At 39.2% G+C, this 72,089-nt stretch overlaps 1 protein-coding gene across 1 annotated transcript; it reads left to right on the top strand.

Moving 5' to 3' along the window:
• Nucleotides 1-16,358: 16,358 nt before the first annotated feature.
• On the top strand, nucleotides 16,359-59,416 carry oprd1a (opioid receptor, delta 1a; the record flags this gene model as incomplete). The annotated part of the gene is made up of 3 exons (XM_084423636.1): nucleotides 16,359-16,597; nucleotides 57,567-57,922; nucleotides 58,053-59,416. 3 exons carry the CDS (start codon nucleotides 16,359-16,361, stop codon nucleotides 58,580-58,582), a joined length of 1,125 nt encoding a protein of 374 aa, XP_084279762.1. The 3' UTR covers nucleotides 58,583-59,416.
• Between the last annotated feature and the right edge of the window lie 12,673 nt (nucleotides 59,417-72,089).

The following is a 72,089-nucleotide window of genomic DNA, read 5'->3' on the forward strand; positions in this document are numbered from 1 at the left end:
TGAGCTAGGAGCAGGAGCAACTTTTGCTAAGTATTCTGATTAATTACTTTGTCATTTTGCCTCCACGTCCCCCCGACTGCGCGCGAGCTTCTCCTCCTGTCCATACGGTAATTTATCTACTGTGCGACAGAGAGTCGTGTGGTTATAACGCAATCGTTAGCCTATTTTTACAAAAACTGCATCTACGGGGCCATACCGTAAGATACAAGGTAATGGAGCCTTTTATACATTTTCGTGTTTCTTTAGAAATAAATAATGGACAAATGGAGTCTTTAAACGCCTCAGATGTAAAGTTATTCGCTGTCAAAGTGACGCCAAAATGAATGGGAGTCAATGGAATGCTAACAGCAGGTGATGGTCCGCTAATCAATGGCGGCGCCCGGGGAAGCTTCAATATTTTATGAAACTCTGCCCCCCTGATTTATATCCTCTGACATGTGCATTCTGATGACATCATCAGAGGTTATTTAAGCCAAATTTGGGTTACTTAATCCTACAGAATAAGTCAATTATAGGCCGATCTCGAATGTACCTTTTCTGTCAAAGATACTAGAAAAGGCAGTATCCCCACAACCATGTTCCTTTTTTGAAAAAAATGCTATTTGCGAGGATTTCCTGTCAGGATTTAGACCGTATCATAGTACTGAAACTGCACGTAATAACCTAGAATACTGGCTAACACTCGATAGATATTCTGTCAAGTCTTTGTAGTCAGTTAGGGATCTGGGTGTGCTCTTTGATACCAATCTTTCATTTGAAAGCCATGTTTCTAGCATCTGTAAAACCGCATTCTTCCATCTTAAAAATATATCTAAATTATGACATATGCTCTCAGTGGCAAATGTTGAAAAGTAAGTTATGCATTCATGACCTCAAGGCTAGATTATTGTAATGCTCTATGGCTGGTTGCCCTGCACGTTTTAAAAACAAACCATATAAGCCTGGTTCTGTCAACACAACACAACATTGGCTCCTTATTAAACGTTGTATACATTTTAAAATATTGCTAATAACTTAAGCACTAAATGGTTTAGCTCCCCAGTACTTGAGCGAGCTCTTAACACATTATAGTCCTTCACGTCTATTTGGATCTCAAAATTCTGGCCATAATATCTAAAATATCAAAATCAACTGCAGGTGGTAGATCCTTCTCCTCTTTAGCACCTAAACTCTGGAACAGTCTTCCTAACATTGTTCAGGAAGCAAACACACTCTGTCAGTTTAAATCTAGAATAAAAACACATCTCTTTAACCTGGCATACACATAGCACATTGTCAATTTCTATAATTCAAGTCATGTAAAATAATTATTAGGATGCATGAATTAGGTCAGCCGGAACCGGGAACACTCTTTACAGTACTGATGTACTCTTTACATCATAAGAAGAATGGCATCTACGTTAATATTAGTCTCTCCTGTTTATCCCGAGGTTTACAGTACTCAGCCGGATCCAGGCCATATCCAGATCAGATGATGGACCTGTGCCTAGACACGACCACAATGCAACCCTGAAGTGTCAGCAGAGACAGTGGCTACGTTTACATGCACAACTTTTGATTCAATCGGACTTAATTTATTCCGATTGATGAATCCGAACGTAGTGTTTACATAAACGCTAAACATGTGATCGGGTTGATGTGCGCGTTTATGTCACAAGCTTCAAATCTAAATCGATTTTTTTGCACGAATATACAGAGTTTCCTGCTGTTTGCGCATAATAACCATTCTCCTACATTGTATCTTTATTTGTTTTAAACAGCAGACTTAATATTTATCCATTTCTGGTAATAATTTGGAGATGAGCATATGAACCGTTGTGCCGTGCTGCTTATATTTATCACGCAGTACAAAATGCCCCTCCCGCGCCCAAAACCAGTCGTCTGTGGATGAGAATCCGAAACAAGGACTGGTGGGACATTGTCCTGCTCCACTTCACAGACGCGGAGTGAAAGGAGAATTATAGAATGATGGGACACTCATTTACATGACACTTTATTCAACAGGAAGAAAAGCTCGTTCCACGTGTCATACATCATTACGCTATTTCAACGTCATTGCACATGCGCAGTCCTCTCAGTTTCGGTTTTTAATCCGATCAAGTGTTTACATGTTCTCTCGATCTGATTAGAAAAGGAATAAACCACCCCTTTGAATCCGATCGAAATTTCATTCGGATCGAGCTCAATCGGATCGATTAAGGTGTTTACATGAAGGCTTTTCAGTCCGATTGAGCTTTCAATCTGATTACTAACGGCTTATTTGGTTGCATGTAAACGTAGCCAGTGTCAGCTAGATTTGGACCAGTTTGTTCAACTTATTTGTTAGTATTACTCTCTGCTCTGCCTAGGGTTTTTTTTTATTTTTTTTAATAAACCATTAAATGGTATTTTCTGTAGAGTTTTGTGCAAACAATGGAGTAATGAGTCTTGGAGAAATTGAGTCTGACATGATATGTGAAAAACTGCAAGGTTAAGAGCATATACCTTGCAGTGTTGTAGTATCAACAGGTATTAGGACATTTAGCATTTACATTACTGTTAATCAGCAGTGGTGGAATGTAACAAAGTCCAAATTCTTTGTTACTTTACTTAAGTAAATGTTTCACGTATCTGTACTTTACTTAAGTAGAATCAATAGTGCATAGGCTACTTTTGACTTTTACTTCGTTACATTTTGCAGCAATTATTATACTTTCTACTCCACTACATTTCTACAACGTTTCGTTACATTTTCGTTACATTTTCTGATTAGTTTTTCCCCTGCCAAAACAGGGATTGAAAGAAATCTCCTGTTTTCGGTGCTGATGCGGTGGTGACGCGTTCATGTAACATGTAGCCTAAGCCAAGGGTGGCGCTGCCAATAAAGCACCTAAAAGCTGTCAAAAAGAACCGGCAAAAGTAATGATTATGAATATGTAAAATATAGCAAGGAGACATTTTAAAGGAGCCGTATATAAGATTGTGGCCAAAACTGGTACTGCAATCACTTTCAAATTACTGTAGAGCGGTGTATCCCCCCCCCCCCCCCCCCCCCCCCCCCCTCCCCCCCCCCCTCCTGACTCGAGGTTGCCAGATAGGCTGCAGGATCCAGCACGAACGTTTGTAGCTGCAGCTGTGGTAACTAGAGCTGAGCTGGAAACCCGGATGCCGAAACACTACTGACTTCGTGATTGGTAGATAGGTGGAGGGTGGCGCTTCAGGCCAAAACACAACAGGACAACATCAACATCAGTTGAGGGCTGCAACTTCACTTTTTAAATGACAATATCCTGGCCGGACTACTGTTGTCAGTGATATAAGTATTTGAAATGAACATGATTTCTTAATGTCTAGTGACATATCAGGGCCATTTTATGATTAATTGAAATACATGTCTTACATACAGCTCCTTTAATTGTTTATTAATAAACAAGTGTTTTCTGTGACAGCAGTCTGTTTTCTTTCGTTTTGAATTGTTCTATAGATATATTTCTCAGGTCTGTCAGGCAAGTAGGCTACCTTACGCTGAGTTTCGGTTAATTTATGAGACAAGCTCCAGTTCACGCGCCGGCGCCTCCGTGTCCTGATTATCTATTGTCTGCTATCATTTACTTCTTATTTATTAAATCCAGGCAATTTGTTGATGAAAAATTTATTAAAATTAAGATACAATTAATACAAAACGAAATTAATTTTAAAGAAAGGCTTTGTGCTTTCTGTTTGAGGTCTCACTGAAAGTTTTAAACAGTCTTTTAGTGCCGCTTTCAGAGCGCTTACGTCCATAACACTGTTTTTTCCTCATAAATGCGAACATGAAAAATAAAATAAAATGAATATGCTATGTTCTGTGGAGAGCCAACCCTTCTTCATCCGATGGGTAGTATTACTTTTGGTTTGCGCAGTGTAATTCACAGAATTACAAAAAAAAATATGTTGCCACCTAAAAGTTAAAGATTGTTTGTGTCACGTCCACGGCATGTGTAGCCTATTTCCCTCATATTAAATATAAAATGCATGTATAGACTGATATGTTTCTAATGTCTGGACTCCTTTATTAAGGGAGTATGGATATATAAACACTTTCAGTATATTGGTATTAAATGCATTTTCTGAGAATTTATATTTCAAGTTTTGCAAATGTCACGTCCATAATGCTGGATTTGACATCACTTGATTACACATTGTATTACCTTGTTATGATATAGTGACCCATACAATGTGCCAAACATATTTTCCTTACCTTGTCATTCAAGGCCAGGGCACTTTTTGTACAACCAACGTTGTGCTGAACTTGACAAAATTGATCTGTTGCTGCAGCGGCGGCCAGCAGCTTGTGAGTTTTTTTTAAAAATGTTTTTTAAGGCAGTATAGGTTCTGGAACTTTTGCGCGCTTCCACATCCCGCGCAACTACTGATCTCCCAGGAACATTCATTATATATTGCTGCGTACATTTATCCATGTCGGAGTTCTGAGTAGTAGCCTAGCCTAGATGCGCATGGCATGCGCGAGCAGTGCGCGATCTTGGTCGACTGACAACGAAATTAAGCAGCTGAACAAGAATACGGCCGTGTTCCGATTGTTCTCATCTCAGCTCCGCCGAGACAAAATAGACATGCCATTTCAAAAATCTTTCATTTATTGTCAGAAATATGTTTCCAAAAGCATCACTTTCATCAAATTTTATGTGACATAATTTCCAGTAGGCAACTGACTGCAAACAGGCACATCAGGACACAAACGAGCAGGCTAATGTGCCTGAGCCCCGGCCCAATTTAACCACTGGTTCTAGTTAAATGTGCATGCTCATAATCCATTATACACTGAATTATAAATTATGAAAAATAAATTAGTCCCAGATGGACCCAGAGACACTTACCAATTAGTTATCAATTATGCCTTTAATGGTTAATGTTTGCATGTGAGGCCATGAATGGTAATTTTGATTTGTTAAAATCTACATTTCCTCAGCCATATGCATTGTATTGCTTATAGCAGTTTGGAATTATACTTAAAAAACATAGTGTTGCTGTGTTTTGTTAGTATGTAACATTAAAAAACATGTTTTCCCCACCTGTTTAAATTAATGATTTCTGCTTTTTTTTATTTTTAATTTTTTTTATTTTTTTATTATTATTATTTTATGACAGGAATTATTGTTCATTAGTTACATTTACAAGTAAACAACTTAAAATGTATAATGAGCACATCTTAATGATTTCTTAACATTTGCTTTAGTAAAATTGCATCTTGTGTTTTCACTTTACTTAGCCATCAATGATGCATTCATATTATAACTCACAATAAGTATTTATAAGAACACACAGCGATTAGTAACAATATATTCACTTATTTGATAGAAAAAAAAATCTAAATTACTAAAAACTCATTGTAACTATAATAGATAACTATAATACTATAATACATTATACTATAATACATTATAGTACAGTTACAATAGTAACTATAATACTTTCGTGGAACCATATGACTGACTAATTAATATTTATAAATCAATCAGTGTATAATGGATTATGAGCATGCACATTGAAAAAGCAAATGCATCTCTATAATTGTTCTTATAATGCAATATAGGTCTTAATGAGTCTTTATAAATATATTTATAAAATAGTAATAATTATAAATTAGTATAAATGGAGCTATAATTCATTAATGTCTCATAACCACTTCATGATATTGTAAGACTTGAGAAATTAGAAAATGCCGGAAAGTCTGGTTAAGGAGGGACCAGACCCTGAGAAGACAGGATATTGCTGGAAATTACCATTCAAACTCACCATTTGAGACAAAAGTCTCACCTCCGAGTCATCCTAATCTACATTTCATTCCCTCATCCCTCACCCCCTCTCTCTCTCATACTCAGATCACCTGAATTCACCCAAGAAAATACATAGTTTAATGTGAATAATTATCACCAAGTATTATACAGGTTTAGTATCATTTGAAATGTCTCAGTGCGACTGGTACAAATGTCTCATTTCCAAATAAGTAAAACAAAAAAGTAATAAGGTTTTTAAGAGTTTAGAGATAACTGGCACACAAAGGAAGGTTGTCTCCTGGCAAATGGTCTCCTACCCCCAAAAGGTGTAACCTCTGAATGCAAATTTCCATTGTTAGCAAATGTTTCCATGTGAAAGAGGTTCTGTCTATATAATGGAATGCAGCAAAGGGCTTTTTATAACTCAAGTTGGCCCATGATGCTAAGAGTGACTCTTACTTAAGAGTAAACTATTAGCATCATGTATCTTAATGTTAGGTTTGCATCTCTTCTCTTTATTCCAGAGTATTTGTAGCCTGGCTAACGTCAGACCTCGTCTCATTGAGACGTGGTCTGGGAACCACATGTTCATTTTCTCGTATTTGAGGCGTGGTTTACGAATGCCCAGAGCCGTTTATTGGGCGCTACGAATGTCTATCAAATGCGCCTGTACGTAGCTCATAGCCAATCGTTTCAATTATACCAGATGACGTATGTAGAGCGACAGAAATTTGACAAGGAAGAAGACGAAATAAACTTGCGTTCTAAACTACTTAGAACACTATCTAAGGCTGCATCGAAAGGTAACTTCGCGTCTGATGCCATGTTGGATCCATAGATATAAACAAATTGCTTCAGTGTGTCGCATAGACGTCGTCATCGTCGTGCTGCTCCCTCCCCGTTCTGTGATTGGTTCCCTTTTTGAGGAGAAAATCTGGTCCATGGTGTCCAGGCTGCCTAGCAGCGTGAATAAAATCGCGCTGCGTGCAAGGCAGCATGGCGAAACCCAGGCTAGAGCATTTGATGTTTTGTATCGATTATCTTTGAATTGATTATGAAATTGGCATGATACATTTACCTGACATAATAAATTGTTACATTTGATTATTCTAACTGACTTTGACATTATTTTCATTAAAGAGTTAAAAGGAATAGTCAAACATTCGTTCACATTTAATGATGCACAGATATCATTAAAACCTTTTCATTTATGGGGTCAGATGAAATAACGAGAGAATACATATTCAAATATATTGCATTTAATAAAAAAAATACTTTGCCTCGAGAAAAGACAGTAAAACGTAGAGACCTCCCACGCTGGTCAGATGCCGGACTTTGGGCCGATCGAGGGCGAGCTTACAATATCTTTTGACCATTTAAAAGACCCAACTTTTGTTACTTTACTTAACGCAGACAAAGACCACTTATAATTATTATGACCACATTATAAAGCTTTTTAGATATTTAAAAGAAGACTTTGTTTTTGTCACTTTACTTTAAGCAGTAAAAGACCACTCATAAGATTAGTAGTATTAGGCTAGTAGATAAGTAGTATGATACTGTGCAGATCTTAAGTAAATCTGGAAAGATATGAGACTTGGTAAGGTTAAGGATATGAAACTATGGGATATATAATCCATTATAACTTAAGTGGATACAATTATGTTCATTGTGTGTTATAAATCATCATACTCTTAATATTTATAACTACAAATAGGTAATTATTATTACTGTTGTTACAAATATTCATGAGTTGACATAACACATAACAAGGTTGTTTATAAGGCATTATGTGTGCATTTTAATGCACTAAGAATACCCTTATTATGCATTATAAATGCAGGCTTCATCTAGTGTTATAATGCATTGTAACTGTTGTTATGATAATTTATCAGATGGTACATCAGATGGTTATTATAAGGTTTTTTGTAAGGCATTATGCATGTATTATAATACATTAAGAATACCCTTGTAATGCATACGAACAGGCTTCATAGGAAGTGTTAGCCTTAAAGGTGAACTATGCAGGTTTTTTTACCTTAACTGAACAGCTTCGGAGTCATTGGAATGGTTATATGACTGTTTTCGGGTTGAATGGTGGTCTTCTTGCACCCCCCTAGCGCCTTTGAGCAGAAAAAACACCCTTGCAACTTTGGGCCAGCGTCAGGAAGTATCGCGTGATATCAGATCTCGCGATGTAACGAATTGCTTTACGGCACTGCAAACATACACTATATAAACATTTATATGCTAATCTTCTGTGTATCATACATACCTCAGTGCACATGGCTCCATGCGTTCGCTGGCTTCTTTGAAAACATATGAACATGACAGGAGGGAGAAGATGGGAGGGGGGCGAGTCGCAAATGAGTTTTGACGACAGTGTTGTCACATATCTATTCCGAAGCTGTAGGGGGAGCTCTATAGAAAAACCCGCGAGCAAAAAGCGAACTGCATAGCGCTGCTTTAAATCTTTAAGGGTTTGGAACATTTTCAAGTGAGGTTGCCATTTAATGCCCATTTTCTGACAGATTAGATTCGGTCTCAGAATATTCTATGTAGGTTCTATCAAATCAACCACCAAAGCAGTTAAGAGGAAAATAATGAAATTGGTCGACTACAGCATCATTAGAGGCTTCTGGAAATAAAATATTGATTATCTGCATTCATTGAACATCAGTTCAGTTATTTTATGTTCCTTGTTCAGTCTAGCTAAGTAAAACTCATGACCAGTGGCAAAAGTATTACATCATAAATGACATTTATGGAATGTCACAGAGAGTGACTACAGATACATTTATATTAGATGTGACATGCCTCAGAAAGGCTTTACTTGAACATAACAGAGGCACTGGAGAAATGAGTCCTGCAGAAAGTATGTGAACTTCTGTAGGGATGATGTTGTCATCCATTTATAGGTAACCTATATCTTTATGGGAGCCTGTATAATTCAGTAATCTATCTAAAGACAGCAAGGAAGGTCAACCCACTGGGGTCATTATTTATTTTTTGCCAGACGCCTTGGAACATAATGCTGACACTGGACATTCCTAGTTGGTAATGCATTGACACCAACGAGATCCAGGGTCATGAGTTTAATAGGCGGGGGGGGGGGGGGGGGGAGGGGGGGGGGTCATATATATGGGTATACATACAAATGATAGGGAATTCTAGATGGAATTTGTACTCAGTCTATTGACTGCTGCTTTTAATTGCAGCAAAATGTGGCATTTAACTACTGGTCTATCATCAGTTTCCCCTTCCTAAGGTCAAGCTAACCTATACATTACTAACGTGAAGGGGAAAGCTGACCTTAGACCAGTTGCTGTGAGCAACTTGTCATCCTGCCTATCTATTATTCAAATCCCTTAGCAAATAGGGCATGCATATAAATTGTGTTTGAGTCTTAGAGGCTGTTTACATGACACCGTTTTCAACTAAAAACGTAAAAACGGTCTCAGTGTAAACAACAAAAACGCAAATCTTTGAAGACGATGACATCATGCATATGCGTATTACGTGTTTAATCTATAGTGTTTCATCGGCATCTAATGGCCTGGCAACAGAATACAGGGTTTTTAGTCGTTTCCGCGGATCAGTGTGAATGGGGATCGTTTTGACAATGGTGTTGTCTGTAAATTTGACATGCAAACTGTAATTGATTCACTTATGACTTTGGTGAAAACGAGTATTTTACTAGACCAGCAGTTCTCAACTCTAGCCCTCAAGGTCCACTTACCTGCATTAATCCATTACCTGGATCAAACTCACCTGCTTGTAACTTTCTAGTAATCCTAAAGACCTTTATTAGCTTGATCAGGTGTGTTTGATTAGGGTTGGAGCTAAACTGGAAAGAGGACCTTGAGGGTCAGAGTTGAGAACCCATGCATTAGACATATCCCTTGAATTTTTATGTTTCCCTCTTTACTGGATTGTGACATTGTTTTTTTGTGACCTCACATGATTTCATACTGTATAATGCCACGTTCAGACATTGAATTTTGCAGCTAAAGTAATTGGTTCATGCATCTTCCAGTTTGTGTATGGAATGTGAACGCTGGTATTACATGTAACTTGATCATTTGTATGGTATGTATCCAAAATGGAAAGTACTGTACCTTGTTTTACACTCCACCTATATGAATACCTTGAGTGCACTATAGACTAGAGTGCATTTCAAAAGCTTAATGCATGCAGTACATATACTAAATAATGCACTGGTTTAACTGCAGAAGAAGAAAAAAGGTTACATAACCTACATTATGTAATTTATTAAATAACAATGAAAAGATATGCTGTATTGCTTGGATATAACACATTAAAGAGTAACAGAGCATCTGAATACAGTAACAGAGAAAGTGACACAAGGTCTTACTAAATGTGTCATTACTTTCATGGGATATGGGAGGTCAGGGTAATTAAACTACTGCTTAAAGAACCATATAACCACATTAGAAATGCAGGGCGGAAACACAGTCCGGTAATTATCATCTTTAGTGTTAAAAGAGCCATATTGCTCCAACAGCGAGCCTAGGGTCACCATAATGGGACATTTAGAGAGTGATTCATCTTTGAGGCAGGTGTACTAATGACTTTAATTTAGCAGTAAGCAAGTATGGAGACTGCATCAAGCTCACAACTCGGGTGGATGTGACTGACCAGACTTTCCCTTGGTGTAAACTACTTCTTTAGTGCAGGATATACCAGGCTCTTTTTCCTAATGCAAAAATGTTTGTTGAATTCTTGCAGAAGTGTGTCCCTTAGTTAATGCAAATGAGATGTTTCATTGAGGTTGGTTCATGTGTGTACATGAATATATATATATATATATATATATATATTGCACTCTGCTGGTTTCTTTAATCTCAGGTTTTTTGTTTTTGTTTTGTTTTTTGTCCTTGAAGTACATGCAAGGAAATGGAGTTGAGCACTCAAGTGAAATGACTTGCCTCATAGTCCCAAAATGACATTGCATGAAGACATCAGACATGTTAAAAAAGGATGATATATATATATATATGTCTAAAAGGTGTTATTGTTTTTTCTCTCCACTCCTTCTATATGTGTTCCTTGTACATATGTTATCCATGATGGTAGGGGTCAGAGTAGAAACTCCTGCTAAATACTGCACATCTCTATGGCACTGGATATTGTGATGTTCCCAGAGATGCTCTTCACAGCTTCACACATTCTATCTATATTCTGCAATACAAAACTTTGAACTCTGTAGTCAATTGCTTTGCACTGTAATGTTGAAAAATCATTTTAAAATCTGTGTTGATACAGCCTCCACTACTAGTCTAGTTAGTTTTTTACAGAGCATAATCCTATTTATATTTGATACAATATAAGTCATTTAGCAAATGACACAAAAAAATAAAATGACTCCCTACCACTTTCATTCCCCAATGTGACTGAAAGGTCTTTGATTGGACATTTGAGAAAGAAAGAAAAAAGACAGCAAATAAATAAAAAGACCTCCTTGACTAGGTTTGAGAACAGTATAAAGGTACAAAATCTATCCTCACCCATTGTCATGTTATCATCCTTGATTTTTGCCTTTTATCCATGACTGCATTCAAGGTTTGAGTTTTGCATTTAATTACAACATTGTTAATCATTGTAGTCTGGTGATAAATGTCATATCTTTTATCGTTATTGGATTGAATTAACAGTAGCAGCATCATTGTCATTTTAACCATGACAGTGATTAGTTTTATATTTCCACATAATGGTCAGCGATTTATTTCTCTAGTCTGAGTGAATGTCCATGCCGTGACTTTCATATACACTGTACAAACACATATTTCATGAGTTTGTGTGCCCATGTAATCTTAGTGTTACATGGTAAACAGTTTTGGCTTGCTGTCTGCTATAGAAGGGCTCGGAGAGGACATTTTTCTCAAGCTTCGATTTGCCCCCCTATTACAAAGACAAAATACATAGAGGAGAAGGAGGAGCGATGCCGAAAGAACTGACAACGGGAAGAAGTAAGAGGCTGTTTTTTATACCCTGGTTAATTAGAAGATTAGATGGGCGTACTCCTTCAGAAATTACGTTTAATAACTTAATATACTGTACACAGAAGGCTTTAAGCTACTGAACTACCTAGACATAAACGTCAGATTAGTGGTCAACAAATTTGAGTTCTTCAATGTAATATTCTAAATGTCTGTTCACACCAAGGATGATAATGATAACAATAACAATAAAGTTTGATTAATCATTCTAATTCTATGAGAATAGTAAAGTCAACTCCACAACTAATGAAAACAGCACAGAGGAACAATATTGTTGAATTTGTTTTATTTTTTCAGCTGATGAATGATAAAAACATTGACTTCAGCTCAAGCATTTAAAGTGGCAGATGACAAAACTGTATAAATAATAGATAAATAAACAATACAATAATATAGTTATAGTAAACACAATGTTATCGTGGGTTAGTGTGGAGTTATTGTTATAGTTACCTTTATAGTTATCGTTCTTGGTGTGAACAGGCTTTAAATCAGTATTATATGGTTAAGAACCCAAACAAATGTGACCAAACCACTTATAAGCTTCTCAAACCATTGAAATGTCATCTGGTGGGGGCCATTCTGAAGCCTTGGGTTGCTACGGTTACAGAGGAGAGTACAGAGTAATGGATGAAAAGTGCTGAATATAAGTGTTTCTCCCATTGCCTCAAACTGTCAGATGAAAAGGACTCACACTGCTCTACTGCACTGATTTTGAAAAAAATCCTCTCTTAAATGCAACAATTACTAAATTGTTTCAGAACTAAAAAGTGCCTCACATCACCATTGCACAAAAAAAAAAAAAAACATTTGCGAAGCATCAGCTTTTGAGATGTAAATGGAAAATTTAAAATGAATGGAAATAATTTCCAATAAATATAAGATAACATTTCCTGTGTCATATCAAACACGCCTAATGATTTTAACTAACCCCTAACTGTCACAGACACTTAACCTTAGTTTCATTTTCATGGACTTTTAGTTTGTCATTTTCAGTCACGTGTTCCTTTGTTCAGTTTTCCTGCCACGTATCAGTTGTCATGGTAATTCGTTTAATAAGCACAGGTGTTTATCATTTGTCCCTCATTTACCTTTGTATTTTTCATTCAGTGCACACCTCAGTGGTCTGGTGTTGATTGTGTTTTAACACACTGTTATGCATTTTGAACTATCTTGGAGTTATCGAAATAAACCTTACTTACTTTCATTCATCTTTGTCTTCCTCTTTGAGCCATCCTTGACACTGGCACTGTGTGCATACTGTTACTGATACTGTTTGTGCATCATACAGCCCATGCATAACATTTCAAACTGTGGTGTGGAAAGCCTTTCAAACTTTTCATTATAAAGAAACCAGAACCCAGAAAACCCCATAGCAACCACTCGCACCTAGGCAATACATTTCATATATTATTTTGCAAATGTAAGAATCTAGTTGTATTTATTATATAGATTATGTACGTATATGTATTGACTGCAAAGTGCCTGCATTTTCTGTCCAGCAGGTTGCCTCTAATGTTGCGTGCTTCTTCTTTTTTTTTAACACTCTAGCATTTCAGTTTGTTTGTTGTTGTTTTTTTACCCACAAAGCAATGGTCTCTGCAGTGAGCTTTGGTCTTGAGCTTTCTCAGAATAAATCAATAAATGTGTTCTGGAGAGCATTATTGTGAGTGCTAATGACTACAAGCTCAGAAGAGAAAAATACACCCACAGAATATTTGCTTTTAAATGTAAGTAATTGCTTCTGCTATCTAGATCTGATTTTAGGCTTTTAAAACATCTAGATTAAAATAGATAGATAGACAGATTATCTATCTATCTATCTATCTATCTATCTATCTATCTATCTATCTATCTATCTATCTATCTATCTATCTATCTATCTATCTATCTAATGAATACTCAGCAGATTACAGGAAAAGTGCCAAGAAGTTACAGTAAACGTAAACAAAACTGTCTAGCTTGTATGAATAGTAAGGCTTCATCAATGTTTTTCTTATGAGTCTCAGCCACATACACACACTGACCTGCTGTGATATCTGTAGCCAGAATGTGTGAGAAATCAAGAGTCTGACAAATCTGTTTGGACGTCTTGCTCATCTCAAATCCATCTGGTTTTTTTTTTTTTTTTTGTGTTCTATGGTGGCATAATGGATGGACCTGGAGAATTGGGGGTGTCTTTGGCTTGAACCAGTATAAGCAACCTCCCAGAAAACCCCCTAGCAACCACTCGCACCTAGGCAACTTTCTCTCTTTCTCTCTCTCTCTCTCTCTCTCTCTCTCTCTCTCTCTCTCTCTCTCTCTCTCTCTCTCTCTCTCTCTCTCTTTCTCGCTCGCTCGCACGCACGCACGCACGCACGCACACACACACACACACACACACACACACACACACAGTTTCGCTTTGTGGGGACTCTCCTGGTTTTTATACTGTACAAACTGTATATTCTATCCCCTAAACCTACCCCTAAAAACAACTCTCATAGAAAACATTCTGCATTTTTATTGTTCCAATTCTTTTTTTATTCTGTATCATTTATAAGCTGTTTTCCTCATGGGTACCACAAATAAATAAATAAGTGTCCCCACAAGGTCAAACATTACTATTACCATATCTAGGTGGACATTTGGTCCCTTTAATGTTGGGTTTTTGTAATAACATCATACAGATCCAATAAGGCAATGACCTGGAGATGTGGACAATCAAAATGCATTTTTGATTAGCCTAATTTGATTTAACATTAAATGTTTCATTCAAATATGTCTCTCTCCTCAAAATGAGCATGCAGAGTAAAGGAGTGATGAAGCATTGCTGAGTATCTTGCAACTGTTGTTGTAATCAGTCGAGAAATGCATGATGTACAGTTTTATGCAATATCTCTTCATTTTTTTTATTTATTTTTTTACCTACATTCTCTCTTTTCCTCTAGAGATTGCATTCTGGATTGGTTCTCTGTGGACTCCAGATGGTGGCCCACTCAAGAGGTGTATGTCTTCCTGAAACTGGCAATAAAGCCTGGCAAAGGTGCAGAACACCATCAGTAGGATTATCTCTCATCTGCGACAGAGCCACAGTGCTTCAGCAAACCATGAATTGTGGTGGTTGAATGACAGGTGGATTTTTTTTTCAGGATGATGAAATAATGTCAATAACACATTAAATTAAAAATTAAAATAACATCTTCACATTTCCCATTCTTTACTGATTACAATTTAAAAATATTACTGAGTTATGTTCTGTTTCATTGTATTTCCCTGTGAAATTGTTTCCCTGAGTTGTATGATTAATCATTATGTTAACCTGTCGTCTCTTTAGTTCCTATTGTTTGCTCCATGTATTCATACCCTGTGTTCTCCCTCATTCTCTGTCCGTTCTTGTTTATGTTACGTTGTGTAAGTCGAGCTATTCTGTCTGATCTCGAGAGTGTTGTCATTAAAGACATTATATTGATTCTCCTTTGTCTTCATGCGTTTATACACAACCGACTCCTGACAATTAGGGGTATATGTTTAGGGTTAGGGATTAGAATACAGTTTGTACAGTAACAAAATAATTATGCCTGTGGAAAGTCCCCATAATACATGACCCAGTGTGTGTGTGTGTGTGTGTGTGTGTGTGTCTGATATTTCATATGGGCTCACAACTCATATCACAACTCAATCCCCACAAATGAGGATCGTAATACGAGTAAATTTTGATTTTATAGGAAACATTTTTTGGTCCCCATGAGGATGACCGCTTATAAATCATACGGTATATATACAGGGCAATATCACACAAGTAATCTTTTTTAAATTTTACACAATGAAGAGAAACAAAATAAACTGGTCAAAATGGTAGCTACAATGGCTAAGTACGGATTACCAAAGTATTTTGAATATAGTTTGTAATTGGAATGTTCTTGGTTGTCTTATAACCTAGGAGATCATACTGACAATTTTGTGAGTAGGTAATTTGATGGTAATACAATTACGAGCATGCAACATCATACTTACATTGTCAATTAATAAGTCATGAAATTATAAAAAATAAAAAAGTAAGTAAATAAATAAACATGAGACATAACATAACAAAACATAAAATTAGTTGTAAAACAAATGGAACTTGTTTAGAATCTAACAGGGAACATTCTCAGAAGAACAGGCTCATTCTGGCATCGTTTTATTATGAGCAGTTTCACCCTCTAGTTCTCCGCTTATTCAGCCTTGCTGGGGTTATTATATAAGTAATCAAGTATGTCAGGAATCCGAATACAGCATAGCAGGTTGACGTAGCAAAGCTCTCCCCCCGACTCACTCACTCCCCTCACATAAAAAAGCACAAGTTTGAGCCTTCTAGCAGATCCCTTCAGAGAGAGCTCATCTCACACCTGTAGACGGAAGCTGAACAGAGGGAAGCTTTCTTTCTTAGGCTACTGTTTCTCACCCTTGATGGACTTTAGTTTTTTTTAATCGCGTGGCGATTCTTGCACAAACCGAGCATATATTATAGTTCTACATTTCCCCCCCGCTCTGAGATCGAGAAGTTCAAATCGCCAAGCTCAACTCTCCATCCCCTCAGTGAGCGTGTAGCGACACTGAAGCGATGGAGCCGTCCGTCATCCCCGGTGGCGACATGTCCGACCTTTACTCCATTAACCCGTTTAATGTTACTTTTCCGGACGACGTTATGGGATTCGTTCCTGACGGAAGGAACTACACCGAACCTAACCCGGTAAAGACCCCCTCGGGAATCATCATCGCAATTTCCATCACTGCTCTATATTCCGTTATCTGCGTGGTGGGACTCCTGGGAAACATCCTAGTGATGTACGGGGTGGTCAGGTAAGCAAGGCAAAACATATCTATCTATCTATCTATCTATCTATCTATCTATCTATCTATCTATCTATCTATCTATCTATCTATCTATCTATCTATCTATCTAAACGTTAAATCCTGATAGTTTGTTTAATAAATGGAAGATAGCCTATACACACTGCCTTTGCGACATAAAAAAAAAAAAAAAAAATCCCTACTAGAGAAAACAAGCAGTTTACACATTTACTGAGATGAAGCCACTGTGCCTACTTGCCCCAGTCTCTATTTTACATTGTGTGTTGGAATGAGCATATTAAAATTAATATGTGAGTCAGATAGCCTATGTAAAGCAGCAAGTGCACATTATAAAAATGAATAATTAGAGCAAATTCCTAACCATTTTCAAAATCACATACTGTGAAACCACAGGATGCAGGTCATGCAATACTTACTTATTTTGTTTCATGTCTTAGAACAGGGTATTAGCAATCTTAGGTGTTTTCCGTTGGCTTTTTCATGAAAAAAATTGTAGAGAGGATGTAGAGGAGTAGAACTGATGTTGACTGGTAGTTAACTGGTTGTATGCATAATTTTGCTTATGGGTAATTATGCTATGGTCTTCTAATTTAGGAGGTTTCATGTCTTGAGAGAGGATACACTCAGTGTATGCTCAGGGTTTGATGAACCCATCGGTAAAGGAGAGCTAGGACAGGAAATGACCTCATTTTGGGATCATCTGATGGAAATAGCATTATGGGGCACAACCGTGGATATCTCAAGAGACGGCTCATCTCATATTGTGCACCCTGTTCCATTTCATTCCAGAGTATGGCATTTAGATGTGATGAATATCACTCTGTGAGGAAATGTATTCTCCCTGTGAGGGGAGTTGAAGAGGTGGTGCTCAAATTTCTTACTGCACCCTTTTAAAATAAAGATCTATCAAACATTACTGTGGGCCATGATTAACCATTTTTTAATTGGTTTTCATTCTATTACAAAAAGCACAGGTTTTTTTTGTTTTGTTTTTTTGTGTGTGTGCAAGGCAGAATATCTTTGTAATTTTTCAGCTTTTTTAGTTGACAACCACAGTGAGAGTCTTCCAAGTCGCTGGGTTGTCTGGTAAATGACATTGTGTAAAAAGGAACTGCACCAGCTGTGCATTTTTCAAAATGACAGTAATTGTTCTGTTCCCCTGGTACTGAGGTGCTTCTACACAGACAGCTTTAATCAACATACTAATTGAGTGCTAATTATACTCTGTTCAAGAGTAAAGTTGAGCTTAGCTTTAACACAAGGTTTGGATAATTAGAAAATTATAAGTTGCACACTGATAAAGATATATTAGGAGTGCAGGGAAAACATAAGCAACATTTTTTTTTTGTGGTTTACAAAGATTAACCCTGTAACCTACATCTCAATCGATATGAAGATTAAAGGTATTAAGAAAAATTATGAAAAACCATACCACAAACCATGTTTTGTGGTATAGTCAAATCATTGTTTACTTCAAGACAAATGAATGTGCAAAACTGAATACAAAATGTAGAATATACCTTTTAACAGACCCAAATTATATGTACTTTAATATACAGTCAAACAAAAGACTTCTCAATGGTCTGTTCTAGCTCAACATCATAAATAAATGCTTCGGGAGGCAGAAATTGTTATAAAAATAGAAATCAATTTATTGATTAGTTTATCTAGCAGTATAAGTATTCTACAAATACTCTATATAAGTTAAAGTACAAACATCTAAACGATTTTGAATCGAGGCAATTTCACTGATCTCCTCTTCTCTGCATCACTTTTCATCCACAGCAACATACTTTACACATAATAGTTATAAAGCTGCTCTAATACACTCAAAAAATTATTCTTTAAAGGGTTGATTATGATTTCACTTTTCTAACTTTAGTTAGTGTGTAATGTTGCTGTTTGAGCATAAACAACATCTGCAAAGTTACAACGCTCAAAGTTTAAAGCAAGGGGAGATATTTGCTTTTAAAGAAATTGTTTTTTAAAGGGGAACTAGCAGTTTTTTTTAGCTCAATTTACCCTAACTGAACAGCTTCGGAGTCATTGGAATGGTTATATGACTTTTTTCGGGTTGAATGGTGGCCGTCTCGCTTACCCCTAGCGATTGTGAGCGGAAAAACCACCCTTGCAACTTTGGGCCGGCGGGCCAGGAAGTATCGCGTGATATCAGGTCTCGCAATGTAACAAATTGCTTTACGGCACTGCACACATACGCGTTTATATGCTAGCCTTCTGTGAATCATACATACCTCAGTGGACATGGCTCTGTGCGTTCGCCGGCTTCTTTAAAAACAAATGCTTTAAGGATTACAACAAACGGCTGGTAGGGACTACATGACATTCCTCACGGGTTAGTGACATCACCAACCCTAAAATTTACATAAACCACGCCCCCGGGAACACGCAGTCCATGTTGAGAAGAGGAAGAGTTGTTGTAGTCGAGCACATTTGTGAGTCAGCTCAAACTGTTGCATCCGTCTTTTCACGTGCGATAGAAAGTCACTCTGTGTGCATCTCACAACAGTTCCTATACGAGCGATTTATAGATTATCATGATAGAATATACTAATTGAAGATAGTTAACTCCACATCAGCAACATAAATTCATCAACTAACCATTCAGAGACGTCCTGCACTTCTTCTTGAGTCTCTCCATCTTTGTCTGACTTCGGTTTAAACATAAAAGGCAGAACAGTTTCTGACATTAGAGTGTGTGTCTGCGTGAGGTAATCGGAGCTGCTAACACATATGAGCTCTTGAAACTCCGCCCTCTGTGTCGGGAGCAGCAGCTCATTTGCATTTAAAGGGCCAGACACAGAACGGTGTGTTTTTGCTAATCCTCAAAAAGTGACAACTTTAACATGCTATATAAAAATATCTGTTAGCTATTAGCTAATAATAGCATTCATTAACATTTTAAATGCTAATATGTATTCTCCTTCAGCTATGGGTGTTAAACTTATTTGAATCAGTCCACAGCCTAACCAAATGCTCCACTCTTCTCCACAATGGTAACCCACTGTAATTGAAATGGTTCTAATAATTCAAATGTAATTGAACATTAAACACATTACACACTATCAAGTCTTAATTTCAACATTTATTCTCTCTTAATTCAGCTATATGCAAAGCATGCTGGGAACTAACAAGCACCGCCTAGTTTCAGTTAATGCAACACAAATCATTCATGTAATCCAAACACAAACGGATTAAGTAAACTTAAATTTTACATTTTAAGCAGATTAAACACAATCAAATTAAGTTTGGACAAAATGTATAGCAATTGTGTTGCTTAAGCTCATTTTAATTAAGCAATTTGAACAAGCAGCCAAAATAAAATAAAAATTAAGTGCAATATATTAAAAACATCCCAGAACAGACTTTCCGAAATACTAACTGAAATGTTACTTTATATTTTCTTACCTGGCTGATTCTTCTAGCTCTGACACCATGCACCTTCATCCAATACATTGGAAATCGTCACATCCATTTAAACCCTTTACATTAGTTTAACAATTGATAATTAAGTATAGTGGATAATTATACAGGTTAAGTTAATTAAACGCAAAACAATAGTGTTTTGGTGGTAAAATAAATATATGTGTGTTACTTTAACAAAAAATATTGGGGTAAAAAGTGCCACAGTGCCACAAAACCATTTATCTTTTCTACTTTGAGCATAAATAAGTAATCTGTAGAGTGATATGTATAGAGCAGTCTCATCCTTATCTCTTTGACCTCAGATTTAACTCTGGACAGTCGCTTCTGCACACACATATAACTATGCAACGCTCGCCAACCTAACACTCACAGCGCTACTTAGTGAATACTATAACACATCATACAAATGCTATATTAATTGTATTATAAATAAAATACATATCGTCACCTTCCTAAATAATAATTTGACAAAAATGTCATCTCCTCATGATGCTGGCCACCTCTGGTAAAATCGCCCACATCCTCAGTTGAACAGATCATGCAATTCTACCCCTGTAGTATAATGGCCTATGTCAAGAGTGTGACTTAGCCCTCTGATTGTCTTCGTTTAGCAGTCACACTGGGGGCCTTCCCGGTCATAAATGACCGGACACCTAAAAATGAAACTTCCTCCATCCCAGTAAAAACCAATGCAATTTATTTTTGTTCTATAATATTTATTCTTTTTAATTTAGAATTTTGAGACAATTTGATTGAACTTATTAATATTTATGCAATATTTATAGTCCATTTTTTGCCATTGAAAATAATGATAATTTTTTTTTTTTTATTTAAAAAAAATAATAATTCTATGCAGTATTTTCGGGTAAAATAGAGACTAGGCTTTCAGAAAAAAAAAAAAAAATTAAAAAAATTAATCAATTTATTAAACATAAAATTAAATAAAACATGTTATTGCATGGGTTTACCACTAGATGCCTGTATAGCTCTAAATGGAGATGTTTGTGAATTCTAGTTGTTTTTAGACCAAATTACTTACTTTTAAGATGTGGATTGAATGTATTTTTTTAGAAATTCTCAAATAATACTTTTTGCCAAGGTTTATAACACTTTATTAATTATTATTTTAATAATTTTAATAATTATTATATTAATTATATATACATATATTAATTATAATTATTAATTATGTTATGTTTTTCACTCTTGATGTTTTAGAGCTTCACCCCTTCATTGCTGAGCACTTTTTTTCTGCATCGTGGCTGATTTGTTGAGAATTTTTGTGTTTTTGTCAATTTCCCATTCATTTCCTATGGGGGTAATTTTGACCGAAGACCAAAATCATGACTAATTTTTTTACGACCACTTAGCATGCTCGGATCATGAACTCAATTTTTTTGTATGTTCACATACCTAATGCCAGAAAAGTCACCAAGTTTCGTAATATTCTGATGAAGCTGTGATTTTTAAAAATTCAAAACAGATTTTTGTAGTCTGAATTTATTGGTGTGTATGTGTATAAAAGTGTGTTTGTATGTGTGTGTGTGTGGGTGGGTGTGAATTTTTTGCACTCTTGATGTTGTAGAGTGTCACCCCTTTACTGCGGTGTACTTTTTTTTAGAATCGTGGCCGATTTGTAGATTGTACAGTCAAAAGTTCAGAGAATTTTTGCGTTTTTGTAAATTTCCCATTCATTTCCTATGGGTCGGTCATTTTTGACCGAAGACCACGAAAGGGACTATTTTTTTTATGGCCACTTAGCATGCTCGGATCATGACCTCAATTTTTTTTTGTATTCACATACCTAATCCCAGAAAAGTCACCAAGTATCATAACCTTCCGATGAAGCTGTGATTTTTAAAAATTCAAAACAGAAAATTATTCGGTCAGAAGTGACCGAAGACCATCAGAGGGTTAGGCAGTTTTATTTTGCTCAAGTCAAAAGACAATGAGATGTAGGCAATTTTACAAGCTTTTCAAGATGGCAGCTGCATCAAGAAGAACGAAAATCTACTCAACCTCAATTATTGGTTCAGGTTTTTGTGTTTTCTAAGAAACCTGAAAATATGACTTGGGCAATTATTTTAGGAAGGTGACGATATGTAACAGTTAAAGCATTGCCCATAATGGCTTTTTTAGGAAATAAACTAAATAGAGCATTAAACATAATATATTAGTTAAATATCGTCCCCTTGGAATTATAAGGTTCTATCTGCGTTCGGAGCAGTTTTGAGATATTGAGCTTTAAAGTTTTTGCATTCCATTCGACTGTGTAGAAATAACCTTTTTATTTTCTAAATAAAAAGTTCCAAAATATACCCAACTTAAAAAAACAACATCACATAATGTAAAAAAGGGGTCACAGAATAAGAATATGTGAATAACTAAATTTTGACAAAAATGTCAGATAGAACCTTATAATTCCAAGGGGACGATATGTCGAACAATGAGACAGGGTAATTGTATTCTTATGCATATGTTAGGAGTACACAGGATTATAAACCACACATTAAATCATACACGAGAACCCAACAAGTGAACTGAACATAACATAACAGGGAGTATAAATACCAGGCAAATATAATGGCAGACAGGTGAAAATAATACGTAACCACAGGAACAAACAAAGATATAATCAGTAATCAAGGAAACCAAAAGTAAACAGACCGGGGAAACAGGAATTAAGGGAAACAAAACAGAAGATCAAAATAATAGTCCATAACACACACACACATATATTTCTTGTAATATTTCTTGTTAGTGGGACTAGATTTGGGGATTCTTTTTTCATTCCAATTCTGTAAATTTCTTTTCCTCTAATTCAATTTCAACACCTTCTGCGGTGCAGCAACTTCAGTTTACAAGAGCCTTAAATTATTCTCAACCCTGCTTCAAAATGTTCTCAATATTCGAAGCCTCTCCTCTCATACAAGCAGTACCTCACTGTAAAAAAAAAAAAAAAAAGAAAGATAAAGAAGAAATAAATAAATCATTGAGCAGTAGTGGCCACTAGCAACTGAGTGGACGAAATGTGCTGAAATTGCAGCTGTAAAAATTCAATCTTCTAGGCATTATTTTTTGAGGAAAGCTGAACACAGGAAATGATAGATTGTGGGGGTAGGAAGAGAACAAAATGTGCTCATTTTGTAATGAAGGGAAAAAATATTGGAGTACAACCAGGTTATACCCTAATACAGTCTGTCATCAGAAGATGGTGGGCGTCAGTGCTATAAGGCTGATAATGATGTTGGATCACACAGTTGAGTTGAAGCTCAAGGCACTTGTCAGTGGTCTGTCTGACGGTCTTTTCATCACCTGTCACTGAGAGCTCTGCAAATGAGGAGCACTGCATCTGATTATTGAGCTGAAGAAAGTCTGTTTATAAAAAAAAAAAAAAAAAAAAAAACATCAACATCATTCTGTCCAGCATGTGAGTCTGTCTGGTAAAAGTACATCATCACTACACAGGTTATAGGTTGTAATATACGGTGGAATGGGTGGCTTTGTGATGGAAAGAGTCTTGACTGTAATTGGTGTTCATGTTATATATGTCTGAAATTGCCTTGTGTTGTTGTTCTCCTATATAGTGGTGGCCATTAACTACTGTATATCTACATCCACAACATATTTATGCTCTGTTTTTTTTTTTGTTTTTTTAATACCATTTTCTAAGACAAGGAGAAACATTTAAATTATTATTAGAATTTTGCTAGAAACATAATGGGTGATTTTTTTTTTAAAGGAATAGGAATGAAAATGCTGTTATTATTCAGTCTCCCTGATGTTGTTCCAAACCCAACCCAGGCTCATTGAAAAACATGCCTGTGGCGAGATTTATGCAAAAACACCACACTGCAAGTGCAATTCTGTACCAGGTGAGCTTTCAAGCAAGTTTAATATATCAGAAAAGTCATATGGAGCTGGTTATGTGATTCAGACATCAAAATGTGTTGCTTTGCAAGTCATGCACTGTAGTAAAGGTGTTTTGAGGTCAGCTTGAAAATAAGTCTTCATTAATTGATAATCTACTCCTGTAATCATAAAGTGAATTTAATCTGAAAACAGCAGTGAATTGAATGTAGGTAAGTTTTTGGAGTTGTGCATGTAGTAGAGACACATTTTTCATGTTGTCCAAACCTGTATGCCGCTATTTTATTCAGTGGACGTTTTTGAAGAATGTACACAATTCTCTTTACAATCTTACCTCCAACAGAGCACACAAACTCACTTCAAATATAGAATGATGTGTTGTGCCTGGCTATAAAAAGGAGCAAGTACATTCTTAAGAATTTGTTCCTCAAAAAATCAATCAGTCAATCAATCAATCAATCAATCAATCAATCATTTAGAAAAAATGACAATTTGTAACAACCTGGACTGAGGTGAGAAAATCACATATTTTTTGAGTAATATATCTTTGTGAGAGCCAAAATATTGTACCGCTGTAAGAAGAAAGTATATAATTTAAGATATGTCATTTTTGTTGGTTAGATATTTTGTAGAAATAATCCTATGAATTGAAAGGCAAAGATAAAGACTGTAGATACATCATGTGTTTACATGCAGTTGAGAGACATAATGTCTTCATTTCACATATTTGTGCATGTGCGTGCTTTGGTCTGACTCACAGAAGCACTTTCGCAGCATGTTTCCCTCTTTAGTGCAGTTTGTATGAGTTCCAGTCCAGACAGACTGTCCAAACATAACATCCTGCTCATGACGTCAAAATCATCCACACCAGCAGTGTATTTGAAGCATTGTTCTCTGTTGCTCACCATACTATTAAACAGATAAAATTTAAACCAACATAAATGAATATGTTATATATTTGTTAGTGGTCTATAATGCAGCACAATCATACAACAGATTTAAAGAGATCAGCTTATGGTGATGTGTCATTAACCATAAAATGTTTTTCATGTGAGTCATAATGAGCGTACTGTGTAATGAAAGGGGTGCATGAGTTATACTTCGGATTTCAAAAAAACAAAAGCACTAAACACATAATGAAGTTTAAAAAAGTTTGACTTTGACAAATACCAGCAGATGCTGTCAGTGTAGTGCCTCTTGTAGTGATACACCAGTGTGCAGTGTTTTTTAGTACTTCCAAAATGTACTCCCAATTACATAATATCAGTTTGCCTGTAATATAATGAGAATCTAATGAACAAATTTGCACACACAAAACAAAAACAAAAAAAACACTATTGGGAATTTATTTGCGCAAATTAATGATCCTGTTATTTGAATCATTTTGAATAATTTCCAGGCTATTCAAACAGCTTGCCTTATCAAGGCTTAAAATGCTTCACTACTGTTTTGTACTGTACTGCAATGATGCTTATAACTGATTTATCTTCCTGTTCAATTTTACTGTGCACATACCAGAATTAATTGGATTCATTTCATAAGCAGAAAATAAATTGGTTGGAACAGATGAACTCAGAATGAACAAATAACAAAGTGTACTGAATGATCATTAACTTAACATGCACCTAACTGTAATTGTACTGTTTATATATAAACTCAAATATACAGTAAATGCTAATAACTGTCACAATAATTTATTCTCAAAAAGGACAAAAATCATCGAATGACCAAGGTGCTGGTTGTTCAAAGCAAAGACATAACTGTGGTTGAGGAAGAGTACAATTTATTTTGTTAATCATCCCCTCTGATCCTTCCCTTGATTCCCTCCATGAAAGCAAATCTTGTCTCATTAAAAAAGATCATCCGGTTTAATAATGCTGCTTGTGACAATTTCTGAATGTGCAAAATGGTGAAATTTGAGTGTGATGGTGATGATTATCAGTGCATAATTATTGAATATAGCTTCTGAAGACCTGGAATATAGTGCAAAAATGATTTGTACTTTCGATGCTCTGATATTCAGGAAACTCCTTTATTGTCCATGGGCAAACAAATGAAACATTAAATAATTACTGCAAGTGATAATTAATTGATGGCAGAATTTCCATTCTTTGTAACATTTTGTGCTTTAACATCTGGCAAAGCGATGAAATCATCCAAAGCCAGACATTTGTTACAAAAGTGTTTTTTGCGGTGCAGAACAAAAGTCATTGGAATGATGTTTCCTGATGTTGAGTGTGTTGCTCATTTACATCTTGTTATTTGTCCCCTCTGGTGATACACCTGAAGGAAAATCTCTTGGCATCTTTGATTCATCCCAGTCAGCCATGTTGTCACGTACTGCTCTGAGACACGAAGGTTGAGGATCCAAATGCAGATAATTTTGAACAGTTAATCCAAAGATGTAATCCAGATAACAGGCAAGAGATCATAAACACAAAGTAAGCATTCCAAACAAACAAACAAACAAACAGGCAGGGGACCAGGGCCGGACTGGGACACAATATCAGGCCGGGAAATCCCACACCCATCCAGGCCATCCCATGGACCCAAATAAAATTTAAAAACATGGACAACCCTATTTTTTCCTAAATTACATTTATTTGTCTAAATCCTTAGGCTGGGGTCGTGTAAAATAATTAAAGGCTTTCTCTTGAACAGTATTCTCACTTCCCTTTTCCTTCTCTTCATTTACCTTAATATCTCTATGTCTCTCACTTCCACCAGTATCATCAGCCTCATACACTAATTAAAGTGGAGTACTAGTGTTATATGTGTGTGTGTGTGTGTGTGTGTGTGTATGTATGCATGTATAAAGTGTGCGTATTTTTCTTGTACCTGTCTCTTCTTCACCTGTCACTTGTTCTGGCCTCATGTTACAAACAGAACTGTCTCCACCTTGGTGTAAAACAACCACCTTATTGTAATTTGTTTGCCCAGAATCTACATTTATTTAAGTCAAAAATCAAAGTATTATATTTATGACAAAATGTTGTTGTTTTCATCTTAAAATTAATGAAATATCCAACATTTAGCAACACTAGGCTATATTTCATACAATATGTTAAAAAATTAATAATCTTATTTTGCTTCTACATGTCATCTCACTCCCTGGCTGAATGTGTGATCATTGCACCACAGCTAGTGCTAGGTTGACTGTCTCCACCTTCATTTGATTAAAAAAAAAAAAAAAAAGGAAAACCGTTTTAAACCTCACAAATGGGCAGACATAATTTTCTAAATTGTCTAATAAAATGATATTGCATTATTTTTTGTTGATGTCTGCACTATCACTCCTGTCTCCCTGCTCCCAGTACCACATAAATGTTAATATTTGTCTGCTAAATTACTAATCTAACTTTACACTAAATAATATTAATCTCCTTTAGCATACAGTATTTTGAGTGACGATAGTAATAGGGGCGCTATATCGCTTACATTTGCTAGCATTTCAATACTAAGTTAACGAAGAAAAAAGTACAGTATTTACAGATGAAACTGACCTGCACTTGAAGCCCTGAACAGGTCATTCATTTTGCAACATTTTGCTGCTTGTTCTTGGAGTGCTTTCTTTTTCGTTGTCCTTTCCCTCTCTGCTCCACCTGGCTGTTTTCTCTCCATCATCGGGTGCTGCTCGCATTTTCTGTTTAACCGTTTGGCTGAGGCTTAAAGTGGAATCGTAGCCTTGCCAGTCAAGACTAACAGATTCATGATTTTATTTTATTATAATAATTTTATTGAATGACGAATTCGAAAATGATCACTGGACACTGGTAAAGGTAGTAATATACAAAAATTATAATAATAAAAAATTAAAATAAAACGCTGGCTGGCAGCAGGCCAAATTAGTCAGCCGGCCACCGGGAATTCTCCCGGTGCTCCCGATGGCCAGTCCGGGCCTGCAGGGGACACAGGCAAAAAGGGGAATCCAAGAAACAGGCAAAGATCAAAACCAAGAACACGGAACCAACAGAGAGAATGCTCGGAATTACAATAGAAACACTAAACAAGACTTCACAGGGAATGACAGAAAGAACCAGGCTTATAGGGTGAGTAAACAAGATGATGAGACACAGGTGAATGTGATAATGGATGATTAGTCTGAGCAAAGGATAATGTGGAATGGAGTCTGTGGATGTGGGGTAATTGTCCGGGGTTGAGTGCCCTCTGGTGGTAATCACGGGGCACTCTCACTGGTGATCGTTACACATGTGTACTTTTACATTATAAAGACGAACTCTTTTGAGTAGATTATTATTTTTACTTTTTTTTGTACAAATAATGTACATCACTGTAATATTTAGATTAATGTACTGTTGTTTTTTAAACATAACGCAAACATACAGTGGGGAGAACAAGTATTTGATACACTGCCGATTTTGCAGGTTTTCCTACTTACAAAGCATGTAGAGGTCTGTAATTTTTATCATAGGTACACTTCAACTGTGAGAGACAGATTCTAAAAGAAAAATCCAGAAAATCACATTGTATGATTTTTAAATAATTACGTTGCATTTTATTCCATGACATAAGTATTTGATCACCTACCAACCAGTAAGAATTCCGGCTCTCACAGACCTGTTAGTTTTTCTTTAAGAAGCCCTCCTGTTCTTCACTCATTACCTGTATTAACTGCACCAGTTTGAACTCGTTACCTGAATAAAATACACCTGTCCACACACTCAATCAAACAAACAGACTCCAACCTCTCCTCAATGGCCAAGACCAGAGAGCTGTGTAAGGACATCAGGGATAAAAAAGACCTTTACAAGACTGGGATGGGCTACAGGACAATAGGCAAGCAGCTTGGTGAGAAGGCAACAACTGTTGGCGCAATTATTAGAAAATGGAAGAAGTTCAAGATGACGGTCAATCTCCCTCGGTCTGGGGCACCATGCAAGATTTTACCTCGTGGGGCATCAATGATCATGAGGAAGGTGAGGGATCAGCCCAGAACTACACAGCAGGACCTGGTCAATGACCTGAAGAGAGCTGGGACCACAGTCTCAAAGAAAACCATTAGTAACACATACGCCAACATGGATTAAAATCCTGCAGCGCACGCAAGGTCCCCCTGCTCAAGGCAGCGCATGTCCAGGCCCGTCTGAAGTTTGCCAATGACCATCTGGATGATCCAGAGGAGGAATGGGAGAAGGTCATGTGGTCTGATGAGACAAAAATAGAGCTTTTTGGTCTAAACTCCACTCACCGTGTTTGGAGGAAGAAGAAGGATGAGTACAACCCCAAGAACACCATCCCAACCGTGAAGCATGGAGGTGGAAACTTCATTCTTTGGGGATGCTTTTCTGCAAAGGGGACAGGACGACTGCACCGTATTGAGGGGAGGATGGATGGGGCCATGTATCACGAGATCTTGGCCAACAACCTCCTTCCCTCAGTAAGAGCATTGAAGATGGGTCGTGGCTGGGTCTTCCAGCATGACAACGACCTGAAACACACAGCCAGGGCAACTAAGGAGTGGCTCCGTAAGAAGCATCTCAAGGTCCTGGAGTGACCTAGACAGTCTCCAGACCTGAACCCAAAAGAAAATATTTGGAGGGAGCTGAAAGTCCGTATTGCCCAGCGACAGCCCCGAAACCTGAAGGATCTGGAGAAGGTCTGTATGGAGGAGTGGGCCAAAATCCCTGCTGCAGTGTGTGCAAACCTGGTCAGGAACTACAGGAAACGTATGATCTCTGTAATTGCAAACAAAGGTTTCTGTACCAGATATTAAGTTCTGCTTTTCTGATGTATCAAATACTTATGTCATGCAATAAAATGCAAATTAATTACTTAAAAATCATACAATGTGATTTTCTGGATTTTTGTTTTAGATTCCGTCACTCACAGTTGAAGATAAAAATGATAAAAATTACAGACTTCTACATGCTTTGTAAGTGGGAAAACCTGCAAAATCGGCAGTGTATCAAATACTTGTTCTCCCCACTGTACATAGGCCATGCATGGAAGAGTTTTGCAAAGCAATTGACATTACTTATTTTCTAATTTGAAAGATGTGCTCATTGAATGCATTGTAAATCAAATAAGTGATTTAATGATCCACAGTTTAGTCCTCTAGACTGTCAGAACAGAAAAATAGTATGATCCATCTAAAAGGCATCCTGGTTCAGTCAGGACTTGAACTGGGGACCTACTTGCTATGATGCAGTTCTACCTCTAAACCCTTGAAAAAATGTGTTATGAGCAATGCACAAATACAAATAAATACATACTTTTCTCAATCCATCCGATAAACACAAATGTCCTATGCTCTCAGGATTTGTGCTGGTCCTCTGTGATAATAAGACATGAGTCTGTGTTTGTGCAGTAATTAACTGTATACTGACGGATATGTTCACAGGAGAGTCAAGCCGAACAAACTTCACGTAAGCTAATTCTGAAAAAAAAAAAAAAAAGTATATTATTCATCTTCAAAAATGTAGCATGAAGACAGACATCAGTAGTCATTTTCATCTGACACTGCCTGGTTGGGGCTAAAATTCAAGCTGAATTGTTCGCCAAAGGATGCTAATCTAAAAACTTGGAAGTAATAAAGCACTGATGTAAAATTGTAAGCCAATTTATTTGAGCTCTTGAGTATAGTCATTAGCAATCGATACAAGAAATCAATTAAAAAGAATGGGAAATTCACAGAAAATTAATTTTGCAAGGAAAAACTCCTTTCGAGGTAACTCACGCTGCATCGATGACGGCACTTTGCCGAATGCCTTTGGCGTGCAAGCGTCTGAAGCACATGTGCAACTAGTGTGAGAAGAGAGAAGAGCGTGCACTATTAGGAGTTTTAGCTCCGCTCCGGTTGACTCTCTTCTCGAGGGAATAACGTTTTTTGATGGCAATCTCGTGTTGCCAAGGCAGCGTGTAGATTATGGCCACGATATATATCTATTATATATGGGCAGCCTGGTGGCTTTACTCGTGGGGTTCACAAATGGAGCTAGGAGAGAGTTTGAGATGGCTTCGGCCTTTTCTCAGCTCTCAACCCCTAACTCCAGTGCTCGTTTTCGGGATCTGGTGAACACCCCAAGCATCGATGCAGGTGACTTGATTGACTCGCCAGCCTTTTCCCCGCAGTATGAGGAGCCTGTGGAGATTTTTACTCGTGCCGTGTTTAATATAAACTGGTTGGCTGAGAAGGGGGAAGCGTTCGAGGAAAGACAGATGTACGCTCCCTGCAGGCAAAAATCATCGTCTCCACATCGGGGTTTGCCATTCTTTCCAAATCTTGCGCAAGTAACCATGGTTCCCTGAGAGGGGAATGAGACATTGGGCCCTATCTTGCACCCAGCGCAATTGACTTTGTACACTGACGCATGTATCATTCCTATTTTGCACCCGCGCAAAGCGGACTTTTCCCTCCACAGAAGCACGTCGGTTAACTAAGAAATACACTTGCGCTCCCCAGGGCGGTTCAGCGCAAAGAGGAGGCGTGTTCCGGCGCAAACGTTCCCTCATGCTATTTTACAGGTTTAGAAAACAATTGCGCCACTGACCGAAAAAAAAAACAGTTTAAAGTCAGTGGCGCGTTGCGCATGTTATTCATATGCTATTTTAAGGGCGCATGCTTGGCCGTAATCAATGTAGCGTGTGCACAACGCGCATACACTTTGATTCTCTCATCTACACACAGACGCAGCAGTTATTTTTGCAAATCATACATTATTACGATAGATAGATAGATAGATAGATAGATAGATAGATAGATAGACATTTTATTATAAAAGCATACATCTAGCTTACACATTTACCCAAATTATCATACGCCTGTTTAACCGAAGTTAATTTGGGTGTGTTTCTCCATCCCCAACGTCCCTGACGAGAACGTCGGTCTCCTCGGCCTTGAACCGCTCCTGTCGTGCGCCTGGCAAATCCGCCGTTATAATAGGAATCCGCTTTAGAACAAGCGCGCCTGCTCTTAAAGGGAATGTGAGATGTCGCTCTGATTGGTTTATTTCACGTTACGCCCAAACCACACCTATGAATAATGAAGCTACTTCAGACCAACCCCTTTTAGATTTGCGCCAGGCGCAAGAGTCATTTATCCTGCCGGGAAAATAGCAACAGCGCCAAGACCCGCCCACAAAGTTACTTGCGCTTTGCGCTTTGACACTTGCGTTTCAGATCGTTAAAATAGGGCCCATTGTGTCCCTTTGCCATACTTCCGGCATCCCTGAGAGCGGCTTGCATCATCCTATCACAAGCTACTTTTGCTATGTTGCCGGCTTACCTTTATAGCTTCCTTGTACGCCATCACACGTCATGGATTGACATAACATCAATCAAGATTGGATTAGTTGCACGTGCTTCAGACGCTTGCATTCACCAAAATGTCGTCATCGACACATCGTCTCGTTCCTCTCTCAGGAAACCATGGTTCCCTTTCAGTCGCTCACGTTTGACGTAGTCGACGTGTCGACTGATTGGGATCACGCTTAGGGAGCCTGTCATCTTTGAGTATTGTTAAAACGAGCCAATGTACATTGGGGTGCGTGAATTGCATCACATGCTCCGCCCCGCAGCGCGGGTATAAATACGGAAGTGGATGCACGTACCAGTTGTCTTTCTCTTCGGAGCCGATCGGTGTCGATGTCTCTGAAGAGTGCTGTTGTTTACAACGAGCAAGTGTGTCGGTGTTCTTCTAGGAAGACTCTCCCAGTGCTGATGGTTTTACAGCGCGAGTGCAAAAAAAATTGTAACATAATTTATTAAACATTTATGAAACACATAGTCATGATTTGTAAATTATTAGTTAATCAATAACTAATCAATTGTAAATGACTCAACTGAATCTACAAAACATACATAAAATAATGAACATATCACTAATTAATCATTTATGAATGCATAGTCATGTTTTGTAAATGATTAGCTAATCATTAACTAATCAATTGTAAATGACTTGTAACACAATTTACAAAACATGCATAAAATGTTAGTATATCACTTGCTAATCATTTAGGAATGTTTTGTAAATGATTAGTTCATCATTAACTAACCACTTATAAATTACTTACAACTGAACATTATTATAAAGTGTTACCGTATGTTTTGTACGTTTTTTTTTTTTAAGTGTTGTAATTGTATGTGGCAGATTTAGCTGCTCTCAGTGCCCTCTTGGACGGAGTGTATTTTGAAACCCAACCGGTGTGGTTTATTTTTCAGGATAGGAGAGAGCAAAGAGTGCTGTTATTCATGCACATGAGATTTTCTGTAACTATCTTTTTCACCATGCTGAAACTCCTCTCTGAGGAGGCATTGCTATGGGGAATGCAGAGCAATGCTTTCATCAGTCTAGCCAGCTCACTGAACCAGATCTCAGTCCCCCCTATAAGGCCCCAGAATCTGTCAACTCTCTGCTCCTGGGGCAACTTTTTGCTGTCTGTGACCTGGTAGTCTGTGAACTCCCTTCTCAATTTATCTGGATCCTCAAACTTTAGTTGGGGAAACATGCGACCTAGCCTTGCCACTATGTAGTATGAACAAATTTCCAACAAATATTCAGTTAGGTCACGTGAAAGTACTGAATGAGTATTCCTACAATACTTTTTACCTGTTTCAGGAGAAATATCCAGGCGAGATGCTGGGTCCAGTACCTCCAGGCCTTTAAGCAGCTGAGATTGGAAGGGAAAGGCCTTCAGCATCTTCCCAATGACTTCCACATAGAAAACTCTCGCTGTCCTAAGAGCACAATTGCCACATAATCACATAATATAATAACCAGGAACTATGAAGGTAGATAAATGAAGCATCTAGGTATGATTATTACACAAGCTACAACTTACTGATATATCCTTGTCACTGACATGGAGGAGAATTATTCATTTTCGAGGAATGCTCTGGCCTCAGCTCCAATGAAGAGATCCTCATTTGTCAGCTGGTGCTCTTGTCTGTAGGATACAGGAGTATCCACAATCAACCTAGCTGGAACAATGTAGCCCAAGTATCTCTTGACCAGTCTTGTCATCTCACTGTGTAGCTTATGGATCATCACTCCCTCTGCCTAAAACATGGGTAAAAATTAAATGTAAATAAAAACATAATAGACATTTACACTTTTTGTAATGTCTCCACCTTTCATCCTACCTACCTGGAAGGCAGTGTTGAATGCAACCAATGGCTTAAGAGCGGCACTCAGAAAGAGAAAATAGAATTTTATCTCCGGATTATGAAGGTAGCCCGCCAGGTTCCTGATTTTAACACTCCTCTCATCCTCATGACTGTTGAAGTAAGCCTGCAGAGCAGCCCATTGATTCAGCACTCTTTCAATGCAGGTGTGGAGGCTGAGCCATCGTGTACTGCAGTATCTGAGCAGCTTCAGTGTGTCTGTGTCTGTAAACTCAACAAACTCCTTATACAGCTCACATCTTTTTGCACTGTACAAGGAAACACAAACAATGACAATAAATAGAGATAAAGGAATTAAGGGAAATGTAGAATTTGTTCAGAACATGTAATAAAAGATAAACTTATCCATCATACTCTAACTAAAATGACCAAGACAGGACAGTCAAACCTTTCCTCTTACTTACCTTTTGTCAAAGTGGCCATATACACCAACAAGTAAATCCTTGACTGGGGCCTTGATAGCCTTGATGCCACAGCCTGTGGCAAGTTGGGCAAGGTGGCATATGCAACCCACATCCTGGACATAAGGTTGACTAGCTGTTAGTTTTGTGATGACTGAACGGTGCTTTCCTTTCATTACGCTGCAGTTGTCAGAGTTGAAGGCCAACAGGTTATCCCATGGGATTCCTCTATTACTGTGATAATTAGACAAAATAATTTGTTGTAAACATACATACTGACACATTCAACTGAGCCTTAAGTCCTCAGTACTCATTATGTAAATACACTCACCTCAGTGAGGTTGCCAGCTTCTCATAGAGACTATCTGCTGTGCCCACATTGCAGCCTGGCATGTCAATAAATTTGGTGACAACCTCAAGATTATTCTCATCATACACTCTTGCAAGTATGACAAGTTCTTTTTCTTTTTTCATGTTGTTTCACTCATCACACTGTAGTCCAAATGGCTGAGACCGGCAGATGATTGTGACCTCATCATCAAGCTCTGGAGCAATGGCACCTAAATAATAATATTACATAAAAATTGGTTTTAGTTTTTTTTAAGCATGTGATGAGGTCAAATGTCCAGTTTGGGACATAATAACTTGTAATAAGGGATAGAAATTATGTTGTCCAATCTCAATGGTAAAGTGTTGCACAGCAACATTGCCCAAAACGTTGCCCTGTATATCAACATATGTCCTGTCAGAAGGCTAACGTTGCAACATTGTAAATCTAGCATTACGTTACCACAACCACATTGTAAATCTAGCATTCGCCTACTAATCAGATAAACTTACCCTTGATGAGTTGAGTTGTTTTGGTCTTTCCAGAGAAATAATTCCTGGCGATGGCAGAATCAGGGAACATGCCTGCCTCACAGTGAAGTCATCACAAAAAGCAAATGGAACATTTTTCTGTGCTATGAATGAATTGAATTGAATTGCTACCAACATGGCCATCTTCAGTTCGGCTTGCATCACGTTTTCTGCCTCTGTCTGTCCTTTCGTGATGAAGGATGAGATCGCCTGTGTGCCCTTACTTGCCTCTTCTGCGCGATGGTGCTGCTGTGTTTTAATGTGCTGACTAATGTCATTTTTCCCGCCATGGCTTACATTAAAATCAATTCGACACACCTTACAAAAAGTGTGGAGGTTGTCGATATGACTGGGTAAGATGCACGTAAATTGTTGCGTCCAACATTGTTGAAATTTACAACTGTACTTCAGTTTCTTTGCGGGGACACCGCCTTCACCTGCCATCATGTCTATCGGCTCGCTTTCGGGTTAAACTTTACGCGACTGGGTTATACAGGTTGCCAGGTTGAAGTGACAAACGGGTTGAAATTGTAAATGGTGTGTGGATTGTGTGAATATAATGCATTTAATACAATCTGGCAACTGGTCAACATTAGGCAAACATATTGGTCTGATTATTCATAAAGGAGTTTGGGCCATGCAAATTATGGGAGTTTACTGGGAGAAATAACAAACCGGGAGGGGTCTGGGAGATATGGCTAAAAAACTGGAGAAACCCGGGAAAAACGGGAGTGTTGACAGGTATGCTGTGGGCCCCTCACTCCTCTATCACATCGCAGCTGGTTGAGCCCCCCGTTGAGCGTGCTGGTCCCTTTGTAATGGACCGTGCAGCCGTTTAATTTGGGGCATCTCCAGAGGACAGGATGTCGACTGCAGCATCGGAAGGTTAGCTGACCTCTGGAAATGATGACTCGGCTGCGTTATCTCCCTAGACGGAGGCCATCCGACACATCCTGCCGAGGGTGTTCCCCTGCCTCCGCTCCTGCTGGGCCTCCGCAGCAGCCTCCCAAAACAGCGGAGCCAGCGGTACCCACACTTCAAAGAAAGAGCAGTTTCCTCTGTTCCTGGGTCCCAAGAGGGCCAGTCTGGTGGTGTGCGACCCTGTAAAGCCATGCACCCCTCAGCAACCTCTTGTATCGTCAGCCAGCAGTTGGGTGCGGTTCGAGGACCCGGTCACGCTTTCTCACGCACTCTCTGCTGCCATGTAGAGACAGGTAAGAGCTGCACTACACACTCAGACCCTGCTTCGGGTCGCCTTCGGGCCTTCCGAGCTGGGTCACTGTTCTCTACCTTGTTGCCTCACTCTGAGTACGTCTGTGGTACCCTTGGTCCCCCTGCGTTGGTCTGTTGAAACACTAGATGCTGCTCCAGACCATTCCAGCCGGTTCCTCTGTGCCAGCAGACTCAGACGATTCAGTTCGCCTGGCGCCCGCCCATGTCCACTGCTGTTCGTTACACTTCGGTGTTTCTGAATGTGCGTCTGTCGTGTGCGCGGTCATCGCATTCCTACTGGCGAAGGATGCGATTGAGCCGTCCCTCCAGCCGATATGAAGACTGGCTTCTGAAAAAAGTTGCCCGTACTTCATTGTACTCAAGTAAAGGTGAGTTACGGCCATCTTGGATCTGTGTCTCTTGATTCGGGCCCTTTTTCAAGCTTCCGTTCATGTTACAAACACAGAAACGCATTTCCAAAGCTCCGTCCCCAAGATTGGTCTGCAGTGTTTGACCTGAAGGACGCGTACTTCAGATCTCTACCCTTCCACAACGCAGGCCATGCCTGTGCCCTTTCATTGAGGGGTCGAAGTCTCAGTACAAGTCCCTCCCTTTGAGTGCTACATAGCCAGTTGTGTCTTCAGGTCAACTGGAGAGGAGTAAACTCCTCCGCGGACTGAGGATCTCTTTTCCGGTTTGGAGGTGGACTTGGTCTACACGTTCCTCACCAGGAACGTGTCCGGTCGGTGCTACATAGAAGTGAGAAAGGGTCCCACTGAAACTTTCAGAGGCTCCTGGGGCATATGGTAGACAAAGCCGCATATAACCGGCTTCCACCAAACTCTCAGCCATGTTCAGGCCTTTTGCTTCTCCGGGCCAAAATGCTCCTAGAACAAGTGTCTGCTAAACACCAGCCGAGGGGCCACGTATAACGGCATGCAGTAACAGGGGTCTGGGCGAACCTCCCACTGCTTTGGCATCCATTGCCTCGAGTTATTAGCAGTTCCCTTGCTTGATGCCGCTGCTCAGCAAGCCTGCACTGCTCAGTACAGCGACCGTTGCTCATACGCTTCCCTCGCATGTCACAAATCGCCCGCCACCTCCTCCTATGGAGTCAGAAGCTTCTGAGGCCGCTTCGTCCACTTTAAGTAATCCAGCCTGCTCAATCGTGCCGCCCGCGAGGCCTCACAACAGTCTGTAGCCGAGGAAGGTGGAGACTCCATCCCCAGGCTGTCCAGCTGTTTTGGGATCACTTCGGGGCCGCACAGTTACATCTGTTGCCTCTCCGAACTCGTCCCCTTGCCAGTAGTTTACTCCCTGAAACACGGAGACACTGGCATACAGCTGACCCTGGGGCCTATGCAAAATGCGTTTCCCCAGTGAGCCTTCTTGCACAACATTGTGCTGAGTCAGGAAGAAGAAGGAGCAGGTCTCTTAGTTGCCCCGCAATGGCCCAACTGGACCTTGTTCCCCTGAACCTATGCTCCTCTCGACAGTCCTTCCTGACCCATTCTTCTGAGACATCTCAAGGACGGGGCACCGTTGGCACCCGCACCAGACCTCTGGAAACTCCATGTCTCGTTGCTGAGGTTCAGTTATCTACCTCAAAATGACTGTAGATACAATCAATTCTGCAAGAGCTCCCTCTAAAAAGATGAGGCTTGCTTACGACCTGAAGTGGAACCTGTTTGTTGTCGGTGTTCTTCCCACGGAAGACCCCCAAAGGTGTTCGATCACTTCTGTGCTTCTTTCCTGCAAGATGGGTCGGAGCGAGTCTCCCTCCACCCTTAAAATGTATGTTGCCTTTATATTACGCACATCATGATGCAGTGTATTTAATACTTAGGGAAGCACGACTTGATCGTCGGGTTCCTGAGGGGAGCAAGGAGATTGAATCCGCCTTGCGCCCCCTCTATACCTTCTCGGGACTTATCTTTGGTGCTAGAGATCTCCCCTTGAGTCACTGCAAGAAACTGAGTTAAAAATCCTGTTTGCGTGCCTCTATCGAGTAGGGGAGCTGCACACATTTTTGGTCAACGATTCGTGCCTGGAATTCGGGCCATCCAACTCTCACAATATCTGAGACCCCGGTCTGGATATGTGCCCAAGGTTCCTACCTCTCCCTTAAGACGGGACCAGGTGGTGAGCCTGCAAGCGCTGCCCCGGAGGAGGCAGACCCAGCCCTGGCTTTTCTCTGATCCTTCCGCCTTGCGGTTATACAGGACAGAATGCAAAGCCTCAGGACCTCTTCCAGCTCTTGTCTGTTACGGAAACCAGCAGAAGGGAAGGCTGTTTCCATGCAGAGGTTGGCCCACTGCATAGTGCTTGCCATCACCTTGGTGTGTTATACCCAAGGTGCACCGTGCCCACCTGGGAGGTGAGCTCCTCCAAAGAGTGAGTGTAGCTCCTTCCTGGGCGTTGACACAGAGTGCCTCGCTGACAGATTTTTTTAGAGCTGCAGGCTGGGCGACACCAGCACATTCGCTAGGAAATAGCCTATGTATCGAGCCGATACACCCGTCACCACTATTGCTGAACCACCGCTGACTCTGGGCTCCGTTCGTCTCCTCAGTGAAAAACAACTGGTGATGCAATTCACGCACGCCAATGTACATTGGCTCGTTTTAACAATACTCGAAGATGACAGGCTCCCTAAGCGTGATCCCAATCAGTCGACATGTCGACTACGTCTCCGTTCCCTCCTTCAGGGAACGAGGGTTACATAACCTGAGATGTTAGCGTTTATTTACCAGCTGATTCACAAATTGAATTATGCAAATGAGTTATCTGCTCAGACATGCCCAATAAAGAAGTGGTGAACACAAATTGCATGTGCAGTTCTCCATCTTGCAGGTTGTACAGAATGCCAAGTAAAAGATGTACAGTAGCAGACTACCTGAAATACTTAACTGTACAATGTTGTTGTACTGTACAACAAAAGCAGATTACATGCCCAGTTATAACACTTCACCATAATTTCATGAAAATGAATTACTGCTGCCATTATCACTACAAAATATACACAAACATTTACTTAAAATAACATGCCAATTACAACATGCGGTAATACTTTACTTAAAACCTTTATGTTTAATGTATTATAAAGGTATACATAATGTACGTTATAATTCATTATATCTTTTCATAAATAATTGTAACCAAAAGTTTACATGCATTATAATGTTTGCAGATTCCTTGTTGCATTTGAAAGTGGTTGTTTGTCATGTGTTTTATGCATTATACTTTCTAAACGCGTAACACACGTATTATAATGTATTATAACTGTGTTTACAATTATTCATTCATAACATCTGTGAGTATGCGGATAACAGGATAATAGCAACAGCAACGATAGTATTAACATTAATATAATGTCCACTCATAACAGAAAACATGATTTTTGTAATGTCACATGCATGCATGAATTATCGCACAGTAAACAGTACAACATGTTTATATCCTAGAAACCTAATGAACAAAGAAGACACGTGACAAATGAAAACAAACTGAAAGTCCATTAAAACTGAACTAAACTGAACAGAAAGGTGACAATTATATATCATATTTATATTATATTATAGAACATATAAATGTTCGTCCTAGTTTAATACGTTGCTTATATCAAATAAATTTTATTTGTAAATATTGTAGCCGATTTCACTCATTTCAGTGAATAAAAATATTTTGGGAAAAGCCAAATTTGTAAAAAATTTACGTTTATGTAAAAACAAAAACAAAAAGAAGTAAGTAAGAATAAATAACTTGTCAGAAATTATATCCTCGGCTGGATCAACTCACTCCTCAAAATAAAACTGAAACAGTCGCACTCTTCTTATGAGGTAAATTCTTCTGATTATTCCTCGCCGCATCCCAAAACAATGCAAAGTAAATGAATCTGATGAAACTTGATGCGTTTCATCGAGTTGATGTGGGTGTTATGAGCTCATACTGGAAGGACTGTACATCTCTCTCTTTTCATACAGATTACATAAACAGAGAATATTTATTTTCATGGCAGAAATCACAACCTGTTTGTTTACTTTATTTTACAAAAGCACATTGTTTTGTTTTGATTGTAAGTTGACACAAATAAAAGTAAACCCTTTAAAGTTTCGATTGATGTATTGCGTTTATCTGTACGATCATAAATGGTGGAGTAGATTTTGCTGCTATGTAAAAAAATACATTATACAGTACAGTATAAAACAACTCACACTGAAGTCATTTTCAGACCAAGCAGCTTTCTGTTGGTCAAAGCTACGAATCCGTGAGCAACTTGAACACCTTGCAAAATCTGCATGGGGAAATGTTTTCACCTTCACACAAAATTCCAAATTGCATGGATTCCTATTGAAAAGACAATGGTAGATGTGACCACACCTTGTTTTTTTTTTTTTTTTTCACTGACACATCACACAATAAAATTCTGCAGCTTTTCAGTGAATCCTCCTCAGACTGTGTCCTCAGAACACAGGTCATCCAAATCTCTTCATCCCACAGGCGTTTAGAGGAACTGCTCAACTCAGCTGAATGTCGGAGATGTCAAGAGATGAATGCTTTCTTAACCGTGGATCAACATGCTTGGCTGCTAGGTTGGCACAAAGTGAGGACAATTTCAGCTGTTGTTAGGGATTCAAAGTGATGGTTAACAAGAGAAAACTGAACAGAGCACATGCAGTTCAGCTTTATTGACTTTAAAAGGATAAAGGTGTACGTAATAAAAACCATCATTAACGCAAGGTAATCTGTTTTTTTATTTTTTTTTAAGCAAAGTCATCTCATGTCTTTTTCTCATATATACTCTTATCCTTCCAGACACCCTCAATACTGTAAATACTTTAGATCTCACTGAGCAGTGAGTAGGCTTGTGTTGATAGCTACAGATGAATATAGAAAAAAAGTGGAGAATGCAAGAGCCTATTTTGCACTGCCAATTGTTCTGGAAAATTGCTCTGGGAATAGGCATGATATGAGATGGTTTTTCTCTACAGCTCTCCTCGGACTAAATATGATTCATAGACATTTACATAGCTTCCATTTACCTGGGAAAATGAAGATCCAATCGCATGCCTTGAGGATGACATAAATTTATTTAAATGAGTGTTTTTCCCCTTCTGAAGCACATTTCAAAGCAATCTTTTGTTCTTGGGCTAAAGGAAGAACTTAATTCAATATTGATACTGCTCTTGTGTGGCCATTAACTTGAACATGTCAATTAACACACACACAATAAATTAAAAAAAGCTCTGCAATTACATTCTCAAATATTATGTATGAATAAAAGACTTCAGTGGGGGTCTTAATCTCCAGTGATTTGAGGTTAAGATTCATGTCAACCAGACGTACGACTGGGAGAAATAAATGGAGCTGTAATATAGTCCATGAAAATGCTCCTCTCCTTTGGGAAATCACATCACTCTTGCATTCCACATAAACACCCCCACTCACACAACCTGTGGTCTGTACTGCAATTTACTGATCGGCAAGATATGAGATCCACACTTGCATAACTATTCCACACTTGCTTGATTGCATCGATTCCTCCTGTCTGCCTTGCTGCTGCTGTTGAGTTGGTTTGCGTCTGTAAGCTTCGTATATCTTTCTGTTTTTAATCATTATTTACTATCATTCCTTGTTGTTAATACTGCTAAATATAACTTACTCAACATCACACATTAACCTGACATCGCTAGATTCAATCTAAATCGATAAAAAAAATTCTCTCGCGCGCTCATGCCTTTTACGAGTTCATTCAAACAACTGTGGTGAGTAGGATCAGTCAACAAACACGGTGAGTCATGTCATCTTCTCCTCTTATTGTCACTTGCTCTTCATGTAACATGTATAGCATAGCCTTCACTGTCAGCACAGGATTTACATGTGATAAATGCAGGGAGATAGTCAGGCTGACGGAGAAGATTTTAGAACTAGAGACACGCATCCAAACTTTAATCGAGGTTAATTGTAAGAGTGCAAGGGCTTTAGATACTGCTTTGGATGTGACGTGCTTAGTGAACTCTGTACATTGTTCGGTTCCGGCTGTAGTGCCAGTGCAGTGCTGTAGTCGTGGGACAAAACACCGCTCTTCCATTCCGATTACAACATCAAACAGGTTCAGGTTCAAATTTAAAAGTGCTGGCTAATGCTATAGCATGAAACACATGTAATCACATCTGCAAATGTTCCAAAAGCACACATTTCCTATGTGCAAAACACATGTTTCACATGTGATCCACATATTTCACATGTACAAATCACATGTGATCACATGTTAAATTTCACATGTGCAAAATCACATGTGAAGTTCATGTGTTTTTTCTGTAAGGGTAGATTCTCTAAGATTATTATTCACGTCGGCACTAATGATGTTCGACTCCGCCAGTCGGAGATCACTAAAATTAACGTTAAAGAGGTGTGTGAACTCGCAAGTGTACGATGTCAGGCACTGTAATTTGCTCTGGCCCCCTTCCTGTTCGCAGCAATGATGAGATACTTATGGCGCTTTTCCACTGCATGGTACGGCACGGTTCGGCTCGGTACGGTTCGACTCGGCGCGGAACGGTTCGGCTCGCTTCGCTTTTCCACTGCGTGGTACGACTCGACTCGGTACGGCACGGTTCGGTTCGCTTTAGCTCGGTTGCTTTTCCATTGCAGTTAGTACCGCTTCAAAGTGGGTGGGACTGATCGTTATAGTTGCCGCCTCTACTGCCATGACATCATCGTAAACGCGCCACATTTCAAACGCACAACACAGGGGATGGTGCTCTTGATTCTCGGCATGTGGATGTTTTTAAATTAAATTAAACGTTCTTATAATGGTTTACTATATGGAAGGAAAATTCTTAACGTGTAATTAAACGTTGCGTTCATATTCTGGGCTCATCTGATTTTTTGTACATAGCATAGCCTACTTTATGATTTTAGTATCATAATGATTAATAAATGCACGCACAATTATCCGTGAACTTGATTTGAACAAATGCCTTTCAACTTGTGTGTGCAAAATTCAGAATTAAATGAATGTGCAGCAATCTTTACAAATAGAGAGTCTAGGCCTAATGTAGCCTACTGTTTTAAACTACTGCCATTAAAAAAGCGCATTTAATGTTAATGTTATGTTATTTTTTTCCATCTGCCTATGTTGATTATGAAAAGTGAACAGCACGAGACGAGTAGAGAGACATGGAGCGAGTCAGACATAATTTTGACCACTTCATTAAGTTTTGTTCACTTTGTTTTCTTTAAAGTGAATTTCGTTTTGTATAAATTGTATCTTAATTTTAATAATTTTTTCATCAAACAATTGCCTGGATTGAATAAGATGCAAAATAGACAATTTAACCATTGAGGCGCCCGAGCGGTCACTTGCATTGTACGTTAACTGGAGCGCATCTCATCCTCAAATACACAAAGCTTGAAATGTCTTTAAACGAAATAATTCAAAACAAAAAGAAATAGGCTACTCTCTTATGTAATCCATTATGTGCATTTCTCTCTATAGGCGCGTTTACTACGAATATGGCGATCGTCAACTTCATCTTTGCCATGCACAGACACTGACAGAAAACACTATTTTATAAATAAAAATCAGTGCACGCGTTTTAATAAAATTAAAACTTTAATTGTGATCATTTAAAATAATTGAATATTAAATAATTTGTGGCCAATTTTTGCTCATTTATTAATAGTATAGGCTATATATATAGGCTATATATAGGCCTAATTTTATTAAATTGAACAAGCGCAAAATTCAGCATTCAATCAAATATTCAAAAAGACTTAATAATAATAATGTTATTTCAACATAATATCTCGTTATTTCGACATAATGTGCGTGCAACAAGCAAGATGTGCGTTTGTAAATCCGGGGACGCGTGCACTGATTTTTATTTATAAAATAGTGTTTTCTGTCAGTGTCTGGCAAAGATGAAGTTGACGATCGCCATATTCGTAGTAAACGCGCCTATAGAGAGAAATAACATTATTATTAAGTCTTTTTGAATATTTGATTGAATGCTGAATTTTGCGCTTGTTCAATTTAATAAAATTAAAACTTTAATTGTGATCATTAAAATAATTGAATATTAAATATTTTGTGGCCAAGTTTTTCTCATTTATTAATTATATATATATAGCCTATATATATATATATATTATATATATATATACACACACATATGTGTGTGTGTGCCCTCAGCACATGCGTTAAAAATTATCCGGCGCCGCCCCTGACTGCAAGAAACAGTTTACAAGAAACTTTTTAACTGCAAGACACTAAAGCGTTGGCTGTTGTCTACTGGCTATTTAAAGCAAGCGGGTTTGTCTCGTGCATGGTCTCGTGTCGCAAATACAATGACACTGGTAGTGACGATTCTGTCTGACCAATCAGTGATCTTCAGTGTTTTCACGTCACATTTTAGTACCGGTACGGTACGCTTGGAACCTCAACAGAGGTGGTACCATTTAAAGCGAGCCGAAGCGAGCCGTACCGTACCGTACCATGCAGTGGAAATGCGCCATAAGCGTGCCGTACCGAACCGAGCCGTACCGTACCATGCAGTGGAAAAGCGCCAAAGCGTGCCGTACCGAACCGAGCCGTACCGTACCATGCAGTGGAAAAGCGCCATTAGTAGACTGTCCTCACTCAATTGCTGGCTGTCTAAGTGGTGTCCGCAAAATAAAATAGAATTCATAGACAATTGAAAAAGTTTTTGGGGCAGACCTGACCTGTTGAAAAGAGATGGTATTTATCCCTCCTGGGATGGTGCTGCTCTTCTCTCTAGTAATATGGCACATAGTCTTAGAGCTCAAACATGAATTGGGGCTCAAGTCAGGAAGCAGACAGACTGGCTAAACCGACCGGCTGCTAGCTGTTTCACATCACTGAGGTCAGTTAATCCCATCACACAGAGACTCTTTCACCTAGATATCATCATATAGAGACTGTGTCTGTTCCCCGAATTAGGAAATACAAAAAACTTCCTAACCCATCTAAGGGTACAATTTTGATTGATGTTCAACAAATAAAAAACAAATATAATACAAATGAGCAAACGATAAAGCTTGGGTTGCTGAATATTCGATCCCTTACTTCAAAAGCACTTATTGTTAATGATATGATTATAGACTATAACCTAGATGTGCTGTGTTTGACAGAAACCTGGCTACAACCAAACGATTACATTACTTTAAATGAGTGCACCCCGCAAGATTACGGTTATAAACATGAACCTCATCTGAAAGGCAAAGGGGGGGGGGGTGTTGCTTTAATTTATAGTAATATTTTCAGAATAACTAAGAAATTTAGTTTCAAATAAAATTATTTTGAAGTGTTGGTGTTTAATGTAACAATATCTAGTGTAAATGATAAATCACATTTGAGATTTGTGCTGGCTACAGTATACAGGCCACCAGGGCACCAAACAGACTTTATCAAAGAATTTGCTGACTTTCTATCAGAGTTAGTACTAGCTGCAGATAAAGTCCTAATTGTTGGTGATTTTAATACATGTAGATAACGAAAAAGATGCATTGGGATTGGCATTTAAAGACATTCTTAACTCTATTGGAGTTAGACAACACGTGTCAGGACCCACTCATTGTTGTAATCATACTCTAGATATAATATTATCACATGGAATCAATGTTGATGCCGTTGAAATTCTGCAGCAGAGCGATGACATCTCAGATCATTATCTAGTCTTGTGTAAACTTAATTTACACAAGACTTAATTTCACTTCACTTTACTTCATTCTTGTTAAAAAAACGCAACTTGATCCTACAGAATTAGTCAATTACAGGCCGATCTCGAATTTACCTTTTCTGTTAAAGATACTAGAAAAGGCAATATCTTCACAACTATGTTCCTTTTTAGAAAGAAAGGATATCTGCAAGGATTTTCAATCATGATTTAGACCGTACCATAGTACTGAGACAGCTCTCATTAGAGTCACAAATGATTTGCTCTTATCATCCGACCGTGGTTGTATCTCTCTATTAGTGTTACTCGATCTTAGTGCTGCATTTGACACTATCGACCACAACATTCTTTTAAGTAGACTTATGTTGGAATTAGTGGAACTGCATTAGCATGGTTTAAATCATACATATCTGACCGTTATCAGTTTGTAGCAGTAATGAAGAGATGTCTTATCAATCAAAAGTTCAATATGGTGTACCACAAGGCTCAGTACTAGGACCGTTGTTGTTCACTCTGTACATGCTACCTTTGGGAGATATCATTAGGAAGCATGGCATTAGTTTTCACTGTTATGCTGATGATACGCAGCTCTATATTTCTTCACACCCTGATGAAACTTACCAATTCACAAAATTAACGGAATGCATAGCTGATATAAAAAACTGGATGACTAGCAATTTACTACTTAATTCAGAAAAAAACAGAGGTTCTAATTATTGGACAAAAAACATCCTCACGTAATAACTTAGAATACTGTTTAACACTTGATGGCTGCTCTGTCAAGTCCTTGTTGTCGGTTAGGAACCTGGGTGTGCTCTTTGATACCAATCTTTCATTTGAAAGTCACGTGTCTAGTATCTGTAAAACCGCATTCTTCCATCTTAAAAATATATCTAAATTACATCATATGCTCTCAATGAAAAATGCTGAACAATTAGTTAATGCGTTCATGACATCAAGGCTAGATTATTGTAATGCTATTATGGGTGGTTGCCCTGCACACTTAATAAACAAACTACAGCTGGTCCAAAATGCAGCAACTTGAGTTCTTACCAGAACCAGGAAGTATGACCATATTAGCCTGGTTCTGTCAACACTGTATTGGCTCCCTATTAAACATTGTATAAATTTAAAAATATTGCTGATAACTTACAAAGCACTAAATGGTTTAGCTCCCCAGTACTTGAGCAAGCTCTTAACGCATTATAGTCCTTCTTCATAGACCTTCAAGATGAAAAATCTTGTTACTGTTTTTTGAGTCACATGTATATTGCATGTATATGTGGCGATATGAGAAAGGAATGGTTGAGGGCACGCTCTCTAATACAGAGCTATAATGAATCACGACTACGCCACCCCAGCATTAACCCAGCTGGGGAAATACCCATAAAAAAAGGGCACACAAGTTCGTTTCTCCCTCCCACAATCACAAGACACTGAGACGTGAATACGTACAGACAAATATAATTATTTATTTAATGATCATAAATAATTTAAAAGGTTACTAGAGTCAGTAAAACAATGGGGCTGGATGGCAAGGCCACTAGTTTGTATATGAGCAACGAAGCTCAATCAGTAAACAGACATGCAGGCTCTCGTAACGGAGCTGGGGTGCACATTAGCTGGGCAGGCTGAGCAGTAGGCCTCGAATCAGCCCGCAAGGAGTACCCCGTGCCCAAAACTTCCACACACACACTAGTGAAATCCACTAGAAGAAAACCTCTACCGCACACTTAAAAGGAGAATTGCTGTTCACCATGCACAGGATGGCTATAGCCTGCCCGCTTTTGGGTCACCCCTGCTCCTGTTTGAGAAAGAAGGAAACCAGTTAACAAAAGAATATAAATGTTCCCTATAAGAAAACAGCATTAATTGTTAATGTTGCCAGCAATAGGCAATTAACGCCAAATAAACGCACAGAAACAACGTACAGTTGCTTACCGACAGCTTATACAAAGAGCACAAAAACAAATCAATCAATTATATCCGAATCTAAACATAAGCCAAACATTACAATGAGAAAAAGAAAACAAACCAAAAACAAAGCAGCCGTACGCAACGCAGCTGTACGCAAAACAGCTGCACGCAAAACAGTTGTCCGAAACAGCTATCAGCAAAACAAATAGAAACCAAAATAGAAACAAAACAAATAGAAAGAAAACAAATAGAAACAAAACCACTAGAAAGAAAGCAACTAGAAACAAAACAACTAGAAACAAAACCACTAGAAAGAAAGCAACTAGAAACAAAACAACTAGAAACAAAACCACTAGAAAGAAAGCAACTAGAAACAAAACAACTAGAAACAAAACCACTAGAAAGAAAGCAACTAGAAACAAAACAACTAGAAACAAAACTGCAGCGTCGAGGCTAAACAGCGTTGCAATCAAACGCCCACTTTAACAGAATTATATTGTTCTGTTTATTCTAAGTGTGCGCTGCAGTTATGTCATCTCCTGCTTTAAATGTTTGAGTTTTTTAAAGCAGGATGAAAGCAGCGTTTTTATCGTTCATCAGATAAAAAAAAAAAAAAAAAGTTCTGAAAGTGAAACGATATCGTTTCTCTGTGCCGTTATCATTATTGTGGTGTGGACTCTGCTAATCCTTTATATTTAGAATGATTTTTAGAACTATATCTTGATCGTTATCATTACAGTTATCGTCCTTGGTGTGAAAGGGCCTTAAGTCTTGTACTGTAGCTGGCCTTCCTAATCAGTTTGGTCAGCTGTTCAGCAGATGACGTATAAAAAAATGCTCACTTGTTGTTATTTACTGGTAATAATCTGAGCCTTTTTGTACAGTGCTGTTATCTAATTAAGCCTGGTGTTTGGATGTTTTAACCTGAACTTGTTTAATGTTCATTAAATTGATTTATGATTTATAAAGTGATTTATGGCTAGTGATTTATTCGACAAATTGGTTTAGGCTATTGAGAATTTGGTTCAGAGAATGTTGTTTAGTGTTTTAGCAATTCAGAAAAACTGTAATCAAGTTCAGGTAGTTAAAACACTGTTTGCAAATCTCATGCACTCTTTTAGCAAAACTCTAAACACATTCTCACTCACTAAAACACATTTCGCACTGTGATGCACTTATGTTTCGAACCGCTAAACACAGGCAGGCAAGAAGTTAAACACAACTACAACACAGTTGTCATCATTAACACACAACGACTCAAAATTGTTGACACTTTTTTCTAATGATGTGTCCAAACCATCTGTACATAATACAAGTCAGATCAGAGTGCCAAAATTGACTCAAAATGTTGCACTGAATGTTGATACCAACAATGGTTGGAAACAATATAAGAGGGAGAGGAGGAAGAGTATGAGTAAGAGGACGAGGACAAGGAGGAAGAGGAGGAAGAGGAGGAAGAGGATGAGGACGAGAAAGAGCAAGGTGTGAAGAATGTTGTCAAGGCTGGATCTGGCTTTAGGGGTTTTCCCTTTGCCTGCAGATATGACATTGTCTGTGATGTGGACAAAGTCCTCAGGCCGGACAAAACATGAAGACAGAATAAAATCTCTCTCACTGACCTTTATTTTGCAGTTGCACAACTCTTTTGAGTGTACTGTAACATGCCTATCATTTAGAGTTCTTTACTGTAACCTTTTTGGCTTTTGCAGTTGGGTCACTGTATTTTCACGGTATGCAAGTGCTGAATATACAGACATTCACAATAGTATACAATATTCAGTACAATATTATACTTTCAGTGCATACTGTATACAATTTATTCACCTCACTACTGTAAGTTGTCATTACTATACTTTTTTACGTAATTGACAAATTTGTTTACTTTGTTACAATATACTTTTTCTTTTCTGTAACTGCATGCTTTGGATTTCGTGTTCTCCATTATTTGATGTAGTGTCTAATGAATGATCTGTAGTGTTTATAATGTTGACTCGCTGTATGTATGATCTGAAAGCATTGTTTGATTTTGATCACAGGTTTTGAGGCAATTGTTTGATTTAACCAGAAGTGTCAGAGGTTCTCTGAATGTGGTTTGAAAATTTAATTTGATTTTGTGTTTAAGGTTTTGAGAAAGTGAGTGATGGTTTCAAGAAATGTGTTTTAGCAGGTCAGAAAAACTGTAAGTAAACTGATGACACACTAATAAGAATCTCAGGATCATATAAATAGGGCCACGGTTGATTATGTGCTTTGGACAATGAATCCTAGTGGTGGGAGACAAAGAGGAAGAGGAGTAGGAGAGGAAAAGAAAAATGAAGGGGTCAGGGTCAAAGGACATTTGTTTCTGATGAAATACAAAGCACTATAGTTGACTATGTTCTTTTGCATGGAATGACCATAAGGAAAGTTGGTCTACAGGGTCATCTACAGGGTTTTTACACATACAGTATAACACAGTAGCAGTACTTTAGATGGGAGAACTTTCACTATTCTATGTACAGAAAATACTGAAGCACATTTTGTACACCCTCAAACTTGTAATTGTCAAACTGATTTGTAGCCAAGTACTTCTTACATTTCATATTTTTGCAGAACTGAGAGACGACTGCCTAGGGGAAGGAGAGAACGTCTTATGTCAGAAGACTAAGAAACTGCTCTAGTATGGCAAATATGTTCATTATCAGTACTGCAATGCAATTTGGCCAAGGATCCTGTTTTTTTTTTTTTTTACTGTACTGTAATTGACAGCATAGGCTGTTTTGTATTGAAATTCAAAGTTCATGTTCAATTCTTTGGTATTTCAACTTTTCTTTTTTAGTGCTTTTCATATACTGAAATATCTTTACAGTACTCTTTAGCTGATTGTTGCATTTCACTGTATCTGCACCCTTCTATTTATGTTGTATACTGTAATAGATATTGAGCTGTAAAATTATACCTGATTGCCAAAGGGAAAGGGAGTTTATTTTATTTTATTTTATTTGTATTTTATTGATCTCACTAGTGTCTAATGTTGTAGAGGGCTTGCGTGTCATGTCTAAAGTCAAAGTTTGTTTTTTCAGCAAGATTGAATGAGATTTTGAGTGAGAATAAGTATTGAGTGGAGAGCTTCATTTTTACCTGAAAATAAAAAGTACTAAACATTGCCTGTGATGTGGACAAAGTACTCAGGCTGGACCCAACATAGCGACCCGATGCTGATAAGTCTGATAAGAAAAGTACAGCAATTGAGCCAACTAATTGTTTCTTGACAGAATATGTGGAAACTTGATTTAGTATTTATTATGTTTCATTAGCAAATATGAGTTGCGTATTCAGTATTTGAAAAAAATCTGATTTGAATAAAATGATGTAATTTGGCAAATTTTGCTGCATATATATAAATGTTATATATATATATATATATATATATATATATATATATATATATATATATATAAATCATATATATATAACCATGCAAACAACCAGTTTATGTGTAATAAAAACGACAGCCGAGACACATCTGAGAGATGGGTCTGAGACCCCCACCCTCGTATTTCTATTTATGTTTTCAATTTGTACAAGTGGTCTGTTTTAATAGACCATATAAAATCTACAAGACTGTTTTGTAAGTTATTAGTGTCTCCTGAAAGGAAAATAAAATGTTTGTGCTTTTATTCACAAAAGACAAACAATGTTACTTGGTTTCATTCCTTTATGCCATTTTGCATATTGTGTTTCTCAGATACAAAGATTAAACCTGAATGAAAATGAAGAAAATCAATCAATAATCAAGTAAAGTACTTTAGCATCTATTAAAAGTAGGATTTTTGGGTACTGTCCTTTGAAAACATTTTTATTTTTTTCATTTGAGTATTTGAAAACACCAAAGGACTAGCCTGGATGCCAGCCGAACTTAGCCCCGCCCACAACATTTTTAGGTCGGGAAGTTCGGTCTGGACTTGTGGTGCGTTCAAGACGCCACATGAACGCCACCACAATGTCGTAAATACCAGTGGGGAGCTTGGGATTTTCTCTAAGCCCTGATCTTTACTGGTGGCGTGTCACTGAGAAACATGGCGGAATACCACAATACTTAAAGGTATTTAGCAGTGATATTGTCAGGCTTTTCTATTTACAGCGCAGTAAGCTAATATGATCGCATTATAATATAACAATGCAACATGTAACGATAAAGTTGGCAGTGGCTTCATAAATTAATTAAAAACATAAAAATAAAAATAAAAAGTACACCTGATGCACATTTCTTTGTTCTTCATTTTCTAGAACAAGAGTTTAAGAACCTTACTGTATTATTGTGTAATTAATTAAGAGAAGTACTCTGCCATCTTACTCTGAGGAAAGTGACTTGAACGCACCAGCCATCGTAAATACGAACTTCCCAGGAGAATTTGAACGCACCATTGATCCGTTGTGGAGCAATTATGCTCGAACCAGAGCTGTTTGGACCAATCAAATTGTCAGGGCGGGCTTTATATGATGATGGACAGATGATCAACAGTAACGTAATCATCCACATCACCAAAGAGCGCTTGGGTTGAATTTGTTTACAACAAAGATGCCTGCAAGCTGGAGAATTGAGATTTCACGAGTTCACACTTACAAATAAGTCCGATAGAATAAATGCATATTTGGCATGCTGTCTGAGGAGAGTTTCTCCGGGCTCGGTATTCGGCCCGAACCCAAAGTACTCCCCCCGTATCCCTGGTTGTGGAAGAACAAGCCAAGAGTGAGTGGAGGGATACTGAAAATTGTCAAGGAATGTTAGGTGAGTTGACAGAGTTAATAAATATATGCTTCCTCTCATGCTGATAGGGTAGACATGGTAATTGTTTGATGGCAAGTTGATTGGATTGATTATTTGAATGTGCTCCTTCCGAACTTTGTTTATGAAACGTGTAGATTCCGCCATCGCGTCTGTTATAGAAGATATCGACAGCGCATTAATTTGAAAAGAGGGACAGAGAACTGCGATCGAGGCATTTGTCGGTCGGAAAGATGAATGAAGAACATACGTCACTTACTCCGTGGCTGTGATTGGTTGTAGGTCTATCCAATTGAGTGCAGAGGCATTTTCTTTCCTGGTTCGGTTGAAACACCCCCATAATCACAGCCCAATGGAGCAGTATCAGACTCATATTCTGACTAGAGTCTGAGTATGACGACGTCAGGCTACCAAAGGACACATATAGGTGCTAAAAATGGCACACTGCCTCCCTTCGGTTACATTTGAACAACTCTTGCTCAGAATGTGATAGAGAATTTTTTTTTTCTTTTCTTTTTTCTGGTGAATTAAAGTGACAGCGCATGTTTCGTGGTCAAAATGAACACAGATTGACCTGAAAATGTAGTAATTTCACCATAAATGCGTTTAATTAAATAAAATGTAGTAATCTCCCCATAAATGAATTTGATTAAATACTTTTTTTTTTTTTTTTTATCTTTTTACTTTAAGACCGAGGTAAAGCAAGGAAAACTACAATTTACCTCAACAAGGCGACATAATGAACAACACTTGTCTCATTCGTGGAGGTGGAAAAACAAGTTCTTTGTGACATGCAAGATTTATTGTATTAAAATTTAAATGCAAAAGAAAAGGCATGAGAGTCCGCTGTTTTTGTACATTTTAAGTTTTAATTTTAAATGTTTGCGATTTTAATATAAGTACATGGTTAAATATTTGACCACTTGCTTGATCTACTTAATATATAATTATATATAAGTAATGCATTGAATAATACGTTGTTTAAATTGTGTTTAAACGTTAATATGTCTATTAAAGAGTGTATATGTGTACAAAGAGAATCACAATGCTGACACAACTTTTTTTTTAATAAAAGTTGCTGATAACTTCTGGATTTGAAATACAAATAGTGAGTATGTGTTTGTGGTACAGCCACGGATCAGTTACGCACTGCAAACGCAGCATATGTGAAAGCACTATACTGCCGTGCAAAGGCAAAAGACCGTAACTTCGTTTTTGGTCGAAAATGAGTTATTTATATTTTTGGCACATTCAAGACCTCCTTTATCATGTGGATAAGTATCTTAAATCAATTCCGTTGTTTTTTCGAGAAAATAAAGAATTGTCTTAACAGTAACTTCCAAAAGCCCATGAGAAACAAAGGCAGAACACCGTAACATCAGTTACGGCTCTTTGGCTTTGTTTTGGAACGCTCGAAATGGAGTTACGGTGCTCTGCCTTTGTTTAGTCGCGCGTCAATATGAAGTTACTGTGCCGGTGTTCTATCAAATAATGCTACCTACCAGAATGTACTGTTATCTGCCTTTGTTTTAATGTTAAAATTACGGTGTAGCCTGTGTACTTTGTACAGCTGCCATCAGTCCCTCTAACTTCTAATGTCCTCAGAGCTTTGTCCTGCACAACTGCGGTCAGTACATTTAGTATGGTCTGAACCCGCCGTCGACAGACGTGCGATAACGATCGCGAAGGATTATGCAGAGTTGACAGAAAAACGTTACGCATTGCCGTATCAGATGAATACAACCAAGAATTAAAGCCCCGCCTCACTCAGTTCGGGTACAGGACCTGGTTGAAACACTCATGCATCTAGCTGGCAGAGTGCCAAAACTTCGCCGGCGACTTCAGCCCCGCCCTAAACGCGGTCGAGTCAATGCTGGACTAATATATCTATGGAGGTATTTTGTCATGTCAAATGTATTAATAATGCCATCAGAATGCAACCAAAGCACAGGATAGCAATAAGTAGATGGCTATAAATAATTGTAAATCATACAAAATAAATGCCATGGTGACTAGATTTTATACAGGTGTTACTATAATGATTTTGTTAATGGTGATCAGCAACCAAATATTGATAATGTGGAAGTTACTGCCTTTTGCCTTGGCATGACTTCTCACTTTTTGCTGACAATACCAAGGCAGAGTACAGTAACTTTAAAATAGTGGTCAAAAGTCAAGTTTGAGCTAAAAAAAATTTTATGTATATAATTTCCATTACTAAAACAACTATTTGCCAGATTTCCAGTGTCCTACCTATAATTAATTTGACGGGACAACTAAAAATCTTTAAAGTCATTTTTCTCAGTTCCACACTCTAGCGACTTAAGGTCTTTTGCCTTTGTAGGGCAGTATAGCGCGTGCTGCTCCTGCACCGGCACACGGAGTATGTGTGAAACGGGCGTTAGTGTGGAAGAGGTTAATGTTGTGAGAAAATGGGTGAAGGTTTCAAGAAATCTGTCTTAGCAATTGTGAAAAACTATAACATGGACACATCAGCATCATGAAAATTAGGCTACAGGAAAGCTTATTTGAAGATCAAGATCCATTTCTGAACTCAATAGGATGCTCCAACAATGCGTTGATTGTATTTTGACGGACGATTTCGAATCCCGAAACATGGATGACTTTATAAGTGTTTTGTTTTGTTGTTGTTGTTGTTGTTGTTAAACATACTCCTACCATTACACGTTATGACATCACTTATGGTTTATCTTTACAATGATACCAACATCATGTAATAAGAAACATCTGGTGTAAAGTTACAACTTAACACGGTCACCAGTTAAACTGTAACACCGGTATGGACTTTATTTTAAGTACAAGTAAAAAATGTTATCCCACCGCCAAAGCCTTATTTCATCGGTGAGTGATAGATGACTGACTGCTGCACTTGTGACAGGGGGTGTTGTTACTGAAAGAACGAACAGAGAGAGAGAATTGACACGATGGTAAAAGGTCAGAACACTGAAGTTTCATGTGGAGCATTCAGAGATTTTTGAAGTCACAAATAATCCTGGAGTTGGTGATGTGGTTAATGTGGATCCACCAGCTGAAAAGAAATCGTACAGCTTTCGGAGAGAATGGCTAAAAGATTTTGAGTGGCTCTGCTATGCTGATGGTTCAATGCATTGCGTTCACTGTAAAGCCTGTGGGACAGAGTTTTGCAGGTAACACAGCGTTCGCAACTGAATCAATACATTTTAAGCGCGAGAGCTTGGTTAAACACAGAGAGAGTGCCAAGCACAAAAAATGCATGGACAAGTGTGTGGCAAACAAATCAGGTTCATCAGGTTCGATTATTGAGGCTTTTAATCGCCAGGATGCTGCCGGTTGTTCCGCTCTACTGGCAGAGCTAAACGTTGGGTGCTCCTAAATTTTTGCTGGTGCTCCTAACTTTTTGAAGTTGGGAGCACCAGTGCTACCAATTAAAAAAGTTAATTTCGAGCTCTGAAAGGGTAAACAAAACTGGAGACAGGATCGGTGACACAATCTTGCATATTACTGAAATGATCTAGGTAGATGATCTGGGAATCTGTTGGGGTTTTCAATTCAGTGGGGTGTGATAGTGCTAAAAACACTTAAAGGTCAAAAAGGTCAAAAAGATTATAACATCATTCAGATGGGGTGCAACCAATGGTCAGAGTTATTTGACAAGCAGTCTCTCAAACATCTTCATGATGTGCGAAGTTAGGGCAACTGGTTTCTGGGACACCTCAGTGATGCAGTACTCCAGAGAGCTAGATAGCACATCATCCACACAACATAGCCCACTATTTCCCAACCCTGTTCCTGGAAGTACACTGACAGTACATATTTTTAAAATCCTAATCAGACACACCTGATTCAACTCATTAGCTCATTAGTAGGGACTCCAAGACCTGAAATTAATGGATCAGATAAGGGAGAAATCCAAAATGTGTATTATTGGTGTTCCTTCGGGAGCAGTGTTGAAAAATACTGTTCTAGCATGTGTGGAACTTACTCAGCTCTCTTTTCTTCTAGCTGGCAATTACAGACATGATGAATAGTGGAATGGGAGTGGATGTTGCATGGTTGATGTTTCCAGGTATCGAGTCACAGGAAGAAGAAGAGGTAGTGCATGGAAAACTGATCAGATATCAAAGGGACAAATCTGCTGAAGGAAAAAATATACATATATATATATATATATATATATATATATATATATATATATATGATGAGCTGAGCTCATTAGCACCCTCTCCAAGTCTACCGGTACTTAAAGTCAGGCCAGTGATGGTTCTCTTTACTCTCCACACTTCCTTAACATTATTTGTAGAAGCTTTTCCCTGTAGTGTGCACTCACCTCAGTCCTGTAGGTACACCTGATGGATCTTATAATCTCGTTCATCTTTGTATAGTTAAGATGGTCATCAAGGCCAAAGGGGATCTGATGTTTCAAAACAGCAGGTCTTGCAGAATAAAAATGAATGTTTTGGGGACAGGACACTTAAATACATTTTCCAAATTTCTAATCAAATTCCTCTAAAGTTCTACACTTTAGAAAAAAGCTACCACCTTTAGTCACTTTACATAAACCACATAGACAAAAAGTATAGGACCACATTAGTCAACCCATAAATGTTTTCTAACAAACTGCTCTGTCGATTCTGTCTCTGCAGATACACCAAGCTAAAAACTGCCACCAACATCTACATCTTCAATTTGGCCCTGGCAGATGCACTGGCCACTAGTACACTTCCATTCCAGAGCGCCAAGTATCTAATGAACACCTGGCCCTTTGGTGAGCTTCTATGTAAAGTGGTCATAGCCATTGACTACTATAACATGTTTACCAGTATCTTCACCCTCACTATGATGAGTGTGGACCGTTACATTGCCGTGTGCCACCCTGTGAGAGCACTGGAGTTCCGTACCCCGGTCAAGGCCAAAATCATCAACGTGTGCATCTGGATTCTCTCCTCCGCTGTAGGAGTGCCAATCATGATCATGGCAGTTACCAAAGTGACAAACCAAGGTGAGCATGTATTTATATATCAAAAATATATATATAATTGCTGGATGATGTGTCTTGATATAACCAAGAAAATCAAAGTTCACCTTCTTTCTAGATCTGATTAAAACTGTTTACATTTATTCCATAACAGGTGCAACTGTCTGCATGCTGAAGTTCCCTGATCCAGACTGGTACTGGGACACAGTGACAAAGATTTGTGTGTTTATCTTTGCATTTGTGGTACCAGTGCTAGTCATCACAATCTGCTATGGTCTGATGATCCTACGTTTGAAAAGTGTCCGAATTCTCTCAGGCTCAAAGGAGAAGGACAGAAACATGCGTCGAATCACTCGAATGGTTTTGGTAGTGGTGGCTGCCTTCATTATCTGCTGGACACCCATCCACATCTTCATCATTGTCAAAACACTTGTAGACATCAACCAAAAGAACCCCTATGTGATTGCCAGCTGGCACCTGTGTATTGCACTTGGCTATACTAACAGCAGCCTCAATCCTGTCCTCTATGCTTTCTTGGATGAGAATTTCAAGAGATGCTTCCGAGACTTCTGCCCACCCTTCCGAACCAGAGCTGCCCAGAATAGTCTTAACCGAGCAAGAAATGCTACAAGGGAGCCAGTGTCAGTTTGCGCACCTTCGGAAGCAGGAAAGAAGCCAGTATGACTAGGCCTGGAGAGGATCCCACGGGGGTCCCAGTCCAGAAGAGTTCAGCAGGACCTTCAATCAGAGATCACCCAAATCTCCACTACTGAATTCTAGGAACAGAATTTCCTACACCCTGGGAAGAATACGTAACCAGAGAGTCGAGCAGCTCTTCTCCTGCACCATTTATTACTTTGTATTGTGGATTGGCTCCAGTATTATTTGGCATAAATAACTAGCATACACAATGCAGAGCCTCTTCTGAGCCCAATGTTATGTCCAAAACAGGGTAAATTACATCAGTATTATCAGACTTTCAGGGTCTGGTGGACCTTCAGGGTCTGAAATCACACTGGTACTGAGAACGTGACCCAAATGTGAATGAACGACAACGAGTCTGTAAACAACAGATGAATAAACTCTCTGTGACTGAAAATAAATTGCTGACACATCAAGAAATGAAACCTGAAACCTACAAAAGCAAACAGTGGAGATGAGGTCCAATTGGAGGACACTGGCTGAAAAGGAAAAGTATTTTCAGCAGTTGATTATATATTTCATTGTCTCTACCTTTCAGAGATATTGGACTGTAGATCCTTGGGGAAAAAATAAATAAAACAAACATTGGACATAGATGTAAACCTCTCCTCAAATGTCTGTTAGCCCCCAGTGAAACTCTGGAGAAATGATGGGAAAATATGTCTTGCCCCAGAATAGACAGCTGTCAGATTGGAGCAGAATGGAGAAAGGTTGAGTAATATGACATGCAGACCAGAGAGTATATGGTCTTAATCTGTTCATAGCAATATGAACAAATAAATTATGGACATAATATTGAACGATTATTAGCCATTATTGCTGAAGACCACCTTGTGATACTCTGCATCAACTCTCCAACTTACTCATTTTGTCCATGAACACATCTTCTGACAAACTTATTTTCAAAACTTGTCATTCATTTTTTATTTACAGTGAAGGGGTGTACATAGCAAATTTCTTCAGTTTCCTGGACATTTCCAATAAAGTTTACTTAAACGAAGAGTAAACCAAACTAAAGAGAAACTCTAAATTACCATTGACTGTTGAAAGAAATCATCCATTAAATGTCATGCCAAAAACTCCATTAGATTGGCATGGCTTCACTTTTAAATATTTATTGTGTCCACAAAGCAAGATAAAAATTTAAAGTATTGTTTTTCACTGGAGTTCCTGATATACATTAAGTATATTACTGACTTTTTTGAGTATTAGTGGAACATGATATAGCCCTTGGACCCTACAATCATTTTGAATGTCTTCATTTTGATGTGTAATGAATGCAATGAGCAATTTGATCAGTGTTATGGCTTATATTCCTTTAGAAGCTTGAAAGTGCTTTTTATAATCACTGTGCTTGTACAGTCAAGTCAAAAGTGTAGTAAAAGAGAATGTGCATAGATAAGTACATTCTGTTATTTGGGATATTTTATTGTTGTTAGCAGTTCATTTTAGTTAATTTCCATTCAAAATTTCAAGAAATGGTTCTGCCATTTTAATTGAACATACCTCATAAATGCTTGGTGAATTTGAATCACAATACATCCTAGTAATTTAGTCGACTAAATTGATTGAGTTTGATCTTTACCAAAAATAACATAGGCCTACTAGATGACTCACAACTCAAGACTAAGCGTTTTTGAAGCCTTGCCTCTGGATATTTTCTAGTTGTACTATCTCACTGAGTCTTGATTTTTGTTTTACTCTTATTATACTGATAATTGTACTGAGCTGTAATTTTGTTGATGATAAGTGATGTTAGTGAAATTGTTGCATTTTTTTGTGTTTGTGTTGCATTTTTAAGAATAATGTTTTTTTTGTTTTTTTTTAAGAAGATTGTAAATGTCTGCAGGATAATCTGTTTTGTACATGATGTTAAATTTAATTTGGTCTTAAACTGCCAATAGACCTGTTCAGGCATTAATTTGTATGTTCGTAGTTAACATTACCAGAAAAGATGTGCATGTTTTGTTCTACAAATTTTTTTCCGCAGTCATATCTCGTGAAGCATTGTGTTTCAGGTTGATATGTATGTATCAAAATTCAATGCTAAGTTTCTTCTTTTTGACTACAAACTGAACAGCTCTATACTCTCACCATAAAACCATAAAGACAGCATAATCTGTATTGGAAGAGTAATGAAATGGTGATGTATTTGAAATGATACTTGACTTCATGGAGCTTCTCACTCTTAAAATAGTTAACCCTGGGTCATTCTAAACCCAAGGTAAACTGAAGTCTGGGTTCTCTTTCAGTCGAGAACGTCAGACGTAGTCGACGTCGACTGAACGGGATCATGCTAGGGAGCCAATTGTCTTCGAGCATGCGAGCACGAGCAAATGAAATTGTGGATGCACGCACTAGTTGTTTTTTGCTTCGGAGCTGAAGAGTGTTGTTGATAAAAAAAAAAAAAAAGAAAACGAACGAGTGTGTCGGTGCTTCTTCAAGGAAGACTCTCCCAGCTGCTGCTGATTCTACAGCGCAAGTGCAGCAGTGATCGCGAGCTTTGAGCTCTCAATTGCTGTTTTGACAGCAACCAAATTTATCTTTGTGTTTGTTTGTCCGACGGCTGGTTAGAGGGCGGAAAAGTGAGTGCTTCACTGTTTCAGTTCTCTGTTCAGTGTTGCGCGGTCATTCCCCTGTGTGCTCCGGCACTGGTGAGAGTTTTTTCACTTCCTGAAAGAGCAACACGGGTGCGTTTGCGTCTTTTTCAAGATGCTTTTCCACCCGTGCGTTTCTGGATGCGATCGTTTCCTGTCCCCCCATATGGACGGTCAACAATGGTTGTTTCACGTGTTTGTATTATATTATGTGTATATAATGTATGTGTATATATGCAGCACGTTGAAGCAGATTTTTGTGGATAGTTTATGTTCTCATTGCGAGGATATGACTATCGTAATGTTGTGATCGAGACTCGCCTTCATGCGTGAAGTTGGAGTCCCCATTACCACGCCCCGCTACAGCGCTGTGTGGGATGGGTGATGAGAGGATCATAGTGAGGTGCACCTGTGTCCGGTGGCCGCTGCTTTTTGGATGCGACATCTTGTCTCCCCCCTAAGGCCTGTGAGTTCTCTCCCATTCTGACGTGCAGAGCTTACAAAGCCTGTGGGCAAGCCGCCTCCTCTTTGCATGCCATGGCGCTGCTTCAGGTGTATCAGGCCAGGGCACTCATGGACATACACGCTGCCAAGCCAGGTGGCAAGCGACAGCGAAAGCGTTCCTGAGCGGGCCTCTCAGGGATGGAGGAGGGTGCTTTGGAGTTGGTCATCCATTCCCTCCCCCCGGTTGAGGGCCGGGTGGAGTCTTTGTTTGTGTGTGTGTCTGTTCCACTGCTGGCTACCAAAACGGAGCAGGTGGTACCCACACTTCAAAGAAGAGTAAATTCCTCTGTTCCTGGGCCCCAAGAGGGCTAATCTGACGGTGTGTGACCCTGTAAAGCCTTACACCCATCAGCCCCCTCTTGTTCGCCAGCTGGCAGCTGGGTGCATTTGAGGGCCCGGTCATCCGCCTTCTCACGCTTCCCCTACCACCCAGTGGAGTCAGGTAAGTGTTGCACCGCACAGTCAGATCCCGTTTCGGGCCGCCTTCGGGCCTCTCGAGCTGGATTCCTGTCCTCCACCTCGCTGCCCCACCTCGGGTACGTCTGTGGTTCCTGGCCCTGGTCCGGTTTTGTCAAAGTCTAAAACGCTTCCAACTGATGCCCAGCCTGGCCTCATTCGGTACCTTCAGACCCGGCTTGCGATTCATTTCGCTTGGCTTCCGCCCGGTCTCAGTGATATTCATCATACCTAGGTGTTGAGCTGAAATGCTCCTAAAAGATTTTTTTAGTGAGATCCATCATACCTAGGTGTTGAGCAGAGCTCCTGTCCTGTGTGTGTGTGCGCCGTAGTCCTACTGGCGAAGGACGCGTGCTAGCCGTTCCCTCCAGCCGGTATGGAGTTTGGCTTCAGAGCCTGTACTTCATTGTACCCTTATTATGTGGTGGCTTACGACTATCTTGGTTCTGTGTCAACCAACATGGGCCCTTTTTCGAAAGCCTCCGTTCACCTGTAAACACAGAGCTGCATTCTCAATGCCCCGTCCCCAAGCTTGGTCTGCAGCGTTCGACCTGAAAGACGTGTACTTCAGATCTCTATCCTTCCGCTCCACAGGCTTACTGTGTTCTTGCATTTGAAGATACGAAGTATCAGTACATGGTCATACCCTTCAAATGCTCCATAGCCAGTTGGGTCTTCAGGTCAACTGGGAAAGAGTAATCTCGCCCCAATTCCGAGTTTCTCTTTTCTAGTATGGAGGTGGTCTCGGTCTAGCGCATCTCTCAAGTGAGGTGTGCCAGCTCAGTGCTATTTAGAAGTGAGAAAGGGTCCCACTGAAACTTTCAGAGGCTCCTGGGGCATATGGCAGTCCCTAAGGTGGCCGTGGCAGAGCGACACGCTCCACTGGCCTGTCGCCAATCCCTCAGCCCATAAGCAGACCTTCGTTTCCCCGGGCTAGTCGCTCCTGGAACAAGAGTCCTCCATATGATGTCTGAGGGGCCACGTATAAAGGGCATGCAGTAACAGAGCTCTGGGCGCCCTCTGACTGCATTGGCATTCGTTGCCTCGAGTTGCGTACAGTCCCTTGCTTCGAGACACCGCTGCTCAGCGAGCTTGTACTGTTCTGACAACATTGCGACCGTCGAGCCGCGCTCCCCTTGCATGTTGCAACTCGCCTGCCACCTCCTCCTTGGAGTCAGAAGCTTCTAAGGTCGCTTCATTCCACCTATTTTTTTCTGGCCTGCTCAATCGTGCCGCTCACAAGCCTCACGACAGCCTCCGGTCCGGATACAGTGGAGACTCCATCCCCAGATGGCCAGCTGTTCAGACCACTTCGGGGCCGCACAGCCACGTCTGTTGCCCCTCCGAACTCGTCCTACGCCAGTTGTTTCTTCTCTTGTCTGAGCAGATATCCCTCAACATAGACTCTGGCCACAGCTGGCCCTGGGCCCCGCAGAAATGCGTTCCCCAGTGAGCCTTCTTGCACTATGGTGCTTAAATCAGGAAGAGAACAAGTTCAGTGATCTTCATCACACCAGGTGTTGAGCAGGAATGCTCCTGAAGCTCAGTGAATTCCATCACACTCACGTGTTGAGCAGAGATGCTCCTGATGCTCAGTGATCCCCTTTGACATCTGGTGTTGAGCATTGCTCCTGTCTTGTGCAATGGAGCGGGCCTTGTTAGTTGCCCCTTATTGGCCAACCAACCTCCTCCTCTCGACAACCTTCCTGACACCTTCCTCTGAGCATATTCTCAGGGATGGGGCACGATGGCACCCAGGTTCCAGGTCTGGTTCTAGTAAGAACGGGATGCGGTGGTTCTGGTATACCGCGAGAATTGTTATGCAATAGAGACCATCACTTCTGTGAGCACCCTCTAGAAAGACGCTTGCTCCTCTAATAGAAGTCGAACCTGTTCGTTGAATTGAGTCTTCTCTCCGTGAGGAGATCCTGAAGGTGTTTGATCACTTCAGTGCTCCCTTTTAAAAACTGCCTGTGGTTGGAGTGAAGGCTGTCCCCTCCACCTCAAAATGTTGTGGATTCTACATTGGCGCACATCATGAGGCAGTGGATTCAAACGGAGTGCGATTTGATATATAACACCTTGTGTCCCCTCCTTACCCCTCCTTACCCCTCCTCTACTGCACTGCAGAGACCGCCCCTGGGCCATCGCAGGCAGTGAGTTAAAAAAATTCAGTTTTTTAAGAAACAGTTCTCCTGCTCGCGTGGTCTCCACTAGAGGGTAGGGACTTGCTAGCTTTCGGTCAATGAGTTGTGCCTGGAATTCGGCCGGCTAACTCTCACAAGTTAAGACCCCGGTCTGAATGTGTGCCCAAGGTTCCTACCTCTCCTACGGGATCAGGTGATGAGCCTGCAAGGCTTTCTCTGTCCGTCCGCCTCAGTTCGGTTATACGTGATCAGAATGCAAAGTCTAGACCTTAGACCAGCTCTATCTGTTATGAAAACCAGCAGAAGGGAAGGCTGTTTCCAAGCAGAGGTTGGCCCACTTCAAAGTGGTTGCCTTCGTCTTGGTGAGAAATCCCAAGATGCACATGCCACCTGGGTGGTGAGCTCCTCCTAAGTGAGAGTACTGCTCCCTCCTAGGCGTTGGCATACAGTGCCTCGCTGAACAGATGTTAAATAGAGTTGGGGGCTGGGCGACACCTATACACATCTAGCATGTGTCTCGAACTGTTGGTTGATCCTCCTCCCTGTTTAGGCTGGAGTCATCCCAGTGACATTTCCATATGTTGTACTGCCTGGTCAGCCGCCCAGTCCATATGTGTATCTCCACATGTTACCTCCCCTTCGGGCCAGGATGTGGTTTCCGCAGCGTACTTTTCCTTCCTTGACAAAGGTACGCTTTCCCAGTGGTCCTGTAGGAACAGCAGTTGACTTCCCTGGCCTAAGCCTCACCTTCTCCGCCTCAGAATTGCGGGGGGAATTGAGGCTTTTACCCAGGCACTGGAATGGGGCAGCTCTAGTGGCGGTTTCCAGGGCTAAAGATCCCATTCAGTCGACGTCGACTACGTCTGATGGTCTCGACTGAAAGGGAATTCAGTACTGTCAAGATTTATTAAAAAAATAATAATTCTAAATAGGATTTTTTTTGGACTATACAGATAAGAATAAAATGGTCTGTTCTTCACTCCAATTGACACATTTTCTGTCACTACTTGGCTTTTTTTATCCATTCAACACACGATTCATGACCCAAGATTGGTTGTTGTTTGCTAAGCATCATGTAACATTTTTACACTGCATCGGTTCACACAGTAGGTGTTTGGCATTGTCTATGCTGGTTAACAGTGCAAAAGCGGCACTAAAACTGCTCAGGAGAAGGGTTTTACAACCCAGGGTGCTAACCCTGCTTCTAAATTACAAGTGTGAAACATTACTTTACCCAGGGTTTGGAACAACAATAACCCAGGGTTAAGCATAGAGTGAAAAGCCTTAATTTGTCTTTACACAATGCCAGTTAACAGAATATTCAGTGTTATTTCTGAATTTGTTCAATTATGGATAAGATACTTTTAAGCTTTTGTGGAACAATCTGCACAGTTGTTGTTGTTTTTTTCATTATTATTTATTATCAAAAGATAACAAAGAGTCTGCTTCCTGTTATCTTTGCTGGTTGTTTATGTGGCAGAACAGAAAGTATATTTATGTTGTTTGCATATCTCTAGACTGGTCGTGATGCAGTTCTCAGTGTATAATTGCGTCAGTCTGTAGGGCATAATTGTACAATTTCTCATTAGCTTGCACAACTGCTTATAGTGTAAATCTTTGAAAAGATAATATTCAATCGAATAAAAGCATATGCTAATACTTGATAATTGGTAACTCTTTCAATAAGGCTTTCTGTGTAAATCATTGACCTACAGAAATAAATGAACTCGGGTGATTAACCCAAACATTGCTTACTTGCTCCTGCTTCAGAGTGTAAGTTGTTATGACTAATTATGACCGCCGCTAGCATAGCTAGCGAAAGCGGTCATATAGGGATTGTCAAAGTTTTTTTTTTTTGTCATCTACTGAATTTTTTCGTCAACGATACCAGGGACACCGAAACACCGGGGAACATGAAATTTGGTGGGCATGTAGCCCCACTAGACTTTTACGGAAAAATTTCGTTTGGTCCCCGGGGGCCACTCCCCCTCCGCGCTGGGCCCCCCCAAACCCAAAAAATGCAGTTTTTCCTAAATAACTACCTGAACCGTGGCACCGAGGATGAATAAATTTTTATGGTATGTTGGTCTTAAGGGCCCACATCAACCTAGCCCATAATCACTCATTAGTGATTTGCGCCCCTTCCCATAAAATATGAAAATGCAATATTATTCTGCTTTAATCGCCCCTATCTTCAGTTGAGATGTTCAGAACTGCACCATATTTCATGTGTATGATTAACTTGACATCCTCTGGGGGTATGCTAAGTTTCGTAGAATTTCATCCATGGGGGGGTATAAAATAAATTCATTTATGTGCACATTTAGTGACTGTACACTCATCGGCCTGTAGATGGTGCTGTTGAGCGAAGGGTTGCTGGTTTAGGATGATACTGTCACACACACACACACACATGCAGGAATACAAACAAACGCAAGCATGCACACACACTGACATCCACACGCACAGACACACACACACAAACACACACGCGCACACACATGTACGCACGCATACATATACGCACAGACACACACACACACACAGACACACACATACACAAACACACACACACACATACACACACACACAGACAGACATGCACATACTACTACTTTTTTTAGGTATCAGCCATATACCCGATTTACCAATCCCCAATGTGTTATGCTTGGGCAGTATACTAATGAGGTGGGTGGGACATGTTTCATGCCATGTTAGATCACATCCTGAGAGTCTACGCTTTCAGAAAATATATAGTTTATATAGTTGAATCAGTTTTCTCTTCATGGTACAGACCAAAATGTATTATGTGTACACTTTCTTCACCTAAATCCATAAAATCCCATTAATTTCAATGGGACATTTACTTAAGTGTTCTACTAGGTACAGTGGGAATGAGTTTAATTTTGTTTGTTTTTTGTTTAAAAAGCTGTTTGTTGTTACCAATGTAGCATGAAAAAGACTTGCTTGAACACAATAAGTGTGTTTTTGAAACTCATTTTTATAATACATTATGTAGGGAAACCCACTGTTATGAATGTGACATTTTCACATTACGGATGTTAAAGGGATAGTTCGCCCAAAAATGATATTTAGCCCATGATTTACTCACCCTCAAGCCGTTCGAGATGCATATGTCAATCTTTTTTCAGACGAACACATTTTCAGTTATTTTAGAAAATGTCTTAGATCTTTCAGTGGTTAGAATGTGAAGCAATGGGGTCCAGCTCGTTGAAGTCCGCAAATGAGCATGCATCCTTCACAAAAGTAATCCATCCGGCTCCAGGGGGATAAACGAAGGCCTTCCGAGGGTAATCCGTGCGGTTTTGTCGTAAAAATATACATATTTAAAACTTTATAAATGAAAATAACTGACTTCCGGTGGCGGTCGACGCGCGTTCACGGAGATGGATGCTGGCATATGATGTAGGACGTAGCGTAGGAAGCGTCGTGACGTCGAACGAACGCAGAGTTTTGTTTTGCTCTGCTCTCTGGCTGCGCTGTCATGTTCGTTCTACGTCACAACGCTTCCATCTCCATGAACGCGCGCCGACCGCCACCGGAAGCCAGTTATTTTCGTTTATAAAGTTTTAAATATGTATATTTTTTCGACAAAACCGCACGGATTACCCTCAGAAGGCCTTCGTTTATCCCCCTGGAGCCGGATGGATTACTTTTGTGAAGGATGCGTGCACATTTTTGGTCTTGAAGCAGCTGGACCCCATTGCCTCACATTCTAACCACTGAAAGATTTAAGACATTTTCTAAAATAACTGAAAATGTGTTCGTCTGAAAAAAGATTGACATATGCATCTCGAACGGCTTGAGGGTGAGTAAATCATGGCTTAAATATCATTTTTGGGCGAACTATCCCTTTAAGTGTCTAAACTAATGACTTTTGATATAAAACCTAAATAGTAATAGCAAATAAGTACAAAACTCTAAATTATCCATGATCCACAGGAATACTCCAGACAGTCTTTTAAAATATACAACTTATATACATAAACACGCAATACAGCCAAATTGCTCCACGTCATTTATTTTTGTGGAAAGCCAGTGCAGGCCTGAGCGGCGGTCATATTTTGTACCGCCATGCGGTACATCTAGTTATATCCCAGATAACAAATGTTACAAATGTTCTCTGAACGTTCAAAACGTCCAGTTTTTTATGTTTTAAATTATTTATTTTTATTTCATTTATTTTTTTCTTGGTAATGTGAATATAAGGGAACATTTCATTTTAGCATTTTGCAAACATTATGGGATCATTACTTTTGATTGTTCTCTGAACATTCCGAAACAAATATTAACATTTAAAAATTTTTTAGATGAATGTCCAACTAAAATGTTGCAGGGGGGTGCTGTCATTTCTTTTTGTTGTAGTTGTTGTACGCTATGATCAAATCAAAACACATAACAGGTGGCTCTTTTCTAAATTACACTGATGAAAGACAGGATTGTTTCTTTCCAATAGTTGAAGTGCTTCTTTTTTAATTGAGAGGGCTACTTTCTTGCATCACTTTAAAGTGGCTGTTAGCTTATTAATTAGGCCTTTCCTCTGTTTGGTAGAGGACACCCTAATAGAAATTAGGGTCGTTTACACAAAGGATTTCGCTGAATGAATTCAAGAAACACAGAACATTCTCTTTAAACAACAAGTCTCTTGACAAAACAACCACATATACAATAACATCAGCATCATCCAAATGAACAGAGCACATGTTGGAAATAGTAAGCAAAATGTGCACTCTACATCAAAGTGTAAGAGGTCATTCATTCTGGGAATAGTCATATATTACCTCATTCTATTGAATGGCAAGGCCATTCTAACTGCAGAAATCACAGTGAAGATAAATGAGCTCAACATGCCACCTAATGAATAGCATCATTAGCAACATGCAGCTATGTTCATAATCCAGAAAAACTTCACAAAACATGTCTCACTGATCCAAGAAAGGACACATCTTTAAGAGAATGTAAATAAGACGAAATATAGATGTAAATATGATGTAAATATGATGAAATATAGATAATACAATTATAATTTTTATAAGTCCGTGAACAAATGAAAGAACCAGTCGAGACTCAGCTGTAAATAAGCAGGGAAGGCTAGACAAAGACAAAAGTAAAAAAAGGAATATATCATTAACATTGAGTTGCAGATGCAACACATTAAATAAGCAGTCCTTTGTTAAATAGTCCCTGCAAATACTGACCAATATCCTTTACAGAGTTGAGGAAGTGCCTTTGAAAATCAGCTAACATTAAATAAACCCAGACAAAGACCCTGCCTTTGCTTCACATTAAGGATCTCAATCACCTCGTCAGATTTACCATGTGATAATGACTGTCTGAATGTGTTTTATGCCACTTAGACAGCTACTTAGCAAATAAACACACTGAATAAAATTAGTGTTACGTGATGGTTGTATATATAAATCGCACGACAAAGGAGAATAAAAATAAACAGTCTTTAATAACAAACAGGAGAACGTGGAGAAAGACAACACATCTAACACAAACGAGAACAGACAAAGAAATAAGGAGAGCACAGGGCTTACATACATGGAACAAACAAACAAAGAAAGAAAACAGTCCAACAGAGGGTGGTGCTCTGGTGGAGGGCGTGGAGCTGAAGAGGGGCGTAATATAACTATGGCCGTCAACAGTACAAACAGTGAAAGGTGGGAGGAGCCATGAGGGGAAACAGGAGCAGGAGGAGCCAAATGGTCACCCAGATACCAGCCAGGATGAAGCCCCAAGGTGGAGTCGAGGGAGAGAGGAGCCTTGGCTGAGGGCACCCTGGGGACGATCGATGGAGATGGAGACCTAGGTGGACCTGAAGAGCCAAAGAGCCCACGCGACATCGCTGGCACTGGAGACAGAGGTGGATCCGTGGCAACTGGCGTCCAAGGTGGAATCAGGTGGAATCAGGACTAAGGATGGAGGCGGAGCCGGGGGGAAGGCAGAGCCAACAGCTCCGTTTTGCAGGCAGGATGACATCTGACCAAGGCAAAGCCAGTGGGACGAGGGAGCCCAGTGGAGCCATCGGGATGATGGTTTCTGGTGGCGCCGAGGGAAAGAGGCGCCAAGGTGGAGCTGACAGTTCAACAAGCTGCGATGGATTTACGGGCTCGTAGGCTGGAAGCGGAGCCAGGGGAACCTCCCTACTGGGAGGAGCTGGAGGACTGAAGCTCCTAGGCAGTTCCTCACAAAAAGGCGTTGGAGACGCAAAGGGCTGAAGGGAACCAACGGAGGCGGGGCTGAGAAACTGGCTGATCTGGGAAGAGGAGGTGGGAGAGGGAGGCTGGGAGGCATCACGAGGAGCAAAGGCGACATGGGGTTGGGTGGAACCAGCAGAGAAACAGGAGATTCAGGGCTGGGTGGAACCAGTGGGGAACAGGAGATTCAGGGCTTGGCAGGACCAGCATGGGGTGTGAGAAACAGGGAATTATCTTCCTTAAACACCTCCAATAATTCTTCCAAATAATTTTCAGAGGCCATATAATTCACATCCACAGCGGCAGGGTTGTGGCCAGGGCTTCCCTCCAAGACCTCGAACTCCACAAGCACTCCCTAGGTGATGCACGGTGTTGTGGGCTCACACACCTGGTCAGACTCTCCCAATGGCTCAGGCTCCGGGGCGATGTCTTTTCCCGTCCTCCTTGCAGGTGAGAGCTTGTCCATTGCGGCAGGCTGATCTCCACAGTCACAGTCCCGGCCACAGAACTCAGGGCTTAAAGGGTTAGTTCACCCAAAAATGAAAATTCTGTCAGTAATTACTCACCCCTTTATGTTATTCCAACCCGTAAGACTTTCGTTTTACACAAAAATATATTTTTGATGAAATCTGAGAGCTGGCATACTCCTTCATAGGCTGCTAGGTAATTGCATCTGCCGGCCCAGAAAAGTTAGTAAAGACATTGTTAAAATAGTCCAAGTGACTAAAGTGGCTCAACCTTAAGTTTATCAAGCGACAAGAATACTTTTTGTGCGCAACAAACAAACAAAAGTAATGACTTTATTCAACTATTAATTTTCTTCCGTGTGGGCCTCTGATGTGAGTTCACAAGAGCGCCACGACGCATGCGCGAGAACTGAGAAGGCAAAGCAAACAAGGCTCAAACTGAGCATAACAGAATATATAGGTCACAATAATGATTTGTGTTTAGCTTATTTTACATTTTTTGCATTAAGCTTCTGCTAAGAAACATAGTTGATTACAACATAGATAACAATCCTTAAAGAAACAACATGAACATTTTTTAATAATATCACAATATTAATTTATAGATATTATTACTGCAGACAACTTTTTGTTACACTTTATTTTAAGGTGCCCTTGTTATACTGTAATTATGCATTTAAGTACTGATTAATATTAATTAACATGTACTTACTATAGGGTTAGGATTAGGGTTTGATTTAGGGTTAGTTGCATGTATTTGCACAATTATGCATAATGTACTGTTATTACTACAGTAAGCACATGTAACGTGTAACAGACACTGTAAAATAAAGTGTTACCTTACCTTTTATTTAGTTACAATGTAGCAATGACCTGGATGAGAGAGAACTTGAGATTTTGTCTCTATCTGAAGGTCTCTCTAATTAGGTCATTGTGTCTCTTACCAGTTCATCGTTCTTCCTACAAATAAGGGTTTCTGGAAGGTTTGTTAACAAAAAGTTATGTTCACTAAAATATGTATTTTTTTCCGTTTGATGCCATTTTTATTACAGTTGCAAGATGGCACTGACTAACCATTCTAACTTGAATTGGTA

This window comes from Rutilus rutilus (assembly GCF_951802725.1).
Source record: "Rutilus rutilus genome assembly, chromosome: 11".
Classification (NCBI taxonomy): domain Eukaryota; kingdom Metazoa; phylum Chordata; class Actinopteri; order Cypriniformes; family Leuciscidae; genus Rutilus; species Rutilus rutilus.